The sequence below is a fragment of the Anarrhichthys ocellatus genome, unplaced genomic scaffold (assembly GCF_004355925.1).
Source record: "Anarrhichthys ocellatus isolate YVR2014 unplaced genomic scaffold, GSC_Weel_1.0 scaffold27, whole genome shotgun sequence".
In the NCBI taxonomy this organism is placed as follows: Eukaryota; Metazoa; Chordata; class Actinopteri; order Perciformes; family Anarhichadidae; genus Anarrhichthys; species Anarrhichthys ocellatus.
This window is the reverse complement of record NW_022280057.1, coordinates 528,985-601,073: the sequence shown is the minus strand read 5'-3', so window position 1 is coordinate 601,073 and position 72,089 is coordinate 528,985. Positions and strand designations below refer to the sequence as shown.

The 72,089-nt window shown below is 39.5% G+C and overlaps 2 protein-coding genes across 3 annotated transcripts in view; both read right to left on the bottom strand.

The window, feature by feature from the left end:
- The window catches only part of LOC116391852 (sodium bicarbonate transporter-like protein 11), a 17,838-nt gene extending 14,829 nt beyond the window's left edge, over positions 1-3,009 (bottom strand). The window contains exon 1 of the mRNA XM_031862814.1: positions 2,820-3,009. Within this exon, the coding sequence (XP_031718674.1) occupies positions 2,820-2,856 (37 nt within the window). The 5' untranslated portion in view covers positions 2,857-3,009. The remainder of the gene's footprint in view (positions 1-2,819) is intronic.
- An 18,587-nt stretch (positions 3,010-21,596) lies between these two features.
- Positions 21,597-60,904, bottom strand: gfra4b (GDNF family receptor alpha 4b). Of its 2 annotated transcripts, XM_031862668.1 has the most exons (8): positions 60,543-60,904; positions 32,240-32,515; positions 32,057-32,137; positions 30,128-30,473; positions 29,237-29,346; positions 28,287-28,421; positions 25,533-25,699; positions 21,597-24,409 (listed from the first exon to the last, which is right to left on the bottom strand). In XM_031862668.1, exons 1-8 carry the CDS (start codon positions 60,583-60,585, stop codon positions 24,266-24,268), a joined length of 1,302 nt encoding a protein of 433 aa, XP_031718528.1. In that variant the 5' UTR covers positions 60,586-60,904; the 3' UTR covers positions 21,597-24,265. The 2 variants fall into 2 exon arrangements, with proteins under 2 accessions (XP_031718528.1, XP_031718529.1); XM_031862669.1 differs by lacking the exon at positions 32,057-32,137.
- Positions 60,905-72,089: the final 11,185 nt, after the last annotated feature.

The following is a 72,089-nucleotide window of genomic DNA, read 5'->3' as shown; positions in this document are numbered from 1 at the left end:
AAAATAGTCTTCCGATCCTGTTAGCAAAACAGGTTTTGGTGATATTTTGTGATATATATTTTAAATATATATTTTTCTACGCTCTAATCCTTTGTCCACGTGTTAACTATACTGTTTATTAACTATTTTTATATAAATATAAATATAATATATAATATAATATAATAAAAATATGTCCTTTGTTTTCTGTGCAAAACATTAAAATGTTTCTGATAACTCGTATTGAATTGATCGTGACTAGCTGAACCCACCCATCACATAAAACAGCTCTTCTTGGGTCGTAGTAGCTGGCACAGCAATATGACGGATCAGAGGTGTGAGTTTGGATTTCAGTTGGCCAAGAAGGCATGGTTGTTGAGGGCTGGCACAATATCAGCATTTCACAACATGATTATCGTGGCGAAAATAATTCATGATATCTATATACGATATCTATAAAGAATTTGTTAGACAAAACTTTTTTACTTTGTTTATTGTGCGTTTTGTCTCACTTTTGGCAAATGATTTATACTCAAATGAGTGTGCAGAGTCTGCAACCAAAACTATGCAAAAGCGTAATTTAAGAGGCTCTGGATTTTTCCACAATATTATAATATGTGCATTGTTACCCTATCAATATTTCATTTTTAAATATTACGATTATTAATACCGATATACATGACCACTTATCCTTCATCCTCTTCCTCTTCATCTTACAATGTAGATGAATTGCTTTATTCCAATGTGTCCACATTTGATCAAAATGTGTCGGAAATACACCACATCACTCAAGACAAAGACGCCCTGACTGCCGTTTCACCGTGATTCAAAAACTGAATGTCTATTTATTTATGTTTCCGAAATTTTAATATGTGCGTGCGTCAAACCGCAAATATGAACGTATTCAAGATTTTTTTTTTCCTACCACTAGTTCATCCACACTTTTTTCTCAGAACTTTTAAATCTAAAATTGTTGAGTATTTTTTAACTCTCACAACCCAACCCACCTCTTAATATGATTTGATGTCTGTGATTTCTTTATCTGACTGGACAAACAAGGCTGACTTAACGCCTTAGGTATCTTTTATTAATCCCTTCCATCTTGCTATCTAAAGGATGACCATGAGGAGTAACAAAACAGAAGAATCCTTGTTGGGTCTTTGAAACAAGAGCTGCAAAACTGAGAACTCTGTGCTGAACTACACAAGGTCAAACCATCAAGGCAGATGGGACTCGGCGTTCGTACGTGTACAGGGTCATTGGCGCTTTGACTTTTTTTTTTCTCCTTGTCAATTTCATGCTTCGTAGTAAAAAATAATTTGAGCACGGTTGGTGCAGGCAGCCGTGCTGGACAGTGTGCACTCTGCAGGTCACAATGTACACATTCCTATTGAAACATAGCAAACAACAGGAAGGAGGAACTACAGCTCATTCCACTTCAACACCTCAGAGGCCGACGATAACGACGACTTGATGTTTGGTTATCCAGCACGATGGATATGACCACTGGACCAACACTAACCATAGTCCGACAAGATGCACTTCAGTAACCAAAGTACACATCTAACGGGGTTTATTTCTCACTTCGACATCAAAGAAGTCTGAAAGACGTATGCCATTAATCCTCTGGGGGACTGAAGTGTTTTCAGGGGAATAGTTAACAGTGGATGACATAAAGCCTGCAAAACGGTTGTAAATCTGAAGATAATAGTAGCAAAGGATGGTGATGCTGTAGGTTTGATACAGTTCCTTTTTTAATCCCAATTGTATCACATTATCATCACCGTTAACCAGAGAATGTCTTCAATAAGAGTGGGAAGGCCAGATTAGAATATTAGACATTTTTCTGCAAGATAATCTTCTTAATCCTCGACCTGGGAAAATACAAGTAGGATTTTTTAACCCTTTGATGGCACTGAACAAGAAATACATTTTACTTGTTGTGAGCTGCTACTAAACTATTTTCCATCATTGAATAATCTGCCAATTATCTTCTTCATTCATTAATTAATAGTTTGGTCTCAAAAAGTCATGACATAGTGAAAGAATCCTTACGTGGTTACTTCTTCTTCAAAACACTGGTTTTGTCCGAGCAACTTTAACAACATATTCAGTTTGCTGTCACATAAGACAAAGAAAAGCAGCAAATCCTCACATTGGAGAAGCTCGACCTGTTAACGTTCACTGGGAAAAATACTTGAAAGACTAACTTTTTATCAAAATAGCACATTTTCCGTTGAATAGTTATGAACAGCTTGTGTGTTGCATGTGTGGTGTGGTAAAAGAAAAGAAGCCAACTGGGAGAGTGGACTATATGATACGGTAGCAGCATCAACTTCTAGACTTTCCCACTTTATGACAACAGGAGTTTTAACCCAATAAGTTTTAAATCAATTGGAGCACATTTCTGGAATGATTCCCTTCACCGGTGTGGTGCTGTAGGAGTGTTAAAACAGATCTAGATCAAGAACAGTCTGCTGTAAAAACTGTCTATGAGAGACAAATGTGCTATTTATTGCCATACTGTAAATATTGACCCACATGCTTTTGACTTTCCTGGCTATAAAAGCAACTTGCTCGTATTATCTGGTTGTAATATTAAGAGTGTAAATACATAAAGATGCAGGCAAGTAGAAGATAATAGAAGAGTTATGAAATGATTGTCCATCTAAAGATGAAAGCCGACACTACATATGATACACAATACTTATTACACTAGATGCTATCGGCACACAAACGCGCTCACACTATAGAGAGGGTTTCTCCACGTGTTTGACACAGTAGGCTCAGGTTGCAGCATGACAGACCTTCTCACCCTGCTCAACCCCTGTGAAACTTACCAGATGGCACAAAATGGAGGATCTTTTTGGCTTCCATGTTCTTCAGGTTTTTAAGGTGAGATGCTATCCAAAGGTCAACCCATCATCCTTCTCTCTGCTCCCAAACACCCTGCACTCACCAGTGACCCCCTCTCACTGTCTTTCATTAACACTCACACACAGACACACACACACACATGCCTCTCCTCTAGCAGCACATGGGTTTGAAGGAGGAAGTGGGAGGGAAGGAAGGCAGAGGAGGGTGAGAGGCGTGTTTATTTCTGCTGGGTCCTTGTGCCTATGAACTGAAATTTAATACATAAGTAGGTTTTGTGTTTTAGTATTACAGATTTCTGGCTCTTATTCTTTTATATAAGAAAGTTCCCTTTGCAGCTAACTTTACAAAGTTTGTACACACTTAGCTTGAAACACAATGCATTCTGCTTAATGACCGAACAAATGTCCTGTTTATGGTTCAAAGTTAGTTAGATCACTTAAAATGATAAACTCCACCTTTTCTTTTGTTCATTCATATTTGGGGCCTTGATGTTTGGATTAGTTCGGGGGTCCTATGAGGGCGGGTTGGATACAAATATGTGTCAGTTATATTTTTCATCTGAATGTTTTCTAGTGGGGAGGAGATTAATTCAAATGGTGACATTGAGGGAGAAAAGGGGAAAAATCATGATTTGTGTGGTTGTGTGTTGTGTTTTTATCTCTCTTTAAATATATCTTGGAAAAAACAACAGCCAGCAACCTTTAAAGAAGGGAATCTCAATAAGAGTTTGTCCTTATTTATTTTGATATCAGTTAAAAATTCCACGTGTAGAGTTTTTATAGCGCTGTCTTATTGTTACTTTTAGATCATTTTGATGACATTTTTCTGTTTGTAGAAAATGTTACTTTCAGCAAATTCATCTCTGTGCCCCGTGGACACCAAGGAAGCATTCAGATTGTACACATAGTGCTGTTAACACAATTAGGGACAAAGAAAATAGACATTTCACGTTACATTTACCAATGTCAACTATTTTGCAGTACTATGTTGTTTTCCTTTCTAAACAATCAAAATGACATTCACATTCAAAGTTTGTTACCCAAATATAGTGTATCATGTGTGTGCTTTGGGCCTAGTCAACTTGTTGAATACATTTCCTACCTTATGAAACAATACCAGAGCAGATTTCTTTGGAAGAATCAAAAAACCTACATTGTTTACATTAGCTTGCAGTGTTCTTCTTTCTTGCCTATGTTAGCACATTTCTGCATTTCATGGCAGGTTACTGCCACCTATTGTCAATCAGCGGAATCGCATGAGACCGCCTGAAGAACTATGTAGTGTGTTGTGTGTGCATGAACATTAAGAAACTAAGAAGAGAGTGACCCACTCTTAAAACATTGCTTCATGGTGCTACTAGTGGTCACAAACTCTACGGGGTGCCTTTCACTTTAAATGTCAATTCAATCATTTTCAAGGTAGAAAGCGAGGAGGCGAGTCTGTCCTTGATTCAACATCAGTAATGGAATAGCAACCGTGAATGGAGCAAGATTTGGTAACAATCAGAAAGTAGAAACTGAAGCGATATACACATGATAAAGAATTATGAATTAGTCAAATGGTCAGATCAGAACAGCTATGTGCTGTTCTGATCTGTGCTGAAATTAAATGACCAGACAGTTACACACTCAATAATGTACCATGTGAAAAAAAATGATATATTACATCCTGAAAACAGAATGATATAATTTGTTCTATTTTTCCTCTGTGGCAGGAGGGACAAACAGCAGACTGAATGGCTGTACCTGAACATTCTCATTAGAGTTGATTTGACTGAATAAAGCTGAACTGATGGAGACAACGTGACACAAGTCACTTGTTTACGCAGACTGTGATGTTGTTTATTTGATCGAGTTGTTTGAATCCAGAGGAATGCTCAGCTCCGCTGAAGGAACAAACTCCACATATTGACATTGACTGAAGCACATGTAGGAGGAATTGTAATGCTGTGTTGCGAGGGTTGAATGTTGATATAAGCGCTAAAGAAGACAAGAAGAAATGACCCCTGCCAGAGTAAATGCCCTAATGCTGGGAAATAAGTTTGCATTCAAAACAAACAGTCCTTGTATAAGCTGGTGATGTCATCACTCACATTATACCTGCTTGTTATTTTTCTAGAATCTACAAGCCTTGTAATACTGTACATACTCTTTTTAACTGACATCATAGGCAGTTGCAGGGCAGGAAAAAGATACACCAAGTCGCCAGATCTAAAAAATGTTAATGATAGGAGTAAGACAACTGGGACACAGGGTTCACAGGCATGACTTTAACCGTCACTGCCATGAGATGGCAGCACAGTCTGTTGTTTAAAAACTGCATGGCATCAAACGCATTCTGTGTTTTTCATGTTGTATACTCACTTTAAACTTAAAGTTCACATACCTCAGAGTCTAAGCTGAATAAAAGTGGCGTTTGTTGGTGAAAGGGGTCAGTTGAACATAATAGAAAGTTTTCTCACTCCAAAGTGCACAATGGTTTGTTGAAGCAAGTTGTGCTTTTATCTACAGCTTGGATGATTGTAAATGCTTTAGAGCAGGCGGAGAACAAAACAAACAAGCACAATAGAGTGTCCCAAATTCTTGTTGAGTTATTTTAAAGTTACATGTTTTTTTCTCTAATTAGGTTATGTTATGTTCAAGTTTTACTAAGTTCAGGTAATTATTTTATGTGATGCTTTTGGTTGCCTTAACATATGCAAATATTTTTATTTGAGTTCACAACATTAACCACGTGCATACTGCGACTGGGCTACCCAGTGAGATAGAAAGTGGGTCGAACACATACGTCAGTATGTGACGAGTTGGAATGAGAACGTGTTGCTTATTTGACTTCAGCCCTGATCCAAAATTACTACACACAATAGAGCAGAACCTTTATATTTTGTTTACTTTGTTCTAACTACACATAACTATTTAAACAATCAGATCAAACCATCAGATTATGGAGCTTATTCACCACTCGTTATTCAAAATAAAATCAGACTACACTGACCTTTCAGTATGTTTTGTGGACTTTCATCGCTGGCATAGCAATAAGTCAAACAGTGACCATAGCATCACTAGCAAAGAGGCCAGTAAAGCAATGAAATGCTGCATTAATAAACTAATGCTCTGTGGTCAAGTGGTTCATTGCTGGTGCACAATGAGTTTGCCCGAGTCCACAGTGAAACATTAATCAAACTCCAGGAGCACCTGAGTGCCAGAACTGAAGGAAACACACATAAGAACACCCGAGGGGCGCTATAGAGGAGCTCAAAACATAAAACACACGCGTCACATTCACATTGTTGGTTTTAAAAAAGCAAGAAAACTTAATGCCCGAATGAATATTCAATTAAAATGTGCAGAAAGGCTCGAAAGTGGTTGATGAGTCAGAAATGGGTGCCATAGGAGAGCTACTGAATTAATCTGTTGATTTTACTGACGGGAGCTATAAATGTGTAACAGAGTGCACAGCAAAGCTTACAGAGATCGTTTTTGCAGTCAAACATTAATGTGCAAATGTGTGGAAAGACTGTGCAGGGAGATTATTATTATTCATACTGAAGAGCCATCAACTGACTCTGTATTAACTTTATTCTCTCTCAAATAAAACATGAGATGCGGCCTCAAAATGTTCATATTCCTTTTCATTCTCAACTGTGAAAATATTGGTACGATCAGTCAGTTTGACGTGACTCACTCCTGTATGCATTTGTCTGACATCAAATAAGTGTTTGTAACTTCAAGCGTGTGCTTAAAAAATTCAATACACAACATAGAAGTGACGCAACAAATAGGCTTTAAGTCCAACGTGAACGTAAACAGCTTCTGTTCATCTCCGATTGGATTTGAATTGATCTGCTGCTCGTCACATTCACACTGTGACCTTCATCCATTAAGGTCATCCCATCTAGTATTGACCGTGTTCACTGTGTATCGTTCCAAACAAGCGTAATGAAAAAATGCATGCAAAGCAGTACACAGCAGGCCATCATTTCATAACACGTGTATCACGATTTATTTAACAGTAAGACTATTTGGCTCAAATACAATGTATTATTAATAATGAATACATTTAGAAGATTTTAAAATTCTGAGTAATAGATCACAGACTGGTCCACAATGACAACGCAATTATTAATATTCGCTTAAATATACTTATAGGACTCTAAGCAAGCCAAACTTTTCTTGTACAATCCTCCCATCTGATGCTCAAAGCACAAAGGAAAGAACAAACACTACAGATCTTTTCACAGATATGATTATGACCCCGGTCTGATTTCGATTCAGCTTTATGACCCTTACCTTCAGAAAAATGATTCACAGTGACTCCTGTTATCTCCTCTGCCTCCATTTTGATCTTCATCAACCTGGGTTTCTTGCAGTGCAGCCAAAACTCTGTGATAGTTTGAACACAGCGGTGAAAACTCCACACAGAGCTGAGATTGCAAAATGTGTTTCCTGTGTGAGAGTTGCAGCATGAGTGTTCTTGTAGGCAGGCCCTCAGGTAGATGGGGATGGGTCACATTGAATGAATAACACATTAATGGCCTCCCTGCCAATCACAGTGAAGCTGACTTCATGTGCAAAAGGTAATGCAGAAAGTAAAGGTGAAAAGAGGAGACAAAGAGAAGGGGGAGGACAGGAGATGGGGGAGGAAGGTGTGAGGAAACTACTTTTAACCCCTGCTGGGATTCTTTGATATTTTAATGTGACTCTCCCGTGAGACATTTACCACTTGACTGTTGTGCTAAAACATGAATGCAACCACAGTGTTTACCTGTATGATTCATTGCATGATTCATGCTATTCGAAGGGCTCAAACCCAGGACCTCTACATCGGCACGTTTTAGCTCCACTTAAAGGCAGGGGTGGTGATCTTGGGTACGTTAGATTGTAAAAATCATCCAACCCGTGTTGCCAACTCCTTTCAAATGAAAGTAGCTCGCAGCAAGTCACCAAGTAAGCTACTCCGGCAGCTTATCCCTTCAGGCCTCTTTCCGAAGCCTCTCCCCTAAAATGATCATTATAAGTGTTAACAACGACTATGGCTATAAGCTAGCAGCGTGTGGAGGACTCCTGTGATGAGCAATGAATGCACAGGCATTACATACGGGGCCGAATGGAAATGAAATGATTGGACAGGCTTATTACAGTCCTGCGACAGCCACATATACCGGATCTCTTTTTATTTTTTGTCAGAGCATTTGATTCATTGATTACTGTCAGGATAAAAAAACGTTTTTTTAGGAAGATTACCAACCTTTAAAGGCAACTATTATACTGTGAGTCCACAGCCACTGTATTGTGGTCATGTTGCACATGAAGAGTATGCATACGCTTATACAGACTACTGTTGTGCCGCATGTTACACAAGCAGTTCTTGTGAGGTCATTCAAGCGGTAGAAGAATGTGTTATGCTCACAAGTAACTACTTTCTATCGTAGTCATTTGTTTTGTTTTTCTTTTCTTCTTCTCAAGCGATGAGAAGAAGAAAAGAGATCTTGAGGGAGAACTTAAAAACCTGTTAACTATCTCACCTCCGCTCACCTGTGGGTGTGAATGTTGGATTGTAACTTCATGAAAGTTACAGAAATTGTCAGACACATCACCCCTGCAACGACACTGTTGGAAAAATGTGTGTGTCTGTGTGTGTTTGTTATTGACGACAAGATAGGATTTAATTAGCTCAACTTTAACATACATTTTCTATAGGACGGTAAAATCGTTTTGTACATATAATAAAGCAGCAGTAGATGAGATACATCATGTCACACAGATGTTAATTCACAGGGATTTACAGCAATGATCTACCACCCTGTGTAATCTGTCACCTATTGTGTCAGCTTCCGCAGACAAACATCATATTCATCAGAGTAAATCTATTCCCATTGCACAATATCTCTTTTTTGCCACCCAACTGAATCCTTTTGCTGCCAAAGTGGTGCGTGTCAGATGTTTTTCCAGATGTAAATGTGTTTTAATTATCAGCTTTTTTCCCACCTAATTCTCACTTTTATCCCCAAATCCTTTTTTCTTTCTTGCACCTCGATGTGTCACAAAACAGGTTTTTCCAACAGAGTTAATCAACACTTAAAATTTAAAATCTATTAGGTGATTGCTTAAACATATACATCAAAAAATGACAATCATTATTCTAATGCCTAGAGAAGTCTTTCAAGCCAGGTTATCAAATTCCCTGTCCCTGTCAATATTACAACTAAATTGAATGCAAATTGCAACAACAAGTGACTAGATATTATTTACACCTCAAGGTGTATGTGAGAACAAAGAACACCTCACAAACTCCTTCAAAAAGACCAAGAGAATCACAAACAAATCACAAGCTCTACTACAGGATGCATTTACACAAACCACACCATACATAGATGTTCGAAACATAAGCCGATGTGTAGAAGGCATCGAGGTCACCCAATGCAAGCTCAGCTGAGCATTTGATCGGCAACCCTAGAATGATGAGGAAAAAGGCTGATTCTTTCACCTTAACCATGCAACGATGGATAGGCGGGGAGGAAATATAAATTTGGCGAGCAAGTCAAATACTGTGGTGCTTGAAATTGTCATGAAAAAGTAAATTGTAGAACATCGATGACACTGAAGTGACTGCAAACTTGACAGCCATTGAATAACAAGATTAAGAGTCGACAGCCGTGCTTGCAGCGCAGTGAAGCTGTACTTAGGCACAGTAGTGCTTTGAGTTGATGCTAATCTCAGCATGCTAACATGCTCATGCTTCTTGTTAATAACTTCAATTCAGTTTGCTACTTCATTTGTAAAATGTTTGGACAACATATGTTGATGAGCGCTAAGGATTCAAATACAGGTATGTAATATCCTTAAACAGAAGGAAATGTATCGTAACATACCGTGACAGTAAGTTTCATCACATAAGTTTAAGCATTTTAATGTCACGTCATATGTTGAGGCTGTTTTAACACTAAGAAAGACAGTTTTGTTCAATCGTGCTTTCTTCTGCAGCCTCATGAAATAAGTTCTGGGCATTCTCATCCTGAATATACATTTCAAACTTTCAATCTCTATCCTGCTGGATATATAAAGACCCCGCATGGTCTATGTGCAGCAATCTAACCAGACAACCATATCGGATGAGATATTCAATGGGACAGATATTAATTTAATCTGTCTGTGGTAATTGAAATGACCTGGCATCATACGATTCGAGCTGTCGCATGATAACTAGAACCCTCGTTATATAATTAATTGCCAGGGGACTCTTCCAAATCTTAGTTAATGGTTATGTCATTATCGTTGCATCTGAGTTCACTCGTGTCACCTTTTGAAACAGAACACTGAATCTCTCTCTCTGTGTGTTTTCCACACAATATTTCCAAAACACATGATTGCTTTATGTATTTTTCTGAACACGATGGCTACTTCGGCAGTTTAGAGAAGTAATCAGCAGAATAAGTGTGCAGTGAGTAATGCCAGAAAGTTAATGTGTCTCACAGTGGTATTGTTACAGAGATTACCAAGAGCCTCTGTGTTTATTCATAGGCGAGGCCAAAGACACCAAAACACCAAATCCCTTCATATGTGGGACTCTGCAGGATTCTATTAGTACCTTCTGGATGTTTTTGGGTAGATGGTAGAGTAAATTTTGGCAGCAAAGCAAACTCTAAACTTAAGAATATATTTGACTGTGTTGACAAGCTTCCAACATAGTAAACAAGGTCCCTAAAAATAGTAAATCTGAATCTGCAGATACAATCATGATGGTTCCAGGATAAGCATTGAGTTACTAATGTACAAGCGATTTCCATCACCCTTAATCATCATAACACATCAGCAGTATCTGACATGACTCAATACAGGCTCTGTATTTTATTTTTATTTCATATTTTGGGGGGTTTGTGGGATTCTTAAAGCATGTTTGTAGCATGTTGCGCTCCACAATTAGCTGTCAATGAAAATTCATTTATTGAGTGGGGGGGGCCTGGTTTTCAGATATTTTCAACTTCACAACAGCAGAAATTATATTTGTCTATTTAAAACTGAGTACATTGATATAGTCCTTTAATCATTAATCAAGCTAACAAAATGACAGTGATATTTTGAACACGTTTTTCTTTAAAAAAAATAAATGTATATGATTATCTCAAAGTCAGTTATTTAATACCAACTAAATTGTCATTGTCCCGTTTTAAATTGTCCAGTAGAGTAGATATTGTTGCTATACAGCTTCCGGCCACCAGTGGCAGCACTGAGTGAGGACACACTAATTATGCGCCATGTTGGATTTTAAACAAGTTGTATTGAGTTTAATAGGATTTACCTGCACTTAAGTGGAATAAAGAGTATACTTGTCCTCCGGCATTTCTTTACATTTAAATGTTGGTCCAAGAAGCAACTTTAATAGCACTGAGTATGTATCATGTGTGCTTCACTTGGATTAGCTACAATCCAGGATCATGATGTTTTTTGGAGGGACGCTGCAACAGTTCACACACAACGTCCAGAAGATACTCTCCTAGCGGTAACACCCGTGTTGTGTTCAGTGTGTGCAGTGTGATCACGATGATGTTACTGTTCAGTGGTCAGATGTTTGCTCGCTGCTGCATGGCGTTTGTTGGGCTTGTTTCACAGCACATGTTGCTTGTTGTGGACAGACTGTCTGTTAAACAATCATCTCTTCATTAACGTTTGGACACAATTGTTTCATGTTGTTATTCGGTGGTTTATATGACTGCTCTTTGACCATCTGTGAGCTTTGATTGCTGTCAAAAGTTGTCGCTGCAGTGAATTTACATTTAGCATTATTTAGCAGGAGGATATCTGATGTGTGCAATTTACACTGGCTTTTGTACAGTACATGTATGCAGCAAACCGTAGTACTTTAATGGTAGGCTACATTCATTTAAGTACAACAAGTATAGCAGTGATATATTTAACTGTGAGTAAATATACGGCATACATATTATGGTAAATCATTACTTACAAAGAACATTGGAATCAACCTGACTGTCAGCATGGTGTTTACTGCTGCATAAGCAAATTCACAAATATTGTTCACTTTCTTTAACATTGTGAGATAATGCATTTGGCCTTGGCAGAGGTCTGCACTCCCTCTGTGCCCTTCTAGTTTTAAATATATAGATAGTTTTATGAAAGCTAAAGCCGTCATTTATTTTCATTTGAGAGAGATAACTCAGATTAATGGTGTTACTTGAGAGTGTGCACCAAGCCCTCCCTGATTAACAGCCAACAATTAGTACAGAGAGTGAAGCACCAGGGCGTATACTGACCACATGCCTGTGAAGTACAGCTCTGGGCACCACACTGGACATATATAAACTTAACATAGCAAGTATCCATAACATGATCTCTGGACAAACCTTTGGTACTACTGCTTAAGTATTGTGAAGATCAAATCACACCACATGATGCCACATACCATTTATAATCTTGGTGACAACTGTCCGCTGGGGTCCGAGCTTATGTGTTTGATAGTGTGCCAGTCTGCGGAGACACTAAAATATCAATGTTGTGGGGAGAAAAACCAAGAGGAGAAGACCAAGCCCAGTCAGGTGCAAATCTGTCATTGAGAAGTAGAGCCTCGAAAAGATCTAATGTAAGATTTATTTCTGTGGAATCAGATATCAAATGATGGAACGCAGGGCTCAACGGCAACTTCTAAAAGTGGTTGCCAGACTGGCAATTAGGCATCAGCTTTTGCTAAACTAAAAATACAATTGCCATTTTTAATCATCTCATATTTTGAGTAGTTAAGATTCTATGCAGTTATACGTATACTTAATAATGAAAATGTGACCGAAAGGAATAAAAGCGTCTCTGGCTGTGACCAAGGAAATTGTTATTCGACGAACACGCATATGATTTTATCAACTAATGGATTGGTTGAATAAATTATGATTTAATCAACAGATCTGTAAACTAATTTTCTCCACAAATAAATACACAGAGAAGCACCACTTTAAATATTGTGTTCACCAGAGATGTGCTCATAAGGTTCTTGGAAATAAATACAGCATTAAATAAGTATAAAGAACAACTAATTGACTGAAGAAATGTTAATGGCCTACTTCTTTTGGCTTTGTCAATGAGTGTTGGTGGTTATATTTAGATCAATGGTTTCTGATTGGGATGCCAACCCACTTGAGCTGAGAATCCTGTGTTGAGACTGGGGTGTAAAGAAAGAAAATATAAGTTTTTACGCAATTATGACCGATTAAAGCCCATGATTTAATCGTAGGGCATCAAATACATTTTGTGTGCCGTTTGATTGGATGTATCCGTAGGCTTTCTGATAAGGAAGAGTGTTCTAAAGAGGTCACTGGTGCTTTGGAGTTAATGAGCAACAATTAGGTAATCAGTGACCCTGGATTCAGTTGACCCCGCCAGAGATGCTTTAGCTCCGTCTCCAGCAGTCTAGTTTGAACAGGATAATAGACCACAGTGAGATGGGAATTGTTAGCTTCACAAAAATTGGGACATAATGACACAGATAGGTGACATATTTTCCAGTTGAGCGGGCCTGAGGCAGCGAGGCAGCACTAATAAGGTAACGAGAGAGACCTAGGATCGAGGTAGTTTCGCTGTGCGACTGACTCAGTTCCTGCCAGCTTCGTAACATGGGAGTCTTTTGTCCGTAACACGCAAAGGAACATTTTATCAGCTTCTCTCTTTTTGGTTTTTATTAATAGCTTTATATTGAGGCCTTGATTTCCCATCAGAATTCTCTTGCAGTAAAAGATGCAGCATTTAAGGACAATAAGAATACTGAATTATGTTAAAGAAAGTCTATGAATTGAACTGAATCAAGTGTTATTAAATGAAATCACTTTGATTGATTGTTTAGTCTTTGAAACATCAGAAATGAGTGAGAAATGTATGTCACAATGCCAAAACTCAAAGGTAATAATGGGAAATAGAGTTAAAATAAAATGGATTAACCTAAACCTCTGTTTGTAAAAGCATATAAAACACAATTTAAAACATTACATTCACACAGTAGGAAAACTGGTCATTGCATACTTGCCAAGTTACATATTTTCATCATGAAAAGGAGCTTTCTTCTTCTTTAGGTGTTCATTTCATCTGTTTTGTTAAGTATGTAATAAAATAACGTAATACATTAAATTTACATTTGCCGTTTCCTAATGCCATTCCTCTCTGTTCTGTATGCAACTTGACATTTCTTTGTAATTATGTTTGAGCACCTGTGTGGACTCAGTGTGGCTGCCCCAGGGTTACCATGACCGTCAAAACTCTCAGTGCACCAAGAGCAATAGTTTGATTTCAGTGTCTGGATAGTAAACAGCAACTGTACAATGTGAGCAGGTCTTTATGTTTTGAATACTCATCCATTAGGAGGCAGTATCACCTCAGTTCAGAGTCTCTCACTCCGCCTGTTCCTCACTAGAGATATACAAATGTCTTTACAAACCTCTTTTCTGTGCTTTTTCTTCCCTGTTCATGGCAGCAAATGAGACGGTTGCCTTCACATTGATAAATGGTTGTTTCTAGAAGTGGTACTGAATGTTTTCTGTGCACATAAAGACGAGTAAGTGGGGTTGATTGTGTCAGGTCCTCTAGTGGTTGCCATGTTTTGTGTTGTGATTGTTAATTGCTCCCTTCAGACTGGTTTTCATTTCTTACATACCTCTGCTTAACTCGTAATTTAAAAAAAAAAAAAAAAAGACAGAGTCTCTGCTTCTTAAAGCTTTTCTTCATCATGAAAATAAGCTGAACATTTTCTGAGATTTGTTTAGGATAAAATGTTTAGACTGTAAAATATGTGGTGGTTGAATGAAACGTATCATTGCAACCCTTCATATTGATATCTTGGCGAATCTGCTGTGTTTTTACACATCTTTGGAATGTAGCAATGAGGAAAATACTTAACAGTGAAATGAAGAGCATCTCCAAAACGTTGCACATGAAAGCCCGGGATGATATTCACTGCTTGTGTTGGTTTAAGGCAAAGATAAAGAACGCCAAGGTGGTTTTACTAAGGCTGACTGGATAAGGTGATATGCTACCAACGGGCAGGTGTTGGCTTGACTCACATCTGGAACCCAAGCTGTAGAAAAGTTGTTCAGCAGTTGGTGGATGTCTGTAGGAAAGGGAGAGACAGAAAGAGAACATGCCGACCTCTAGCCCATATATTTGCCAGTGCAGAGACTTCTCTTCGGGGCAAACTGCGGCTCGTTCTAGTCCGAACAACTTCAATACAATGATAGTGAGGGCACGGCCGGTATCAGCGGTGGATGTGAGCAGACATCCCCATACACTCAACCCACCAGCCTGTTGCCTTCAGAGTGTCTCATTAAGCAGTAGAGCAGAAACCAGACAGAATGCTCTGAAAAATGACTGTCAGCAAATCTGTGCAAGTTCAAGACTTTAAATCTTCGGGAATGTTTTTTTTTTTGGGGGGGGGGGCAAATTTGAATGTTGTGTATATGCATCAGTGGACTTATGCAAACTGTGTAAACATGTGGGAGTGTTGTGTAAAGTCCTTTGTTTGACCCATACATCCACCCAACTTCCCCCCTACGCGGCTTTAGCATATTGACGTCCGGAGCAGTTGCCGAGTGTCTGATATTGCTGCGCATGGGTTTATATTGGTATTAGTTGAAAGCCCGCTGTGTCTCATACAGACGCTAAAAGTTGCCTTATGCATCGATATCAGATGTCCAGGGTCGTGACAAAGCCTCGGTATTTGTCGAGCTGGGAATGAGACCGGGTTGCATGTTTCTAATTGATTATAAAAATAGTTGGCAACGAATTTCATGATCATTCAATGGACACACATTTGCAGAGATGGCAGATTTAGCACACACTAATTAGCTGAAAGTATAATGTCAAATTATTACGTGTTTTTTTTTGGAGTTTTTCATGCCGTTAGTCAGAAAGTGAATAATTTATTGCTTCTCAACAGAAACTTGAGCAGTATCTGATCAAATATATATTAGTTACATTTCCCTTTTATTTCTTAGGGCATGGCTGCATCACCAATGTCAATTTATTAAACACCATGATTAAAGCTGCTTACATGCAATGTGAGTATTTCAGCTCATTATTGCAACTTCCCTACTTTGGTTCAGTCAAACCGCTCTCATCAAACTCGCAGGAAGCTGTTTTCGGCAATAAAAGTTCTGATGAACTCACTGTACGTAATCTGCTCAGCACAAACGGCAGACCGGCCCAATCACTGCTCTGTTTCAACACGTGTATCACTGTAAGGTCTAACCATATGCTGGATGATTAATCACATCCCAGACGCTTTGCACAAACTTTGAAATAACGACCTTTAATTGATATTAGTCTGGGAATCTAGCTGGCTTTGTGAGTAATTTAGTAATTTATTTTTTTGTTTAACACCAGGTCACCCAGTTAATTGCACCAGAGGCCAAGCTTCTGTTGCCTCTGCTTCCTTTCAAACTGAAAACATCGTACCCTTCAATTAAATCCCATCAGAAGGAAAATAACCATGGATGAAGAGTTTCATTCAACTCATTTCATTGTGCTTCAACTTCACTCAGGTTTGTTTAATTATAGAACCTTTCCCCATATTCTCCATTGCAGTTTAAAAGAGAGAAAATGTGAAATATCAACTGTAGATTGAGCCATCTGTGAATACATTGAGCTCTTACAGGAAGCAATCGGAAAGAACTGCAACAGTGCTACCTGTTTTGGTTTCCTTTGCCTTAACTGCAAGGTAAGTACTGAAAGGCTTGGCCAGTTCATCCTAAAAAGGACGTTTTACTCAGTGAATGTGCACTAGCTCTTTAAAGCAACCATGCACCGGTGAACGGCTTATATTGCCTGCCAGGGACAGGTGAAAGCTGTGATCCCTGGTTGATTGAATATTATTAAATCCACTTAAGTCACAAAGGGAAATATGTGCACGAGGAAGTGAAGAGAAAATGCAAAAAAACATTCTCAGTATATAATTGAGGCATGGGATGAGTATTGTCGGTGCGACTCAACAGAAGGTCGATGAGTTTCTGATATTTTGTGCTCTGAATAGCTGTAGTTGAGGTCACCAGCTGCACACACACCGACTCACTGTAAGCCACTGTGAAGCAGCAGTTTAATGACTCAAATGTAATTTAAAGTATGAGCCTCAAAGTCTCAACATTTACATTTATATTGCATATAAAGCAGTGATGCTTTTTGGATTATTCATTTCCATCTTTTGATTATTATTTACATATCTGATACTTAACTTGCACTGGATTTATCCACCTCACTTCTTTAACAGTTTATTTTGAATAAAGTTCATGTTGTTTTGATAAGGAATGTGTGGTTTTTAAAATGCAGACTGAAGTGGCTGTATATTCTGTCTTTGCACATATTCTTGTACAATACTTCCCTAATGTAAAACAGCTGTCCTGTAGAGATTTTAGGGCGGCAGTGACTTCATGATGGTGGGACATGATTTAAGCCAAGGGATGATTGGAGATGGCATTTTTGAAATGTCAAAAGGGTTGAGAAGTGCAGAGCTGCCAGTTGGCTTATCTGTAGTTTGTCCTTGCACTGTATTATCACACTATCAGGGGTTTAGATTTTATTTCATGGGGGGATGGGATAGGGCTATGGAGAAAATCAAATATCATGATGTTTTAGACCAAATACCTCGATATCGATATTGCTACGATATGGATTGAACATTGGTGCTTCAACAGATTTTCCATAAGTATTGATCAATAATGTGGATATAATGACTAAGTGAGTAAAGGTAAATAAAAGAACAGACAGAACTTGTAAGTTCAGAAAATAGCATCCATTTACTCCACTGTGGTCTCTAAAACCAGGAAAAGACAACACTTATGCCATATTACAATATTACAATATCCAAAATCTAAGACGATATGAAGTCTTATATCACAATATCAATATATTATCAATTTATTGCCCAGCTCTAGGATAAAGGGTGGGTACTTCCCGCTTCTGCCGTAAGGCAAACAATTGAGAATATCAGAATGAAACCATGCCTTTGTTTGAGCTGTAACTGCATATTCAGATAAAAGTAGCACTATATATTTTATTCAGTGTATTGCAGAGTAAACGAAGAGACTGCACTGTACTGGAGGTCAGTGTGAATCCAATTATCTCTTGATATTTCGAGATGCTTGTCTACAGTACAGGCACATATATGCCTGCATTCTATATGTTATTATGTTCCACCAAAATATTATTGACAACCCGCCACACTCCCCGTCTTAACTTCAGGCTGTTATCAAGAGCTGCAAACTCTCAAATCTTCACACCTTTGAAGGTGTAGGAACAGACATCGGATACTTTATTTCTGAAGTATTTCAAGGCTAGCACAATATTAATGTCAATGGACAATCCTGCAGAACCTTGATTTATGTTCAGTGATGACGTTTTTTAAAGTTCAATGTAGGGCGGCAACAACTAAAAGATTATTAAACAAAGGTAGTTGACAACGAATTTTACCATCATTCAACCGACTCAAATTTGAAGTAATATTTTCTTAATAAAATGCTGGAAGTGAGACTTAAAAAATAGATAAAAAATTAAGCCTTTTTTATCCAATTAATCAAAGTAATAATCGGCAGATTAATCAATTATCAAAATAGTTGGGGTTAGGGTTAGTAGTTCAATGTCAACTTTTAAAAACATTCTTTCTACAATATTCGCAAATGGCAACTACGGCATGATTAAAGCTGCTCTGTTTAAGTTTTTTATTTATTTATTTTTTATTGACCAAATGACTACATGCAAAGTGAACGGTGTTGCTCGTAGGGAGAATTGACACCTGACATTTTAGTGTCTTTCAGCTCATTGTTTGGTTTTACAGACTGCAACTTTACTGCTTTGGTCTCATTGCATCAAACTCGTTTCCAGTCACAGTAGGCAGCTGTTTTCTGCAGAAAAACCTCTGATAAACCCACTATATGTAATCTACTCAGCACAGCAGACGGGCACAATTACCGACCTGCTGGTGAACATGGAGGAGCTAAAGTCTGAAATATTTCCCTCCATAAGTTAATGGAAGCCAAAACCGAGCTAGACGCAGAGTGAATAGTGGACATTCATCTGCTTGTCAGAATCACGTTATGTAATCCCTTTGGATGCTGGGCTGGAATACTGTTACATTTCTCTACTTTTTAGGCGATAAATTAGCTCACTATGAAATGTTGTGTCCATAATTGTGGAAGTGCCTCTGGGGGAGGGGTATTTGCTCTGAAAAAGGGCTCCACAGGGAGAACTCGAGTACCACTAGAGAGATCCCACGAGGCCCCGTTCATAGGGGTCCATAGGGGGTAAAGGCCAGTGAACGATTGGTGAATAGTGGGCAGTCATTACTCTCCAGCTGCTCCCACTCTGACGCTCTCCTGCTGGGGAACATTACGGCGTTTTTTACTGTACAGCTGCTGGCAACTGTAACAATAATTCATACACGGGGAGATTTAAGTCTAGATGCTCACATACAATTGTCCATTTCTACACTCATGTACACACGTGTATTACTGTAGGAACACCGAGTCTTCTTCCGGTCAGAAAACAAACGGTAGGGTGGCAGGCAAAAAAAAGAAAGAAGAAAAATCACCTTTACAAGACAAATTTGTGCATGTGCATTCATGCAAACACACAAAGACACATATATGCATGGACACACCGATTACAGACACAAACAGATGTCTGGAGACATACGCCTACATGCTTCACACACATACGCATGAACACACAGACTTGCTTAGAAATACAGATGTGAGCAGACACGTGAACTTACTCGTACATCTGGAGTGTACGCTGTTTTCAACTCATGGAGGCACTTTCGTGGAGATTGAAAGACGCACAGTTTTGTTCTTCAAATATGCGCTACTGTACGTGTACAAATAGAGGAATCTATTAACGGAGCGAGGAGGAGGTTTTATGGTTATTGCTTGTAAAATCTCTTGTCATGATTAAACATTAGCCCAAGAGAAGTCTGCTTTACACAAAACATACAAAAGCACCATTTCTACCTCTAAATTTAAACCAAGATATCCATTTTGGATTATAAATGTCACACTGTAGTGTAATAATGACTTTGCATTAGATTTGCCTCGTTGTGAGGGCTGGACAGCAGTGGAGTCTGACAGATTATTACTGCTGAGATACACCGATTAAAAACCAAACTGAGTACACAAGCCCCTTTCTGGGGAATATGTAAATACAATTTTCACAGTTATTTTTTTTCAGCACTTATAACCTGCTGCTTGTTTTGTATAATATTGTATACAATTGTTACTCATATTAATTTCATCCTCTTTGCCAAGTCGTAAATAGGCTGAAGCTAATTTCAGCTGTCATGTGCCATTATGTGTTCGTATGCTTAAGTAGAAAAAAGGTCTGAAAACAAGCTGTATTTAATTTCTTATGGAGACCTACATGATCCTCCACATAAAAGAAGTATTACAATTGACATTCTAATATGAGATCTCGCAGCAATGTCCAATTGTTTTGCTTCAGCAGAACACTTGGAGTGAACAGCCTGTTGTTGCTCTGCTATTTAATAATCACCATTACTCATTTCCGTAGTACATTTCTTTTCTTATTCTAAGAGCGACCATTGAATAGCTTTTGTTTGTGATTGCAGTGAGTTTTAATCACGCTTTTTCATTGGGAGTGAAATCATGTTGCAGCTACTAACAAGTCATTATGTTTGAGAGGAAAGCAGTGAGGGAATTAAGTTGACATATGTCAGGAGCCCTGCCTGTACTTTGATGCCGTGTTTACAGCAATTAGTGGGAATCAATTTCAATTCTTCCACCTAACACAAGAGATGGGGGAAAAAAAACAGGAACTGCATTGTGAAAATGCAAGTCGTGAAAGTTTGTTGATTATGTTGCGGGTAAAATGATCCAGTAGTAAATGGCAAGAGGTTTCTACACCCTTGAGCAACATTTGATTGTTGCTATTGATCGGTGTTTGATTCAAAGCCACCATTAGGTAGAAACTGCGGTGAATGGAAGGGCGATGGGGGTGAATAAATCCAAGCGATAGTCCCTGACATATTAAATTTATAGAAAAATACAAGGCATATTAGAAGGGAATGAAGAAAAGAAAGAAGCATGATATTTCTCTTTTTTTGTCTGTGTCATGATATTTTACCTGCCCAGCCAATTCCTCCATTTAGTGCTGATGACCTAAATAAGCAGTGAGCCATCTTTGCGTCAAAGCTACATCAGTTGTTTTATCTCAAACAAGGTCATGGACGAACCTAAACACACTAAATCATATTACATCTGAAACAGAGCCCTGGAGCCCATCATAAATATTTGAATACCTACATCTTGCAATATCAGGTCATACTAGCACCATACCATGAAATACCCAGTGAGTGAGTAAGTTTATGGTGTGTCAGCTTAAGATAAATAGCTTGTTTGCAATCACGCGCACAATTCAGATGGAGGGCAGGAGGTGAAGAACCTATATACAGCGCAAATTGGAAATTCGCCTCCTACAACACGGCTTGACAGATGAAGGCGTACAACAGTCTAAAGGCTTAGAACCATTTTGTGAGCGGTTGGGTCCACGACTTCGGAACTAAATTCAAAATTGAATGCCTGCCACCTTGTTTTTGCCCGGGTAGCTAGCATCGCTAAAAACGAATCTCCCAGTAGATAGCTAACTAGCTTTCTCCCGCTAGCTAGTTGACTGCCGGGAGATAGCTATCTGTGTTTTTGTCATTGTTTTTATGTGGGAGAAAGCTAGTTAGCTATCCACCCCATGATTTGTTTTTTAGTGATGCTAGCTACCCGGGCAAAAATAAGGCAGCAGTCGTTTCCATTGTGGAACCCAAACAAAAAAGCCAATAATTTTCTGGCTCATGCCTATATAATTATGAGAAGTTTTTGTTTTGATACAGAGTAACTAAACCCCCAAATGACATTATTACCGCTGAAAATTAATTTTAATGAGTATTTAGTTTTGTTTTTAATGGATGTAGGTCCTCATCTTGACATTTTAGTGCAAAGTATTCAAATTCTACATATTGTGTTATAAATATGCATAGGGACGGCAAATAAATAGGTCATGGAATGTTGTGATCTGTGAATAAGTCAAACAGCTGTGAAAGCGCAAAGGAATTAGATGTCTTAGCCGTGGTATGTGGGTATTATATCGGCTGTGAACCAATCAGACTGCTTGATTTCAGCTACGTGTTTTAAACCTGTTTGGCAAGGGCTATAATGTAGCAGACGTTCATTTTTCTTTAGCTAATTAGGAAATGTTAAACTAAGAATATGAACATGGATAACGTCATGCTGATGTTAGCATTTAGCTCAACACACGGATTGTATTATGTTTATGATACATCAAAACTGTAAAGGGATGCAGTAAAAAGTTTACATTGTCACTTGCAGTGTCCCTTAAGCCTATGTTGTTTTTTACAAAAAAGGTTTGTCTTTCAATTTTCATTTTTACAATAGTTCATTGGTTTGCTTGCAGTATTTCTTTCTTTTCCCAGCTGACACACAGTCATGATCCTTGACTGTGTGTCAGCTGTCAAGTGTCAAGGTTGTTTTCTACCTGACATTTAACAACACTAACAAGAGGATAATTACATCATCCTGTGTTACAATCAGGCTTTAATTATCCAGACTAGAGTGCCGTTAATTGTTTGTTTCCAGCAAACAAAAGGCAAAATGCAAACAATGAAACATTGGAGGGTTAAAGGTTATTGTCAGCAGAAATTAGCCACTTTAAGTCACCATTTTACCTTCTGGATGGAAGTAGAAACAAGTGAAACTGACAGTCGTGGTGCTACTCCTGTCCATAATTCCAGTATAGTTTTTGCTGCCTGCCTGTGCTGCAGAGTAAGTAATGATACAAATAGTGGAAGTTGTCAAATAAGGGATAAATTAAAATGCGATCACACACGTTATTCGTAAGGTATTATGCTGTACGGCTTTAAGGGTCTAAATTTGTTTCTATTGGCCTTAAACAATTTAATTTGAGGTCCAGAAAAGCAAGATATAAGTTCAGTAGTTCTGAAGTGAAGCGGTTGATGAGTTTTTAGTGAGACAGATCAGTTTGAGAGAAGATCTTCAGTCATAAGTGGCTGGATTGTGCTGTAAATCCAGTTATATTCTCATTTAAAATAACGCACTACAGGCTACTGCTGAAGTCATGCGAGTGTTAGTTTAGGTAAACATGTATTGCGGTTGTGTTGCTTCCGTCTCCTCAGACGATGTACTTCATCCGCACCAAACAAAGTATTTTTTAAGAAAAGAGATTGAATGATGCTAATGTGTAAACATAATGATCTGAGAACTTTTATTTGCAGCACCTCTGGTCCTGTTCAGAATTCACTGGCACATTCCAACAACAGAAAATATTGAATCATTCATAACTGTCTCGTTTCAAACGGGCTCCGTACTGGAGTTGGCGTCGCTAAACAAGTCAAATCATTCACTTCCCTCTCTGGCACAAACACTCAGAGCCCCCGCAGCAATGTTCACGGACACAGTGAGAAATAAAAGAGTATTACGCTCACAAACACATAGTACAGCAGCTACAGGTAAGAAAGTTACTGCTTTTCTGATTATTTCCTTTCCAGTCCAAGAGCTCGTATTTGCTGATAAGAGATCCAGGACTATTTATATGAATGCCTACTGTAGCTTTAGCAATAACCGATAAAGTGGTGTGACAGAGTTTGACAAAGGTCAACAGTCTTGATGGAGAGGACAAATAATGTTGAGGTTTATCATGTGTACTCTGATTGCCACATGATTTCTAGATAGTGCTGCTGGACACGTAAGAATCATAGTATTTGTCCTGGATGTCTGAGCAAAAGGAGCTCTATTCTGTCCATTCTGTCTCTTCATAATTCCTGTCTTCATCAGAAATAATGTTTCTCTTTCGGTCACTTGAAGAGAGTGGCATTGAAGCCCATATACTCAAGGAGCTTTCCAATAATTGTGTGTGCTGAGAACAGAGAAGACACACAGTTCACTGGTTTACTCCGAGCAATTTCCCTAACACCATTTCAAATACGAGCTTCTGTTGACAGTACAAATCTTCAAGGTTACTGACAAACTTCATGTCTTGTTGTATCATACATATCTGCAGTATATTTTCATAATAACTCTTGAAAATGGATATAGTTGGATAGCTTAGAGCTGCGTTATTCCACAAAAGCGACACTCTGACTTAATTTCGGCTTGATTTGATCGACAATGTACAAATGTACAGACTGACCTCGGTCTGCAGAGGTCTCCCATAGTCTGAGTGAGAACACTGGCAGGTGGAACTGGACCACTTGGGACACAAAAATAGAGAAACAGAATTGCTGTACATGTTTAGTTGGAGCAGTAACGCCGCACGGTCCGATTTTCCCTCTGAACCGACTGGTCCTCCCATCTGCTTGGTACTAGGAAGGTCCTCAGCACGCTCCCCTGCAGTCTTTAGTGTCCATTGTTGAGCAGATGAAGGAGCAGCAACAGAAGGCTGAAGGCAGCTTGAAGCAATGAGCTGGTAGGTGAAGCAGAGTTTGAGAGGCTGTTGGATGACAGGGTGGACTGGCCCACTAGTAATTCATTTCCCAGGGCCTGGTAGGAGAGAAAGACATCATTTTATGTGCTGTGTTTCAAACAGACCTTTTGAGTTCCGAGGGATTATCATAACTCATTGTGGAAATTTCAGCTCTGAAGGTTGGGATTAAAAACAGGGCAAAGGTAACAGTCTGACTGCACAATGTTGTTGTTTTATGAGACGGTCACTGTGTGAGATTAGACGACCATAGCCATAAATTCTTGCCATGTCTTGGCCGAGAAACAGTGCTATACATTGGACTTTGAAGAATTATTGCTTGCTATTTTTTCCCAGCTTGAAATATACGTATATAGGTGGTCTTTACAGTGCCATGGATGAACACTACTGTTCCACTATACGATGTGGACAAACTCTTTTATCCTGATTTACGTCATTCATATCTCGAGACTGATATGTATCACTATATAGCATGTTTTAATAAATAGCCTATTGTATAATCCTGTGATCATTTAATACTTGACAAATACAAAAAGTAAAGATTATTTTCTTATTCAATTAACGTAACCGTTTTATGGGAACTTGTAGAGAAATAAAGTACTTCCAGTTATACACTGATTATGTGTACATGCATACACACAAATATAAAGCAATCATATTATGTTTTTTATGTTTTTTTGAATAAGAGTGAAGCTTTGAACCATTCATCGTCACTTAGTCACTGTTTTTCTTTCTGCAGCATATACAGTACCTGTGGACAGAGGGTAATGTTGCACCCACGGCATGATTCATTTGGAATAATGCTCCTGACCTGAGGGTCGCAGGTTTCCTCAAAGAGAGTAAAACATCATTCCTCATTTGATTTGCCATGTTACCACCAGTCTAATTTGTTGATCTCAGCATGGCCTTGTGTTAGGTAGTGCTCACTGCCTACACATTGTGGTCACTTTTGCGCCACATATGCGTCTCCCGTCAATAGATATTTTTATCTGTGTGCGTCTTTCTCTTCAGCTATATCGTTGTTTTCAAATGTGAGTTGGAAGTTAAACAGTCAGTCAAGTGGTAGTATGAAAAAGATTGGATGGCAGACAACAGTTCATGCCACTATTAGAAACACAGAGAATGAATGAAAAAAAAAAAAATAGAAGAAATCCAACCATAGTGACAATAAAAACTGCAAACCTGTGTTGGTATTATTGCATCCAGAATGTTCCTCATAGTTTCTATGGTGTCTGGTGGAGATGCGGTGCTCCTGTTTTCTCTGCTGCTGTGGCTGGAGCTGGGTGTACTGGACTGGCTGACAGTTGGCTGCTGGTCTGATTCACTTCCAAACGCCAGAAGAGCATTCCCTGAAACATTCAACATAGCAAATCAAGAAAATCAAAACAAAAACGGTTAACAAACTTCAGCAACATCTTATTTCTGCACGAGTTCCACTCATTTATTATTCAATCACGACAGATGCCTCAGGTTCTGAATTGTACATTTTTCATGAGCAGGTTTGCTGGGCGAGAGCTAGTCTGGATTTGGTCAACAGAGACGAGAGAGAGAGAGGAAAAAAAATAGAAAACTGAAAATACTCAGTATTCTCTTCAAGTAGCCTATCCAAACTGCACCTGCCTACCCACATCGACCTCATTAACTCATAGACCGTTTGCACAGGCCAAACAACTCTGAGACCTCTCTCTGTATCTTTTCTAGGCCGGGTGCTCGAGGAAAGACCAGCCAAAGATTCATCTCGCCGCGCACACACACACACCAAGCAAAGATACTCATTGTGTGTACAGGTTCAATGATGGATATGTGCTCGCTGAGGAAAACATTATAAGGACCATTAATTATTCACACTCCTGAGCAGAGGTCGTGATAGAAATGTGAAGAAGAGAATGAGCATTAGGAAACGAGGCAGAAGACGCAATAGATTACAAGACACCTATGTTGATACCTATCGGTATGGATCCCCCCCCCCCCCCCCCCCCCCCCCCCCCCCCCCCAGTCTAACGTTAACCATCACGGTGTGAAATTAAATGTTATCGTTGTCCGCCAATATTAAGTAAAATAAGCCATCAGGACATCAGCATTTATGCTTTACTGGTCGCAGATCTCTGATAGTGTTACATTGTAAACAACTAATCCGAGTTTAAATCGACAAGAGTCCGTTACATTATGATGCGTTCAGGCTCTGTTCAGTGGGTACCATAGAGAATTTCACACTAACTGCAGAGAATGGAAGTATGTGGCAGCTCATTGCCGGAGTAGATAAGGGGGTGAGGAGAGATGAGTTTGTTTTTTGCATGACAGCAATGCCAATACAATGAGCTGCTACTAGACAAATAGAACCCGCTTGTTGTTTTTATTGTTGTTTTTAATTGCATCTCATGCAGTTTTATGGGCAGTTAAAAAATATTTGGCCTATACATTTTTTTCTGTTTACCTGCCATTGGCAGATAGACCAATTTTTGACCCTGGGGTGATTTGTTATGACTTTGGCCTGACGCGCATGTAAGTTCTGAACAATTTACAACCTATTTATTTATTAGTAGCTTTAGGTACAGTCAGTAAAGCCCCCTGGTAGGAAGGAATGACTCTCAATCCCAATGCAGTTAAGGGTTAAAACAGATCATTACTGTCCACAATCATTAGCAATTTTGTGAAGTTGTTATGAATTAGGTCTCTAACTTTGGTCAATTGTTAAAAAAATAGAAAGTACATCAGGAGGAGATTCAATAACTATACAATTACTGAACTGTCAAAGGGCCAGCTAACTTATAATTCACTAAGAAGTGACTGAACACCCAGGCAGAATTACTAAGGAACAGCAAAGAGGGAGAGCGAGAGAAAGAGAGATCTACATACATCTCACTCTGCGGCTGTTTGAGCATGCTGGGAAACATCTGTCTCACTCCATCCCAACGGCTCCGTCATGTCGCTTTTGTCTATCACACAACTTATTTACTTTGCTTTTCAAATCAGCTTTGTTTTTATGTCCCCAGTTGCAGGTCATCACAGCAAATTATTGTGATTAGCAAACGCTTTTTCTGTATTTCATGTCATAATTAAATTACTCTGGTTTTACCAGCAGCATAGGGAAATGATATGAAAGCAAATCCAAACAAGCACCTGAGGTATTTGTGGAAAGCTGTTGTTTCAGCCCTACAGTGATGGGATTTTCTTTATATGCCTGTTCATAGTCCAACGCTCTGCTATATTTACACCAAGGCTGAAAGCGAACATATGCTTACTTTTTCAGGTTATGTAAATCTGCAGCATAAACACAAAAAGCTGCTTGATGGCTCATATTTCTGGTCTGGACAACATCTATAAATGGTAGAAAATTTGGCTGAAAGAAACTATTTCACATTTTTTTTACAGCTCCTGGCCAAGAAATTGTGTTGAAACTTCTGTCACCGTTAGCTGTTAGCTCTTTTATTCAGCCAAGCAGGGCTGTCGGAAAGCATTGATTAAAGGAATCGAAAGTCACAGAGACATGCGATTCCAAGGTAACTGATAACTGCAAGTTGTGATTGAATGCTGAATTGTAAAATATTACCGTTGGTGTGATAAACACTTGTTATCTGAGTAGACTGTCCAATAATATATTAGTGCATTTCTGATCTTAGACAAACTGTTCTTGTTGCCATCTGATGATGCAGTTTGTGTCCTTGGAGCTGAATAGAAACTGTATTTTACAGTACACTTTGAAATATTCACTATTCATAATATTCACTCACTGCTGTTCGCCTACATTTCCTGTTAAGAGATTTTTTTTAAATTGTCAGCAACTGCATTATGAATCAGTCAAAAAAAAAAGTCTTTCCACTAAATCAGGATGCTAAATTAGTGGTCAAATGTTAACTCCACAGTACCCCTAAACAAACACAACCCCTACCCTGAAAACCTGTGTTGGTAAAATCCAGTACATTAAGTGAGACTCACGGAGACAGATGTTGTCGTTGAAGTGTCCCAGGAAAGTATCACAGTCTTCTCTCCGGCTCCCACTGGCCAAGCAGGAGCACCACGGAGCCACGCTGGACGTTGAGTTGTCGACATAGTTGGGAGTTATTGTGCTTCCTGCAGAGAGAGAGAGCGCACCAGGCCTCAATCAGTATTAAATATTAATTTGTTGCACTGTAGAGCTTTACTATCTGAAATATTAATGGACTCTGTATGTCCTGTACTGACTTGATGCACAGGGTTAATAATATTCTGGTATCGTTCTGTTAGACTGGCTGTGCTCTGACTCGAAGATTCAGGCGATTACTCCAGTTTTCTCTTCTTTTTTTTTTAGGTCATTGTCATGGTCTCTGGTGTTGAGTTTTTTTTTTATTTCTGTGGCTGTTTTTCCCCCTTCAACATAGTGGTGGTGTGATTTCAAGTGCTTTAATAAATACAAGACAGGAATGAAAATGCCAAGAGTGTGTTTGTGCTGAGGGGCAACATTTGCGGTTCTTGAAATGCATTGGGCTTCTCTCTCCAGTGTGAGGAAAAGAAGTGGATGTTCTTTTTTTCTTTTACGGACTGATATAAAACAAATTAAACACACCTTACATTGTGTGAAGAGCCTCTGTTTTTCTGTGTTGAGATATTTGTATGCTTCTTTATCTTAAACCGTGTTGAACTTTTGTCTTTTGGTTTAGAATTAGAAGTTTAATTTTATTCTACCCACTTACTCTTAGCCCGTTTGGTGTTTATTAATTGTCCCTCTAGCTAGCTTTCACTCATTCCCGCCTCTTTGTTGCTGCACAATTTTTCCCTTTCCTTCTCTAACACAGCATATGGTGCATAACTTCCATTAGATCTTTTTCTTCTTCCATCTGTTCATTTCATTTTTCCCTTTTCCTTCCTGTGTTTCCGCTCTGTGTTTCACCTCTCAGATGTGCACCTACCTATGAGCCCTGTGTAGGCGAGCAGACAGGCTCCATAGTTCCCTTGCTTGCAGCTATTGGCAGACGTTTCGGAGGGTTCGCAGTCGAACTGGAACTGTGCCAGGCGAGACCTAGAAAAGTAACGGGCAATAGTTAGCAAGAACATGATAGCTCCCTGTATTGTTTTATCTAAAAAGTTTGCTGGTTCTTTCTTTTTTATACATTATTTCTGCTCTAACTTTCATTTAATTAAGAGTGTAGCCCTCTGGCATGAAGAAAAATTGTTGGACGTGGTGAAGACTGGAAGTATTGGACTGTAATGTGAAAGTGATAGAAAGAGTAATATATTTCATCCACCAGACCTGGGATCATTAGTAAAGCCCTCTGAGTGTAATGGGGCTGTGAAAAATAATGGCCATGACCAGAGATAGCAATGAGCGATAACTCTGATCCATCTGGCTCTTTATCTGTGCTAAATATTTAATGTGTTATTCCAACAGGCTCTCAGGGGTGTTCTAACCAATGGTGGTAGAAAGCTTTAGGGTAAAACAGTGGGCCATTTTGTTGATTGGTTGGCTGTTTATTTGGTTTCAAAGACCCATAATACTGAACAGCACTGGTCCAAATATGTATGGTGTGTATATTTAATACCTATATCCATGGAGTACTTGAATACACTGGGAGTGGTTCAGCATTGGCTTTGCTGATTTGGGATACTATTAGAAACAAATTAGTTCATTAAACCGAACAAAACTGGGGATTATGATCTTATTGCAGCAATATGTTATCGTATCCATAAGAGACTAAGTGGCTAAGTAAGAAATAACTTTAATATCCGTTATAGACACGAGAGTAAGACGGTATGAAATAAATGGGAGCTAATTAAAAGCTCCTATTTAGCTCCCTTCTCACCTGCACACATAGTCGGCGTTGCAGATCCTCATCTGTGTAATGCAGTTGGGTTTTTCCACGCTTTCATAAGAGCAACCGGGTACAATCGTCTGCCTGCGACGCTCTGCGCATGCCGTGTCCGTACAGGGGCAGAAGAGCAGCTCGTGAGTGTAGTCGGCGGGGACTCGGTCGAAGAACCTGCGCAGGGCCTTGTTGCATTTGGGCCGATTGCACAGGCCGGACTTGGCAGTGGGTTTGATGCAAGCCGAGACGTATTCTGTGCGGAGCTTCTGGCACAAGTCGTCCACGTTGCAAGCTTTGGCCGCATCCAGGCAGCGATTCACAGTTGTCATGCCAACATCTGAGTCTGTGGATAGAAAGTAAGGTCAAAGACGAGTGTGGATATCAGTGGAAGAATGAAACCAACGGAGCAAAAAGGTCTTGTGTTTAATAGCTTATGTGATCTGCGGTGTGTACTCAAGTTTATTTATTCAACACGCTGAGATGTATCTTGTTTTGTTCGAGGTTCAAAAGTTGAGGTCGGCAGTTTGGAATTAAATATCAGCTTGGAGGTGGAAGTGTCTCTGAATAAACAATGGAGGCTCATTTCCTGAGGACCAGAATAACGAAATGATTATTAGCAGAGGAGTGTGGTTTCTATTTCTATGCTTTTGAAAAGAGAACGATTTCTTAAAATGAAAAAAAGGACGCAAGTATGACCCAGTGGGCTTCTCTGCGTTGTTCTAATGCTAGCACAAGAAGCAGGGCCATGCCTCTCCACACTACTGATCGAACTTATCACGATGGCTGGCTACCTCAACTGTTAACCTACTATGTGCCATTTTAAGTACACACTGCATTGTGGTATTCCGTTGAGTGATGTCTGTCCACTGTCTGCTGCAAATCCCTCTCATATTTGTTCCACGGGGTTCACCAGAAGGGGAGGGACTTCTTCTCTCGATGAGGACAGTAAAACAAAAGCTGATTTCAGTACGATTCGGGAAATGCCTAAAACTCTTTTTAGTATCTTTAAAATCAGATCCGATGACAAGTGTAACTTGAGTCTAGCTAGTGTTGCGTGATCTGCAACGAGAACATCAAGACAGCTTCCTGTTTTTTATTGCATCAGTGAATAAAGCAAGCCTGAATTTATGAACGGTCATGTTTGGTGTGAGAGTGAACCCCCGGTCCTCCGTGTGGCAACTTCTGAATGGACCTTTTGTATTCATGTTGCCTGGGAAATGAGCAACAGGCTGACCTGTTTGAGCTTCAGGGATCAGTCATCAGTTGTTTTTCTGCAGTGCGTTTATAGTTTTGTAACATTGATGGGTGTTCTGGTCGGATTGGTAGATGGATATATAGCCTACATATGCAAATAAATCCTCTAATGCAAGTTATACCCATGAACAAAAAATGATCATAACGTTGCCACATTTTGAATGCCTTACGCTAATTTCAACCTCACTTAATGTTATTTTACTTGCATTAACCTAACCTTTAGTAAACCTTCCACGTTGTTATTTAATACCGGGTTTGTAATTTTTCTATCTACAAGATTTAATATGCTTTTCAGAGTTTGACCATGTTTTAATTCAATGAGATTGCATTGTTTTTTTGAGCCAGAGGCTATAAGAAACAATTAAAGATTTGAGGATATTCTATTATTATGAGTTAGTAGTTTAGCAAAGTTCCTGCATCAATATTCATTGACAGTCATGCAAATGAATATGGATGCCATCCAACAATATCGTTCTGGATGTTGGAATTGTGTTCAGATGAATGATAATATTTGTGTAACTGTGTCTTAAAAACAGAAGGGACCTCTATTTGCTTTGGGCATGCTTCCAGAGGAGCTTCAGTTGAGTCACGTATTTGTGCTAGAACAGAACTTCTTCAAAGGGTAAAATTGTATAAAATAAGGTGAAACTTAATGAAGGTCAGTGAACTTGCCAGCTGTAATAGATGCCAAGCGGACATAGTCGTAATCCCTGTGCACCGTCTCATAGGGATAATTCTCCACCAGGTTGAGCCCTGAAAGAACGATAGAAACCTGTGGTTTTCAGCTACTGAATGAGAATAAAACAAAAGTTCTGATTTGTACAGATTCACAAGTGATATTCAGTATGCACTGACCATGTATGATGGACTGATGAAGGCTCCAGTAGATGCTCAAGCAGTTCTTCTCCTTCTTCATGCCCCGTTTACACTGGCAGCCATGTAAGGGGCTCGACAGCAGGGCGGACACCGCGTTGGCACACTGGCTCCTGGCACCGGGCCCCAGCTTCACGCTGCCATTGCCCGCCACACACTGACGCAAAGTCCGCAGACGTGGACTACAAGTCTCATCGCTCGAGCACGAGTCTCCAGCCACCAAGCAGTCTCTGCCGGCCAGTATAACCTCTAACAGAGCTGTGAGAGAGAGAATCAGAGCACAACAGATGGCACAAAGATGAGGGGGGATTTGAGATGACGGTTGAGGTGTGTATAGATTAAATGGAAAATAAAGAATAATGGAGAAGTCTGCTGAAGTCTGACCCAAATGTCAGGAATAAGAAAGGATGAGAGCAGAAAAGGGAAGCGGGGAACATTTTGACAGAAAATAAATGTTGCAAGGGGATATTAAGCATTAAATTATATCAGCTGGGTGGCTTATTGTGTAAGTCTGAAAATGCAAGAATACACAGGTGAGATTCTCTAGCAAGCACCATTACAGCACTTGAGATGCATCATACATCTTTAGTTTGGTGAAAATATTATATGGGATGGACTGTCTTCAGTCCACTATTTTCAGGATGAGGGTCAATCAAGAAAGATTTACTGTACAGTTTTTTATTTCATGGTTATAGGCACGGTAGCTGACTAGCTCTATGGATGCAATGTCTGTCTGTCTGTCTGTCTGTCTGTCTGTCTGTCTGTCTGTCTGTCTGTCTCCATCCGTCCGTCCACCTCTTTGTTCCAGACAAAGATTAACCCAACAACTGCTAGATGGATTGCAATGAAATTTAGACATTCATTGTCCCCGGAGGATGAATCCTTGTGACTTTAGTTTAACTTTTTATGTAATACAAGAGGTCGACATTCATGGTTTTTCCGTCAGGCCAACATTTAATGTGTCAAGTACTTTAGTTTATTACCAGATACCTGCAAAACTAATTCACATTTCCATCAAATGTACTTTGTGTTTAGTGCTAATTGGAAGATTGAGTGAGTTAAACCAAGAAGCTGATAAATGGTAAGTGACTGCATTTATTTATATATATATATATATATATATATATATATACATACATACATACATACATACATACATACATACATACATACATACATTTGGACAAAGGAAGGAATACAGTCCTCTCTCTTTGCTTTTAAAAACACGATTATATAAAGCAGATCAACTGATATGTCGGTGGTGCAATATCAAGAATTGTTTTTTTTAACCTTGACTTTAAGAAAACTGTTTTTGTATGAGGTGTTTTATCAAAGTATCTTAACCCATTACCTCTATTTAATTGATAATAACTTGGCTCTATTTCATTACAATGATAACATGCTCTGTGACGATGCATTATCTCACAACTTGGCCTGCAGGCTGAATTTCTGGAACTGTTCTTACTAACTTCTCGCAGAGTTTAAGTTATGAAACCATGAATTTTTATTGCATGCTGAATATATGTGAGTGGCAGACTTATACATATGCTAAACCATGCTCTGAGTCTGACTGACTCACCTTATCATGAGTAGCTTTGACCCCTTCAGTTCAGCTGAAGTCTATTCAGCGAGCCAGAGAGCTTGGAATATTGTGTGTGTGTGTGTGTGTGTGTGTGTGTGTACAGAATGTACAGAGAACAAGTGAAAGGCCCATAGATTTATTCATGTGTTGCTGTGGTGAGAAGCCCAGTACCATGTCAGTTTATTGAACTCGATCCCAGTGAGCCAACATAACAGCTGGTGAGATGGGAGCTGCTGGTTTTCTCATGCATCGCTGGGCTTTGATGGCAGGATAGATACTTCGGGTAAACATTTGGGATGCAGAGAAAAGTGAAATGTATGTTAAGTCATGTCTATACTGTACTAGTAGTTGTAGCATACAAGTGGCAATACATTACGATTGCATTATATGATGCTCTTTGTTTGTGTATCTCGCAAACAGCCGACACATGGAGGCATATTAATATTGAATTTAAATGTAATTAACGGCTGTGGTTTTCATTTCCTGCCGTGTATCTTGACTTTGAGTTGAGTCGTCACAGGCAGTGTTTGTTTGAGGGAACACGGCTCTATTGCACATAGAGACAGAGGGTTCTGTCTGTGGTTAGGTGTAGGCAACAAAAGCACTTTGGTTGAGGTAGGCAAAGATTGTGGTTTTGGTTAAATGTTGACAAGCCCGCTGTGTCTTGTTATTCTTTCTGTAATAACCCAGAACACGATGTGGTCTGATGGATGTTTAAAATTCAACTCTATTGCAACCAGCTGGTAAGAGTAATATGCAGGAGCTCTCACAAAAACATAATTATATGCATCATGATGTTGACCCCAGGCGTAATAACGGAAACGGTTAACATGTTCATTGCAGATGTTTTTGTCATATAGCTCATAAGCCACATAAAATACAGACCCTTGCTGCAGTTAATTGCTGTGGAGGTGGAGAATTTTTTGAAAAGAGCTGCCACTCTTCTTTTGTCTTTCTTCTAGTGCTCTCTTTGTAGGTTTCTTTTTTTTTTTTAAATCATACAGTTGCTGAAAAAAGAGAAAAGAAAGCCATTTTCTTTGCAGCCCTGCTGTCAATTAGTGTTTGTGACACGTTTACATGTTGTCTTACATGATGTTTTACTCCTTATGTGTATCCAATTAAGTCAAAAAATACATGCTGCTATCAAGAGTTGTCTTTAGAATACTTTTTTTTTTTTTTTTTACATTTGTGTTCTCAGTTTATTCTAAAAACATATTCCTAAGCATGACCCACAATAAGCCAAGAATATCCCCTTATTCAAACACTTTAAACTCGTACCACCTCTGTTTTCTACCGTAATGTGGTTTTGATGTTAATTATTCCATTTCATGCTGCTTACATCCGCTAACACTCAAGATGTTTCTTGGGCAAAATTGTCTCAGCTACTGTTTTGATCTTTAAAACACACACGCACGCACGCACGCACATACTCCAACAAAGACCGTAATAAACCAACATGTTTTCCGTTTTGTCAACACCATTCCATCAATAGCATGTGCCTTTTTAAAGGTGGATCTTTAATCGAACCCTACAGGTCAATTGAGTCTCACTCGCATCAGGAGTTATTTAAGCTTTCATCCTCTATGTCAGCTACGTGCATCCAATACCGACGTGTTAATGCTGGGAAAAAAAAAAAATAAACCAACGCCAATGTCTGACCCAAGGCCAGATGGTCTGTTGCAAATTCGAGGCAGAGTTCCCAGGCCCGTCCTGCTATGTGTGGCAGTTTGTGCTGCCTGGGCAGAAGCTGGAATAGACACCATACATCATGAATGCAAATGAGCCGCTTGATTTGACATTTCCAATAAGCCCGTCTCTATGTACCAGTGGGTTTAGCCAATTAACCATGTCAGTAATCAATGTGTTCTGAGGCTCAGTTAATGCCTCAGTTTCCCTGCCACATAAATCATTTGCAGATTAGCTGATCAGTTACCCTCGCGCACCGACGTAATGGTCCACTTCAGGGGAGATAAAATGAAACTTAATGAAGTCAGCTGGAATGTAACCCTAACTCCTATATACCTACAAAGAAGTGAGGCGTGGGAGGAAAATTATAATTTATTGGTGCACTTAATGAGTATCACCTTTGTTTCAGTGCTCTTTAAAGGTGCAAGATTCGAGATTGTCAGCATTTTGATTGCCTTTGAACGGCTAGTAGCCATTACTCCACTATATCTTTACACAGCGAATAGTTGTTTGCTGATATTTAATGTTCACAATGTTAATACAGCTCCGGCAAGATTTGGAAATGATCTTGATAGTCGGATTAAAACTAGCAGCCTCACATTTAAAGTGAGCAGCCTCCACCACCGATACAACGGAGGTTCAGGTTCAGGTTGCTTTTATCATGACTCAAGCCATCTGGTTTCTGGCAGCTACTTCTGCATATTTTCAGCTAGAAAACTCAAACTTTTGAATGTTATTATAGGAACAACTTGTACGACAACAAAAGATTGACTTGTCACCTTTCAAGTTGATATGGTAAACTTCTTAGCAAACAGTTGCTTATTTACCAGCCGTTACAGAGCAGCATTATCATTCATTCGGAGTTGTTTCTACTCAAAATCTGAACTTCTGCCTCTTAACCTCCGCTATGTTCACTAGCTTGTCACTCACTGTGTCTGTCTGCAGTCTAAAAATCTGTGCAAACGGAGTTACATTTAGCTGTTTGGTTGCCAGGTTCAACAATTAATGCTGAATTTCTACGTCTTGAACATATCTATTTGATCACGAGTCTTGTACTTGTAACACTACTAGTCTTCCTTCAGTTCATGTTGCTTTTGCCACCGCTGCTTCCCCAGCTTATTAAGCAAGTTACGCAGTAAAGGAAGCTTTAATCAATCACATATATGTATTGTCTTCAAAAACTACATTTTTCCAGATGTGAATCCCTTTGAAATATCAACTTGAACCAAAACAGGTTTTTGCGAGGAGACAGACATTCATAGACTGGTAAATGTGCTTCAGCATTTTAATTCACTTATAAAGAGTCATTAAATGTAAAGGTTTAGAAGTGACACACTTTAATGAAAATCCAAGTGAATATTAAATGTGGCTTATTCTTTATTGATCTCCTGCTGGTCACAGTCAGCTCCTGAATTATAACACTTTGCCTTTGAGAGAAAAGTGAAGTTCATCATATTGTGAAAGTCAGGTGTCCTTTTGTGTCCTATTTACATAGTTTGTTTTATAAGTGACAACTTCTAGGACCTCAGCAGTTAAGATACTGGCTTAAGTGAAAATAAACTGTTCTACTAGTGTCATCTTTGCAGAGATGTAGCCTGTATTTCTCTGAGATAGATTGTTGCTGTCTGATACTCTACATAAGACAACATCATTTGCTTTTATGGGACAAAATTAGCTATTTCAGATATCAAAGCAGAGCAGATTGAATTTGGCAAAATGAGACTGAAAATATCCATCTACATTCAAAATAAAGCAATGTCAGCTCCACTCATGCTTCATGTTAGACATCAAACAAAAAGTGCACCAAGACCTAGAAAAGCACAGGATTGAAAAACGAGCACTTCAATAATACTATGTTGGATATGTGGTACGCATACCTATTTTTTAAATTCAGTTATTCCTTTTCCAACAGTGGGTATTTTCAACCTTCACTAAGAGAAAATGACACATATGCCATATTAATGATTTATTCCAAACTGTGATGATAAAAACAGTTATCAAACACTCTCAGCGAAAGCTCAATCAGAGATGCGTACATTAAAAGGATTTTATTGGGAATGATTGGATATGCAGCTGCCAGAAAAGAGTACAGTCGTGATCATCACACACAGGGAATGAAATTAGCATCTGCCACCTGCCAAATACAGGTAAATGTTGGCTGTTGCAGATACAAAATAAATAAATCAGGTCACCTGCCACCATGACAGATATATGAAGCAATCGCACTATATAAGCACAAGGCAGGGAATACCATCAAAAGCAGGTCGTAAGAAACTCCAACAGAGGATGCTCTGTAGATGGAGGGACGGTACAATTCATGGCAGCAGAGGCATGACGGATTCTGAAGTGAGAGTTTGTATTAAAAAGACTGTAATTGATGATTGTAGAAGTCAGTTCGTGATCATTTCATGACATACATGAATTACACACTTTGCTCATCTATGACTGCTTGAATCAATAAGGTAGTTTTGCTACTTGAACCATTCCAGTAGCTTAATAGGTCAAATATATTACCCTGTGAATCAACATCCTACCATATAAGTTACATCCATTCCTTCATTTTGGCAGCAGGAGAATTATATTCTTCAAATGTTTTTGTGAAGTAAATTGTGGTTCACAACCGTTGGAAAGACCTGGGCTATGCTCACGCTTTCCAACACAAGCGAGTTCAAAATGGCTCCTGTGAGACGTTTCTATTTACAGCAACTGCAATTAACTTCTTTGTAGGCTGCACCAAGTGCCACCATGGCAAAATATGGAAAAGGTCAAGTTTACATATCGACCATAAGACTGAATCATGCATTCTGTAACCTTCCTATTTTTTGCCTGTACATGTCCATCCCCACGTTTAAGTCATCATCCTTAAGATTTTCATTAAATTATAACTGTTTTTTGATACTATTTATGGTTGACCTCTCTAAAGTAGATTTCCCGTAATCAAGGCATACATGCATGTATTCACCGTTACCGTTTGTCATTTCCTCTCATTGATATCAGCCTCATTGTTACGGTTTGCTCTCCCACAGTTGTATCAGAGCTGTTTTACTGCTAATTCAAACCAAATAATGACTGCCTGCTGCTTTTTCAGAGTAAAACCATTCAACCGCGATGGCTTTTATTGTGAAGCATTCACAGAAAGAACAATGTAATAGTCACCAAAGTTACCACTGACTGTGACTGTTGGACAAGATAATGGTCTTTTACAGCATGCAGGGAGTAACGCAACAAGACAGAACAGCTATAGGACGTGTTGAACTGCACTTGCGGTTCCCACCAATAACCAAGGGTGTCGCCAAATCAACCAGGACTGAAATCTTAAAGATTACAACTTTAATTCCGAGGTAATAATGCTTCTAGAGAACACCACAGAATCACATTCACACACAGGTGACAGTCTCACGTCTCTAAGAAAGCTTCAGGTCCTGAATAGAAACCATTTAGTTACTTAACAACCATTTACCCTCCTCAGCTTTCGCCACCACCCTCGACTTTAATCAAATGCTTTCCCTAAGAGGAGCTTCGGCCGGAGAGGAGACGGTCTTACAATTTATAGAAAGCCGAGCCTAAACTCACCCTGCTTTCCCCATCGCCAAACATGGACGCAGACAAAATAATAAGTGAATAAGTGACATTTGAGTAAATAACAAATATACATAATTTCAGCCAATTCCAATCATTACTAGGCACTCAGCTCCCAAATACAAACGATATGGCATACGCCCGCTCCTCTAAATCCCCTGCAATGAATAGATAATAAACCCAATGTCAGAGCGTTAAATCCCTCAGCTGCCTCTTGGTGATTATGTTGCATGTGCTTGCATCTAGTAGTCACAATGACAAATATGCTTCTTATTAATCTCTCCCCATTACTAGAGGCAGGAGCATGATGTTGTCATGTTCTCACCATACACAGGCATGTCTTCTTTTCAAACATGCATCTCTCTTTCCTGTGTTTAAAAATAACTTTATTCTTGAATTTCACATTCTCTCTCTGCAGTTTGAAAAGCCCCCACAAACATACAAATTGATCCCATAATGCAAAGGCTGCTGTCTGAAGGGAGCGAATTGTTAACAAAAGATTATTTGTGAACACGAAGATGGATGGTGATTGTTGTTCATGACTCGAATGGCTGCTTCCAGTGAGCACCTATGTCGTTCTGAGCCGACTAGAGTCTGTGTGTGTGCGCATGTGTTCTCATTGTATTGTCCCTTTTGAAACACCAGTTTGAGCTTTAGTTTGTAAATGAGAATGTTTGCAAAGCCAGGGAGGTGGGTAGTTGAGGAGTTTGGGATTTAAAGGAGCATTATTTAATTTACGACATCAATCAATCTCTTATCAGCGACAGCTTTGCCAGGACTCGGACATATAGGAGTTTAGTTACCTGGTGGGGAAAAACATTGTTCATTGTTGCACTTGAGTTCTGGTCCAATTCCTGTTCAAACTGAAGAGTAAATATAAAGTTATACAGACTGACAATTTGTTGTTTGAACAGTTTTGGCGATTTTCCTGCATAATCAGGGACCACCTGAATAAATCACATTCTGGTGACTGACAGGAGTTTATGCAGTATTGTATTGCCTCTTATGTGTATATTTATGTTCTTTGTTGTCATAAAGGGCTTGCAAAGAAATAACTAGGCAACTACAGTATAAATGCAAATCAGCTGCATGTTCTGAATAATGACTAGAAGGGAGAGATGGGTCATCGTCGGTTTCAATCGGCAGCCAATTGATTGGTGCATCTCAACCATAAGATTGCTTCCTGAACAGATTTTGCGATAACATAGATATATTAATAGTCAAGCTTTTGAAATCACGTTAAAATCACATATCTGCTATCTGTGGTTGGTCCGTATGATTTCACATCACAAACAAACTGCGCCAGAGTCCGCTCGGAAGCGGCCCGAGACCCCCACCGTTCAAGCGGTCTCTGTCACAGGAGGTTATATCAACGCCAGGAGTAAGAATAGAAACGCAAGAGGCTTTTAGTGAAGAGACGTTGTCCTGACAGAATCTCTAATTGCAACAGTGATTTTGTCAGTCAGTTGCTTAAAGAACAGGAAGCATGGTGATGGTTAGCAGGTATAATGTTTACCGTGTTCAAAATTGGATCATTTGCACTCAACACAAAGTTCAGCTGAGGCTGATTGGACTGTGATTCATTTTTCAGGTATTTGTTATTGTAGTATTGGACAAATTAAATTGCTGAGCAGATGACGGCGATAGATCAGGGGATCACTAAAGGGATTACATTTCAGCCTGAGAGGGAAATGAGTGTCTCTACTAAATGGAAATCTATCCGACAGTCATTGACCTTCTGGTGCTTCTAGATGAAAAGTCAGGGGATCACGAGTCATAAGGATTCATCCTCTGGGCAACATGAATGTCTGCACACGTTTTTCATGACAATCAATCTAATAGTTGTTGAGTTGTTGAGATATTGAGACCCACCAGCATTCCCAGTCCATAGAGCCACAGTGCTATCATGGCTAAAAAAAAACATATATGTGTTTAAATAATGCGATTTTTGATTAAAAATTATCAATAATGTGGATACAAATGACAGAACAGCTAGAACAGTCTGGTAAGAAGTCTAAGACGTTCAGAAAATGACATTGCTTTACTGTAATGCAGCCTTTATAGCCAGGACAAGACAATACTTCTGCCATATTACGATATCCAAAATCTAAGACGAGCTCTAATCTCATATCATGATATCGATATAAGCGTACATGCAGGTTTTGTTTTCCATAACAGAAAAACAAGAGTGGAAATAAATAAAGTGGGAGATTAAATCTAATATACAATATTATTCGTTGAGGTCGTTTCACCTGTAATACATTGCCAAAGGCGCATTTCTAAACTCATAATTGCTTTTGCCTGCTCAACTTTATTGCTTTTATTGTTGTCTTTTCCATCGTTAGCCAGCATCATTTTATTTCCTTGTTTGTGAAACTTTTTGTAAACTCGTTTCAACAGGAGTGCTATAAACTAAGTCCCTATCATCAAATCGGCCTCATTGCCTATTTGGTGTTTGATGACGATCGCTGTCTGGTGATTTACAGGTGCGTGTGTGATAAATTAAGACTGTGTGCTGTAAATGGCTACAGCTTGTGTGTATTCATCAGAGGATTACTGCTCTGATGCTGCAGGAGGATCTTCTGAAGCTGTGCTTCTTCATTACTTCTTTATTTACATTGAACAACCTATGGACTAGTGGAGGACACAGATGTATGTACGTACAATAGGGCAGGGCCATGGTACCTCAAATTTATACCACAGGGTTTTTGTGGGTTTTTGCGGTGATGGTATTATATCACGGTATTACAAAATTAAAAGGGATACTCCCTTCAAAACGTGATTCTACAAATTTTCACTCTTTTGGCAATGTAAGGGAACAAATATTAAGAAAGGGGGAAAAAAATGCAGGAAGAAACCAATAACTGACACAACCTGTTACTCTTTCTTCTTGCGGGTTAAGATGTAACGCAGTGCAGGCAGTGTTGGACCAGTTCTGTTGAAATACAAACGGACAATGTGGCTGTGGTGCGGCTCATCTAGAGTTTCGGCGTGCGTCGCCAAAGATGACATTGGTGATGGTGATAAAACCGGTATACCGCCTAATGTATTAAGATTATATCTGTACACACATTTCATTAATCTGATACAAAATAAATATTGAACGCCTTTGTTCAGTTGCAGTCTTGAACCTAGATGTTACTCCATAGTTCTCTTTCCTCTGTTATTGTTGCTGAAGTGAAACAGAAGCATATATGTATATGTAGGTGTGTTAGTGTTCTGCAAAAGCTCTATGAACCACCTGAAGCTTATGTTACTGACAGGCTGGAGCGAAAATTCAGTTCGGCACAACATCACCCACCCGCTGACACAGAGAAACAACCATACGACAAATTCACAGCGTGATTTGTTTCTTGTGCCACAAGAAAGACAACAGGACAAAGACTCTGTTGGAATAGACTCACTACAGTTCCAGGTCGCAAATCTCAACAACACAAACAATAAAAAAAAATCTTTCTCCCAACTGAGGAAAACACATGCAGACGCAGTAGACGAGGCATTTACATTGATGTCAAGTAACAACAGTGAAGAACATCTCTGTAGGTTAGGTGATTAGATAAACAATGCCAACAGTATCTGCACACAGGCCTTCCTTCTTATCAAAGAATACGTCCATACTAAGGCTGCTGAATGTGAAAATGCCCTTTGGGTTGTTTTTGTAAAGTCTGTCCGTGCTGGAAAACAGCCTAATCTCAACTACGTCTTACTCTTTTAGTTGCCATACAACAAAGGTGTGTTTTAATGCAGCCAAACTCACAATTTTGTTGTTCTAATTTACATAATTCATAAACCAGTAACTTCTTCTTAGTTACTAAATTCAACTGGATTAATCTGCAGATTATTTTCTTGATTGTTTACTCTATAAAATGGCAGAAAATAGTGAATATTTCCAATGACAATTTGTCAGAAAAAACAAAACAAAGATATTCAGTTTAGTATCAAGAAGTCGAAGAAAATATTCACATTTTTAGAAACTTTAATTAATTAATGTTGGGCCTGAAGCTTAAAAAAAACAAAAAGAAGAAATGATTTAATCGAGTCTGCGATTTTGGAGAAATATTTACTGGCTCTCTCCCTCCCAGTGCCTTCCTTTGGATACATCATGTACCGAATAGTTTGAAGCTTCAGAACTTTGTTCATAACGGTGACATTCAAATTATTATTATCAATAACTTACGCCGAGTGTCCATTTTTTTTTCTTAGTACAAAATGCTCAGACTTTTTTTGCGCGGCCACTTTGAGCACCACTAGCAGAAAATCTTTTCAGAAAGGCGCTGCACTCCCCGGCACCCTGCCAGCTTGGATACAGAACCATGAGCCCCTTTCTCACAGAAACTCCGCAATTACATTACATTACAGTCATTTAGTAGACGCTTTTATCCAAAGCGACTTACAATAAGTGTATTCAACATAGGTATTCAAGTACTATAGTCACCAGAAGTCATAAGTGCATGTCCTTTCTTCAAAGAAGCATCTAAGAGCATAAACCAGAGCAAAAGTACAGTGCCGAAACAAACGAATGCAATAAGTGCCACAAACTAGTATGAATACAATGAATGCTACAGTAAGTGCTAAGTAGAAGGCTCAGGGTAAGCCTTCTTGAAGAGGTGATTTTAGATGGCACACGGGCATCACAGGAGCAAAAGAGGCGAGACGTTTAACACAACAGCGTTGGTGCTAGTTTGACGTAAAGAAAAATCACATTGTGCAGCTACATGCATCCTAAAAAATAACTGGGTTGAGCTCCTCTGCTCAGTGGGTTGTAGGAAATTTGGGTTTAGAAGTGTGTTTTAAGAAATTATAATAGAAGCTGTCTAATGATTCATAATTAAGAAATCATAATTAGAAGTGTTTTGGAATACATAATTAGAAGATTCATAATTGTAAAATTGTTTTAGAATTTGTAGTTAGAAGTGATTTGTAGTTAGAAGTGTATCTTAGTAGAATTTGTAGCACCTTTATATCTATGCTTGTGAAACTTGTGAGGTTTTTGCCAAAAGTTGCAAATCCTTATCTTTATATAGAATGTTTATCATAGAAGTGTTAAGCCATAAAAGACAGTCATTGAATGTATTAAACTGTGAAGAATAGCCAAGGGAAAGTCAGACTTCTAGACAGACATTTGCAGGTTGTACCCGCGCGAGGGTTTTCGGAAGCCTGACGCCAGGAGGAGGCAACCGAAATTAGCCAATAGGAATTAAGATGGACAAAAGGGGGGGGATTTCAAACTGTATGAGGAAGGGCTATTCGCTCTCTTCTTGCTCTGCCCTCAGCGTGGAAACATCTGTGTTTTCAGGCTGAGCCGCGAGTGAATAGCTTTTCCGAGCGGATCATATTATTATATATTCTGTTAGTAGTGTACTTCGTTCTGTAATTGTATTAGCTTCAGTAGGATTAAATACTTTTTGATTGTAAACCAGTTTATGGTAGATTTATTAAGAAGCAACTCTACTGTAAAACAACTGTGGAGCATGCTCTCCGGCCTTCTCTCGGTGGGGAAGATTCAACCCTCCACAGGGTAAGGAGCTCCCAAACCTCGTTGTGGCCCAAATTCGGTGCCATTCTCGGTCGCTGTAGGTTAGCTGCTAACTGCTGCAAGTATTTTTAATTTTTTTTTAATGTCCCGGTGGTTGGGGACAACATGGCGTCAAAACTTTGCACCCATTCCGTCTTGCCGGCTGTCCTTTTCACACAGATGTGCCGACTCTGTCCCCCCCATTCAACCTTTCATACAGAAAAGCGAGGCTGAATAATGACACAACAGTCCCGCCTTGAACAGGCACGCACACACACACACAGTTGATATGCAGAACAGTTTCCACTATAGTCGGAAAATTCAATTTAATTAATTTCCCCAGATATAATAAAGGCTGTGTGTGTGTGTGTGTGTGTGTGTGTGTGTGTGTGTGCGTGTGCGTGTGCGTGTGTGCGTGCGTGCGTGCGTGCAGACCAATTTGTATGTCGGTGTGAAGGCCCGTCAAGTTCAGTCTCAATGTCGCACAACAAATACTGCTTTATCTTCACTTAGAAATTGTGACATTATGAGTGCCTCGGCTATTTGTCTGTAATGGTTGCAATTAACTTATCAGCATATTGTCCTTTGCTTGCAGAGGGGAGAGAGAGCATGACACGTCATGTTTTTCTCTCTCAGTGCCAAAGTGCTGGCTGTCTGTCTGCACCACTGAGCAGGACCGGTGCCAGCCAAAACAGGGCATGCAAATGATGGGTCTTCTCAAATATCGGGTTTCTCACACACAGTGCAAATACTGAACCTGATTGGTTAAATTGTAACTTCCCTGCTGGTTCCTTCAGAGAAGAACAATAGTGTGCCTTGTGGAACTTTCCCAGGGCTCGTACAAGTAAGATGGAGAATATTTACGGAACAGTAGCAGCGCTGCCTTAAAGTGATTAAGTGTTAACCTTCTGTCGGGTCTGATGTTGTGGCAAGACCATAATACCTGCCAGCTGTTGCTGTCGCTCAAGAGTCATTACAACAGTGGGGAGGGGCCACGCATTCCAGTATGATGATTGATGGGCACTTTTCCTGATGAGACTCTTTAACAGCGGAGTCCTCTGTGTTGCTCAGACTGCCAGCATGCCTCCAGTCCTTGAGACCCGTCTGTTGTGTTGTCGTACCGCAGAAGCAGCCGCGATGAGAGGAACTCAAACATGAATCTTGAGATGGGGCTTTTCAGCTGATTGTCTTCTTGCCTCCACTGCGATAAAGAGTCGCAACCTGTCAATTTCCATAGTGTGTTTTTTTTTTTTTCAAGGTAATAAATCGAAGGGCTTTTGCTGTCTCTTTCAATTTTATGGGTCCATATACACACTACACCAGTGATGTGAAACAACTGTCTAGTGTGTTTTAGCTGTAAGTTATCTCGGTGTGTTGCATGGCCTTCATAAAGCAGCACTGCCTTTACATCTCAGTTTGATTTTGCGTCTCCATTTGCCTCCGTGATCTGTAATTGGACAAATCGTCACACGTACACTGAAACCACTTTATACAAGAATATCAGTGCAGAGAAATTATCATTCACCTAGAGTCAACATTAAGATGACAAAAAGTGAAAAGTGGGTCAGCGTGAGCAGATGTTAGTCTATTAAGATAGACTCCGGCGCACAGGACTCTGTCAATCACGCACGACCCGTGGGACCGCAGCAGTGTTCTGCATTGGCTTCTTTGTGATTCATTGTTTTAAAGACTCGGCTGAAAGGTCACAAAGGGACAAGAGACACCAAAAGGCATTCGGAGTGCCAAGTTTCACGCCAGCAATTTGCTAAACAAGCAATTTCTGGTAAACTCTCAGTGTTAGTCGTAGTGCAACTTCTGAATATGTTTGAAAAGGAAATGTGCCATTCCCCAAGGATCTGAAACCTGGCTACCTATTTGTCATCTTCAGAGCTGTCAGTCACGCTCATAACACTGTTGGTGATAGATTACATTTACAGTCGGATGCTGAGGTGTTGAGCCGTCTTAAAAAAACACAGTAGGACTACACAGAGGATGTGATCACAGTGAAGCCGCTCCTCATTAGCATGTCACAGGAGTGATTCACAGCATGTGGCCTTGCATGGTTTTAAAGACGCTCTGCTAAACCGGCTGTCAATGATTTATGTGCATTTTATTTGCACAATGTGTGTCATTTTTCAGTGTTTTTGAATATTCTGTTCTCATTTGTCCAAATATCAAATGTATAATATGACATTTCCCCGGTATTGATATCTTTGTGATGTCCTGCTACAATATCAACATTGGCCGCCACTTATTGATTTTCTCTTTGTTTCTTTTCATAGTTTTTCTACAAGTTTTTATTTTTCTGACCTGTTAAACTTCCTATGGTAATAAAGAATTGTATGTTAAAGTTCATGGATATATTGTTTTACTTAATATTGTGGAATTTCGCTGGTATTGGTTTCGACTACTACATTTCTTCTACTTCTAATCTACAGCTTCATCCTCTATTTACTGTTTATTATAAACAGAAACGCAGAGTCTCACTGAAACAGCCGTCCATTATTCAGACCAGAACTCATTAGACATTTCTGTCACAGTTTGTAGAACAAGAGCAGTGCTGTGCATGAAATGGTTGTAATTTTCTGTTTCAGTCACTTCAATTTAACTTCCACTGGCAATAAACCATAACAATGTCCTAATTAATTTCATCTCTGAAATTCATCGTTACTCAGTCAAACAGACTGCCTGGATTAGAGCTTGTATGGCCAGACATGACCTGAAGTTAAAGTATAATTGAACAAGAGACTTCATTAACCATGTTTGCTGTGTTTCTGTGAACGTAATGGGAAAGAATCTAAAACCACTTAGAGACGGACTAACAAGCTGCGTATTTCTAGAATGACAAAATTAATATGACAAGATTTTATGCATTTGTAATTTGCCAGAACTGCTCTGAAATGCATGCAGACATATTTAACACAGCCTCCAACATTTAAAGGGGTTTAAAAGAGATACTGGGTGGGCTTGTTTTGACTTATTTGAGGCGCCCATGCTTCCAAAAAGCCCTCCCATTCATTCTCTATAGACAATGTTAGGTGACTCACAGTTGGAGCACTTCAAGTCTCCTGGTTAAATCATGCAGTACAGCAGACTCGGGCTGCAACAACTAATCGATTAAATCAATTAAAATAGATAATAAAAATAGTAGCGACAAATTTCATCATCGATTAATTGAGTCTGCGATACGATGGTCTATGTTGGGTCACTGTAATGACGCACGGCTGCGGCAATGTCTCTGTGGGGGCAGTAAGCCAGCCAATGTCACGTTTTGTGTAGCTCACATTATAAATTACAGGAAATGGTGCCGTCTCCTTTGCCTCTGGAGCATGAAGGAATGCTCTGGAGTTTTAAAAAGTGGAGGAGGCAGAGGCTGAGGATACAGCAGCTGGAAGTGCAGAGGCAAATGGACTGGACAATGGACCATTGTAATTGACAGAAATAACTCCCTTTTCTTTTATCTAAATTTTGTGATGGATCAATTTAGCCACGCTAATACTTGATAAAGCTAACGCTCACCTACATTGATCCATCACAAAATGGAGAGTGAACAGACGGAAAGTTTGACGTTTTTTTAACGTTCCTTCCATTTGTCTTTCAAAATGAACACAAATAAGCCGGTAACTCTAATTTGCTCAAATATGGTCGGAGAGACAAAACGTTGGAATTATTTGAATATTTCATGCCATTAGTTGGAGACATTAGCAAGTAGGGCTGCACGACATTGGAAAAAACGGACATTACCGTTGTTTATATATATATATATATATATAGCAATATGAGAAAATACAAGAATATTCACCCGAGATATGGCAGGCTAAATTTTTAAGTTAAATGCAGCAATCTGGTGCATTTTGAGAGAAAAATTAAGATAAACTATTTTGTGATCTAGTAAAAACATTTATTCATAAATTGGTTGGATAGATGGATAAAAAGTCACACCCTTAAAGCGTGGTTAACGAAATGTCTCTGACTTTCAAGACGAGTCCAGTGGGTTCCTGCCGTGGCCCTGGAGGTGGCGAGGTGCCGGCAAGGAGTGCTTTTAAAGCTCACGGTCGGAGCCACCTTCACCCAGGGCCTTTCCAAGTCGACCTGTTATAACCGGTTGTGGCGTGCATGGAGGAAATGTACCCAGTGAGGGCCAGCTACAACTGAAGAGAATATCCTCTGACCCGCCCAGCTGAATCCCCCGAAACTCTCAATGTGCATTTCAGTGAGATACATTTTGAACTGCAACAGAAACTTAACTTTGGCATTTATTTAATGTATTTTAGTGTCATTTATGGTGTAGCAGAAGAGTGTATGGAACTACAGACTGGAGTCTTTGTAAATGCTGACGCTGACCGTCGTAGCTGTTTTTATGATTCCCACACACATTGAATAGAACCACATCTTATGTGTGTCTCCTGTATGAATTTAATGAATGTAAGGAACTATAATGGAAAAGACAATAGAAGAAGAAGAATGGTACAGATTTCACCGCTTGTTTTCTGTTACTATACATTTCGGTTGCTAATGTACCCGGGTGAATGAAGCCTGTGCACCTATTCACCGGCAGTAGGCTACATGGTTCGATTTTGTTGTGTGCTGCATTGCCATTTGTATGATAATCAAATAGATTGCTTTCCTTACTTTCCTTTGTCCCTGAATACCAAGACTGTCAAGGCTAGCTCATACTGAATGCAACGTATGTCACCCCACAGCTGCCTGCTCAAGGATTCCTGGTGTGTTAATCTGTTTTAAAAATGAATGTATATTGGCACATTAATGTGATTAATCCGCTTAATCAAAAATAGACTTTGCCCCTGAAAGCCCAGCCTCAAGGATGACTAGACCGAATATCTAAAGTCCATAAGATGACCTAAGAATAGTAATTAACAGTTTATCTAAATGTACAATAATTCACATCGAGAGACGTAGACATGCACTGTAGATAAGCTTCTGATTACAATTAGTCCAAAAAGTTAGTCCCAGTGTGTCATCCTCTGTCTTGTCCCTCTGCATAACCTTTCCAACAGCATGCAAGAGATACTTAGAGCGAGATATTAGTCCTGAAATGACCTTTGTTTTCTAAGACTAGGCTTGAATAGTCTTGTGGCCTTGTAATGACTTGAAGAGAGCAACATCAGCTTTTACGTGACCTTTTGCTTTGCACAACATCACCATATGTTGTTTCCGTAACCCCAAACAGGTGTTAGTCCCAGGTTAGAAGGGCACGAATGTGTGCGGCAACTCGGAGGCAATGGATCAACATCCCAAACATACAATGCTGCCAAAAACTCCTCGACTTCTCTTCTTTTGCACCATTATTGAGCATTGGGTAAAGAAACGTCCATTACAGCCCCAGACCCTTAATCATGTCAAATCTTTCTTCACTGGCGAGCACCTGCTTCTATATTTCTTCATTTGGCTTATTAGGCCATCAGACAGTATGTAGGCCTATCTATAGTATGGCTCATTGCTCGTGACACACGGGATGCCAACGAAACCTACATTCATTGTAGATTTCATCTTCATAAAAAGTTTTGTTCCTTTCATTTTACAGCAGATGACAATGTTGTTAATTCTATCAGATAAGTTGTTCTAATTAGTGTCAAGTACTACTTTTAAACTTTTGAATCATGCTACTTTTGTAAGAAATGTACAGAAGATCGTATCCGTTTACAGTGCAGCCAAACAAATTTGCATTGTTGTATCTGGACCCTAGACCTACAACCGATTTTGACAGAGCGCCTCTATTTTAACCGGTTCAGCTTTTCCAGCCTTGTATAGTATCAAATGGGGTTTGATTTCATGAAAATCTTTTGAACACATACTGTTAATGTTGATGTGTTTTATTCCTTTATGCTAACCATTGTGAAGATGTATATATATCATGACACGGTACCACAGAAAATAACTTCCCAACCCACTCAAAGCAGGGTCTTCCTGCTCCTCACAGCAGCAGTGTTGAATCCCCCCCAGGACGTGTGTGGCAGAGATTCAATGGACCTAATATGGAGTGATTCTTCTCCAGAGGCATATCCATGGGAATGTGGCTCTGGTTTCACAGTTATCACTCACATGGAGCTGTCAAACGCTTAGTGGCATTCTCTTGATCCAATTAATTAGGACCTAACAAGGCATGGAGAGTGGAAGGGATTTGGATCGACCAAGTGGTGACAGAGTCAAAGGCCTCTACAAAGCGGGGCGAACTTCTCATCACACACTGGCCGTTAATGAGACATGTGAAGTACTGCTGTGTTAAAGAAGGTTGTGGATGTAGAACATGCTCTCCGAGGTTTCCAACCACATGGAATCATAATAAAGCTTGCCAATCTCCAATAATGTTAATGTAAACTACTTTAACGCCCCAACTCCAGCTTAGTTTCAATAATGGAGCGTCAGATGAATTCCCAACATTCATAGATGTTTTTTTCTGCAGCTGATGAACCTCTTTGGAAAGAACCAAAAGAAATCAAAAGCTAAGGATTTTCCCCCATCGGATAATATTTTAAGAAAGAAATACATTATTAATTAATGGTGCTAATCATAATACTACTGTCGCTTTCACTTGTTAAAATGACAAACGTCGCCAGCAGTAGGTCACAGGAGCAGTCACGTAAATTCCATTTGTAGCCAAATATTGTTTATGAGGTAAGAGGAGCTTCACTCAGTGACACCACTGCACAACTGAGTGTTTTTGTAGTCCCAACAAAGTGACACAAAAAGCTTAAGTGTTGTTATAGTATACAAAATATAATATATGTAGCAACGTTTCCCTGAAATACTGCTAGTTCTGTGGTGTTGGTATTTAAAATGTGCTGCCTGCAGTGCTCCATAGCGCTTCAAATGAGGCACCTCAATTATAGTTTTCAGTGAGTTTGGCCCTCAAGTTTCAACAAATGTTGAAGACACCGAATAACTTACCTTCCTGAGATTCAGTATTAGTGTCATTAAGCTGAACGTGAGATGGCAGTCTTCTGCGCACACAATTGGCAATTTGTTGGCAGCTTCATTCCCTGTGTCTGACATAATGAATTGGGTAGTGGTAAACGGAGGTGGCATCCTCTGCTGCATGGAGCAGATGTTGTAAATCCACTGCAGCTCACACAGACAGGTGCCCTCCAGCCGGTTCCTGTCTGCTGCCTTGGTAATGGCGTGTTTCCTTTCCTTGAACACTGGAGGAATCAAGCAGCACTCCGTCCAACCTCTATCATCTCCCCATTACAAGGTTGTACAGCAGAGCAAGTTGACTAATCACCTCTGGAGGTTGCTTTGTGGAACAAAATGTACAGGACACACACGTATGTATTGAATATCCAGACCAAAGCTAACTGATTCTTTGATGCTCTGCAGTACTTTCTCACTGATCAGATGAATAAGACATTCCAGTCTACAGTCAATCCAACGAGTCTATTATATGTTCCAATGCTTTCACACTTGAGCCTGTTAAAGTGGACACTTCAGATTGTAGGTGTTAGTTTGCTTGTGGGCAGCATATCTCAAAACTTCAAGACATTCAGGCCAAGGATCGCTCTCCCCTTCATGTCAATCTACATCTATTGATCTTATTTAAGCTGGTGATACACAAAGACCAAACTAATAGCATTCCACTCGAACAATAGCCATTCATCCATCTGTCTTCTAACCACTTCTCTGCGGTTAAAGCAGCTCTGGATAGATCATAGTCATACCCGGGGGAGATTGTACAGTGCACTGTAAGGGAGAACATGCTAACTAGGACCAGGATTTGAACCCAGGACCTTCTTGCTTATCTATTAGCCACTGGACCTCAGTTTTGGAACAATAAAAGAATAAGGAAATATAGGAAAAAAAGCTTGAACTGCATAGCTGGGAATGTTGCAACTGCAAAATGAGTCGGAACAAAATCCCCCTCCAGTGTTTGTGGTTGTGACCACAGATGATAAAGCACTGGTAGAACATGTTGCTCTTATCAGTACTAATAAACTATCCTTGGTTTTCTTTTTATTTCTATTGCACAGTGGTGGCTTATTTTTCCTCTGAATAATGAAATATACTTTGCAAAATCTGTTTTGGCATGATTTTATCACCTCGGGGAGCCTCAACATAATTTTCCCTGAGATGAGATCCGATGTCTCTTCTCCTGGCAGGCTCCACAGGAGTAACGACGCTACTACTGGAGGACACGGTACGAGTGACGTGGTTTAGAGTGAGGACACGCAGCCTGAGATGTTTCAATGGATGGCTGCGAGCTTATGCTATTTCAATTTCTAATACTATTTCTGTTGTTTAGACAATAATTCAATTGATATTGTGCAAACAAGCATTTCCAGTCATTCCTTTTTTGTTGTGCCTCGGATGAGGCCACAAACTGATTTCACTGATTTGATTAACCGAAGAGCGCCTCCTAGGCATAAAGATGCCAAATTAATTTCAGTGAAAAACTGCTTGGTGCCATAGCTCTGCTGGTATATGGTGTAGTCTGGGAATGCTGATAAGAAACTATTCCATTTACTGGCTCAACTGCAGTATAATTCACTTGCCTGTGCATGTAAACAATGAAACGTAATTAAATACCATAAAGATTGAGGTTGCACTTATTTTAATCAAATAACAACAATAATGTAGCGTATAGTACATATGCACAGCTACAGATATCAAAAAGCGCAGTTAGTGAGCTCATTCATCCTGCCTGACATAAAACTGTGTTGACTTCACGATGATACAGGGATGCTGCATCCATCATCTGCCAGTATTGTTGTCTAAGCTCATTTTCTGGCTTGGTATATACATATATACTGTATATATATATTTATAGACATACAAGCTTTTTTCACACCGTTTTTCCCGCTTTTGGCTCACACCACTTAAGACTGTTGAATAAATACGGGCCAACATATGTTTATGGCACAAAATAAGTGAAGTGAGAGACATGGGAGATCACACAGAAAATGTTTAATCATTTTATTTAGAGAAAATTGTGCTTAGGATATACTGCTGTACAAGTCTCCCCAAAAAGCCGACCACTGTGGGATAGAGTAGCTCTTTACCGAAAGGGAAATTGGAAAGCAGGAAAAGGAATGGAACACCTGCAGCAGTCATTCCGATGACTGGTTCATCAAAAAGTCACTTCATTGTCTGAACGCTGTGGTTATTAATGCCAGCAAGTCAGAGAGGAAACAGAAACGTCACTTTATTAATCAAAAAGAAGTTCAACATTGACTGAAGTCCACGTCTGCTCGTCTTATCGTTTTTAAAAGGATTACGTCTCTGAATCAACAATGTCTAGAAAGCTGCAGTGTTGTTTCCAGCTTATTGCTGACGTCACGCTGCTGTTTGTCCATCTAAAAGAAGTATGCTCACTCAGTCAGTGGCCGTAATGCAGGCCTTGTGTGCAATGAAAATACTAATTTCACACTCAGCTAACTTGAGGAGGGAGACTGGAAAATATGTCCTTGCACCTTTGTCGCATGTACTCTTCCAAAAAATTTGCTTCCATCTATCTTTGTGAAACTTTACTCACCCCAAATAGATTTAGTGCAAAAAGATCAGTGTGCAATGCAGATTAAAGGAAACCCGTTCTGTGAATATATCACTGTCACCTAAATTTAGATAATGACCGCTGATACTTTTTTTCTTTCATCTGAGTGACAGTTATACAGTCTGTTTGCACTCTCTCCCTGTCTCACTTTTGAACATAGCCTCGTGTGATAGAGGGCATTGTCTTATTTTCAGCAGAGAATCAGACCTGAGATCTTGGACACTGACCAGAAGCGTGATAATTGAGGGTCATGTTGTGACAGCTAAAGGAAAGGGGGGAAGGGTGTTTAGTGAAAGCAGATACTGCATGTAATTGAGAATATATATTATAGCATGTCTACCCGAGATGCTTAATTGATTTAACCCTGAGGCAACTCCACCTGAACAGCATCATCTTCCTATAGGCTAGCCGTTTGCAGTCTTTTTTTATTTCATCACACAATGCAACGAGACTAAGGGGAAACTAACTGCTTTCTCAGCACATTTTAATCCAACAAAACAAAATGTACTGTTGGGTAGATTGATTCACAACCACAAAGTGTCATGTTTGTCTCTGAAAACAAAGCATCTCCCCATGAGCTGGATTGTTCCTCCAGCTTTAAATACAGCGGGGGTTCTCTCGCCAGGACTGTTGTCAGTGGTTGCTGTTCATTTTCATTCAGATGAAAAGAAAAATGAAATACATATTATATCATTAAATATATTAATAAACCATGTACATTTTCCACAGTGGCTTACATTATCATTATACACACATTAGTAGCACAGGTGTCCGTGTACTAATCATAATATCTTAAACTCCAAGTGGCCATCTCTCACACCGAGGTCTCTTTAGAATACTACGGCATTTGTGCCTTTTGGGGCTCAACAGGGAGACTAGGTTTGAAAGTGAATAAATCTAGGGATGTGGAGTTAAAAAAGAAAAAACTGTAGCTCGATCAGTCATTATCATGACACACCCAAATATCTGACCTAATTGTTCATAATCAAGTTGCATCGGAGGTAATGTAGGATCTGATGCATCGAGTTTGATCCTTTTTTAAAAGTGACTTAGAAAAAACTTGTCTCAATACCTGGCGGTACCTAAATGGAACCTGCAAAATTGTAGAAAAATGAGCAACGACTTAATACCAACGTATCAGTTCTCGTGAAGCGATGAGCGGTTCTCGACAACGCTGCAAGCAGCATTTTGGGGTTCCAAGCAACCGGCCTGTTCAAAGCGTTCCCAACAGGCACTAGTAAAGTAGTAGTAAAATAAAAAATATCCTATATATAAAAATCCTAACGTCAAAAAGGATGGAAAACTGTTTAACGGTCTAACTCCACAATTCAGCGCTACATTCAGTCTTTTCACGTTTTCAGCAACTATTTTCTAACGTGTACATGTTTCCAAACACATTTTCAGATTTGACTTTAAGTGGACATTAAGTAGCTAACAAAATGTTAATAGCCAGGGATCAGACACGTATGATACAGAAGTGGTTTGTGAAAATGTGAGAATGAAATTGCTCAAGCAGTTGATCTTGAAGGGCCATATTTTGTTATATTTTTTTTCCAAAATATTTGCTGACATGAAGACAAGTTGGACAAGAGAATGGAAATGTATTAATATGAATGGTTAGACAATAAGGTTTTTACAGCTATTACCATCTATTGTAACTCCCAATTAGAGTCTGTCCTATTTTTATTGGCAAACTAAGCCACTAATCCTCTTAAGACATGAAATATAAATGTGAAATAGACAGGAGTTGTATTCTGTCTCCCCATTACTTGTTGTTGGTCATTTTGCCCTAACAGAGTGCCTTCAATCACATAAATCTTAAAATGTAAACACATTCAGTAATGAGTTAATAGTGATATAACTGGAGGCACTCGGCTGCAATAATGGATTAGGGCTTTACACTCACACTAATTTATATCCCCCCCACATTCATCACGCCTAATCAATGCTGCATCTTTGGCTTTAACCCTCTCCCAGCAGGCCCTGACGGTGTCACTGCTTGCCTCAGTCTTTTAAACCGTTCAACTGTGGGCAGCTTTTCCTCCGAACTTCATGTACTGTTTGAAGTTGTTATAGTTTAATATTATAGGCAGATAAGTTATGTAAGAAATTGAATACTGTCGCCATTAAAGGCCAGAACCGTCAGACTGACTGACATCAGATCTTTGGCAATGTGCCCGGTCAACAGCTGATTTTAAAACCCCACTTGTTAAATACAAAGACATGTTGAAGGGCTCTGAAGATGGCAGGAGAACAGAGGTACTACACAGGAAGAGTGTAACAGCCATTGTGTCTCGAAAGCTTTTAACCCCCAGCTCTGCCAGTGAGTGAATGTAACTCACACATATTGATAGGCTTTAGATGGAAAACTTGTATCCTTTATGGAGTTTTATTTCCATTAGGACGGATGCATTAAGTTGTTATTGCAGCTATTATTTATGCCAGAATCCATAACATTTTCCTTTGTTTCCTCACCTGTTTTACAACAGTATATAATAGTACTCAAGGTAAAGATTCACACTTCAAAACCCTTTTATATTGAAGCACAAACTAAAGATGAACCCAGTTATTAGACCCTAGTCAATATCAGCTGGGCATATATTGCCTTATATCCACTTAATGCAGATAAATCGGTGTCTGTCAGCGGAGACGTCACAAGAAATATCAAAGATTTGTTTTAGAAATGGTGTGTGTGTGTGTGTGTTACATTTGCCAACCAGTGAGCACTGATATGATACATGTTCAATTGTCCCACTTAGTACATACTGTACCTTTGTCCTAATTCTGTAATAATCAAATTTAAAGGATCCTTCTGTTACATATTTGCTGGTTTGACTGCTTTTACTTTTTTGCCAAGCTGAACAGTACTACTACTACTACTACTAGTACTACTACTACTGAGTAGGCTGTGCTAGAAATGAATGGGAGAATGTGCAGAGTACCGATTGAGTACTGCGTTTTCCCTTCCCTGACAAATCTGACCGAGTTGCCATTTCGCTTCTATTCATTCATTTAAATCCCTGAACACGTCAATATTGTGGATGGCGATGAGGTCTGGAGCCAGGCTACATAGTATTATATACATTATATAGTATATGTTCCAGCATACAGTTACTAAGAAATCAAGAAAATTAAGTATCAGTTCCTCTCTTGGAACCTATTTGGGGAAGTAGAACTAAACTTGGATGAAACCATGTTTTTAGCCCTCTCAGACTGATTCTCAAACACAAAAATGTCTAAAAATGACCAGAAAGTCAGTGTTTTTATTAACGTTTCATAGAGGGACAAAATTAATTTCTAAAATGCAATGAAATTCTATTAGTTACGGCACATTTACAACCAAGTATTTAACCCTGACCTGACATCAAGTATGAAGGTTCAAATACATAATGTGTCATACATGCAGTTAATGTGGTAATAACGTTGTGGTGAAACTGCCATAGTGAAGGTTACACTTTATCTCCTCTCACCAATAGGGCCAATATTTTACTGGGTCCAGAATGACTGACCTATCTGTCGCACATCAAGACAGCATAAGCTTGTGATGGGCTGCATGTCCGCCATGGTGCCTGCTTCAAATGAGATTCATGACAAATCCCCTTCAAGAGGCCAGCCAATATGCTAGGTAATAGCATGCTTGGCGGTACTTATCTGTCTCCATTAAAGACACAGGTAGTATCCCACAATGTCAAAACCATTAAATCAGAAAATATAGCTTGATGGTAGGATGAAGCTGGTCGCTGTTGCGGTTCAAAAGCATCTCTGATTGAGAAAGGAGGTTAAAGTACAAAAAGAAACACAAGTAAAAATCTATGGCAGGCCTTAATCAGAAAAATGTAAATTATTAGAAGAGTTATTACCCAATTTGTATTTCCGTGTCAGCTGCGACTGGTTTTTCACGGCAACCCCTACCAGTTTGAGTGCCACTTAGAGATCACTCCTCGGGCTTTCAGTTTGACCCATTAATGTTGAATGCAATCACCTTGCGCTACAATTTGGACGTGATATAAAATGGTCGCGATGTGACGGTGGTGCCCTTTCACCATTTTAAGTTGATACTGCAGGAAAATACTTGCACAGTTGTGCCTAATTCTATATCATTTCGAGCCTCCGTGTGGATCTGTTAGAGTGAGTCCTGGTGCACATATATCATTCAGATAAGATCAAAGCTGGGGACAGTCAACCACTTGGCTGGGATTCCTTTTTCTTTTTCACTACGGTGGAGGCAACATTGATCCGGATTGTTCCACCTCCTCTGAATGTATGAAACTGACCTCCTGCTAGAGTAATGTCTTCATGGTTCAAGGTTCATGATTCGTCTTCGAACAACATGGATCACATGTCTAATGAGCACGCTTTACCAAACAAAGCTTGTTGTAGAAATAATGGTTGATTTGCACTGATAGAAAATGACGACCGTTATCTCGTCCGTATAAATGTTCTGGAGCAGTAACTGAAGATTATTTTCATCATTACTTTATAAAATGAATAGATAAAACACTTTGCATATAAAATGTGAGAAAATGGCCATTACAATTCCCCAGCCCACGTTGACATCTTCAAATATCTTGTTTGTTTTCTTGGGGGGGGGGATACCTTCAACCCTTAATTATTCATTAGTAGGATATGTTAACATTTTACGATTTTGGCATCTGCATAAGGCCTCACAATGCCTAACTATCTTTGATACTTACAAAAATAAAACTTAAAGATTCATTTGCTTTTCTTCTGAAAAAGAAACTAACATTGTCTGGCTCTGTGTTTCAAAAAGTAAATAGTGAGCACAAATAACTCAAAAGGAAATGTTTAAATGGTGCAACAAGATTTTCACCCAACAAAGACAAAAAAAGCCAAGAAATGTTCCAACAATGCCTTCTAATATCCATTACTCCAAGCTGAGAAATAAGGTTCATGGTGTTTGCTTTCTTTTCTCCAGCTCTTTCTGAAAAATTGTGGAGATTTTGAGAATCCTCTGTGTTGGCTAGAGCAGCTTGGAAAGCTGGATAATGTGTGAGTTTGGTTTTCAGTCCACATCGAGCATTTGAAGTCACAGAAACTGCCCAGAATGCCACATAACTAGGTTGAGTCATCCAAACAGTTTCTGACCTTTTGCAGCTTGGTGTTGGCTAATTGATTTGAGCAGATGGCTAAACCGCCTAGAATCAGCATCCGGTTTATCAGTAATGTATCTTGAGTAGAGCAATACTGCTGTGTTTATTACATACATTTAAATCTGCAGGTTTGCAAAAACAAGCACAGTGGCTTGTTTCCAGGCATATGGCTGGAGAACAAAACTGTCCCCGTCTGTCTCTAATCAGCCATTACTAGCCAAATCATATCAAATAAATGTGACCGTCAGACGTCATTACAGAGAGAAAAAAGCTGATTCCAAAAGCAAACTGCATTCTTTTCCGTTCAGCATTTCTTACGGCATTCATTCCTCTAAGACCTTTAAATAGGACATTAATGAATAAAGGGGTGAGATATAATGCATATTCCAGCCTTTGTTGAGAAGGAAAGTTGGTGCTAATTAAAAGGGAGAATGATCATGGCTGGTGCCGTGGCCATTAGTGCGGGTATAATCATATTAGTTACAGTTAGGACTGTGGCAGCATTGAGATTGACATATTTGTGTTTGGTAACAAAGAGACACTGTGAGCCAACAACAGGCAGCTCTGCTCTCTTAACACTGTGGATTGTTGCCACAGAAATCAATATTCCAGATTTGCTCAATTGCATAGAGAGGAGGTAGCTCAGTGACACTGCAATGACCGATGTGCTGCTGGGGATGTTCACTAGTGTCGGGTTTACTAGATTAAACAATGAAGCAAGTGTCATATGCAACTTTGAATCCATATAATATTCGGTGTAGGGGTGAAAAGGTATTGAATATATGGTAAATATTTTATGATGCAATACAGCATACCTAAGATGTGGATATTGGATTCTGCAGTGAGTAAATATGCATAACCAAGAACACAAAAACATAATCCACACACTGACCCCGTGGAAAAAAAGGAGCGTTCTTGGGCAGTTTTTATAGGGGCCCACATAGCCTACAGAAACTCACGCGCTCAGACCCATAGTGCACGCGCACATAAAGCGCGTGCGCATATGCGTAAACCTCTCTTTTTTTTTTGCATAACACATGCTGTACAACCCAGCTGATCTCTAATCATGTTTTTAAATTATTAATAAATATATTATATGTAAATTGTACAAAGTGCGCTTTTTTACGTTATTTTTTTTCTTCAAAAGACTGATGGAAGAAACGACCGATAAAGTCCTTGTATGTCATTAATGTCATGAGATTAATCAAACGAGCAGGTTGGATTATTTTCTTCCACTGATGACGATAAACAATTCCAACATTTGCTACATTTATTTTTTATTTTTTCAAAGACAAGTATTTACTTACCTAAAGTTACGAGATTAAACAGATAAACTCCCCACAGATCCATCTCTACGTGAAATGAGAATTTCAGATGAAGCGTCGGACCTCCACGTAGCCTTCGGCTGTATGATTACACGGCAAGAGGAGGGTATCCTGTGAAGCGCGTAGAGATCATCATTGGCACAAGGAGATTAATGTCTTAAAGAAATCCTCAAATCAGTTTGCTCTCGCTGTGTCTTATTTTCTTAAAATCCCAGCAGGCTCTTCCAAGACGGTGTTACAGTCGCGCTTTTGCGCAAAGCCAGAGCCATGCGTAACAATGCGAGTGAAAGTTGTCCCGTGCGCTGTATGGTCCGGTGTTGTGAGAGCGAGCCGTCTGTTGCGCGTCGAGGTGGTGGCTAAAGTCCTTGAGTCCGCTGCTGGAGAGATGCTGAGTGCTGCCGGGAAGAACCACTGCCAAGAGGGAGGGAGGAGAGTGAGAACTGTTTGTGCAAGAAAGGACATTAAACAGTCTGATAAAGCAGTCGGGGCTTCCATGTCGTTAATAAAGTGTGACATAAGGTTAATTCAGCAGCATACACCATGTTATGTTATTATCTCAGTCACTCATGTGGTATTTATAGTAATCTAAACCTGCTTTGTTGTATTTATTTATGATGTTTTAGCCAGTGGTGAAAAGTAACTGATTACATTTATTCAAGTGATGTACTTAAATACATTTGTGAGGTACTTGTATTGTACTTAAATATTTCCATTTTCTGCTACTTTATACTTCTACTTCACTACATCGCAGAAGGAACTACTGTGCCTTTTACTCCACTACAATTATATGTTGACTTTAGTTATTAGTGACTTTGCAATATACAATCGGCAATTCAAATAAGATGTGTTACTATAGGTCAATAAACGGGGAATTCATAAGCTAGCAGTATATACAGTTATTAAAATCAACCCATTCTTTACACTAAAGTAATTAACACCTTAATGCATCAATATTAATGATAATCTAATGATATAATATGTGATTATTCTGAAATAGGCCATTCTGCATTCTGAGTACTTTTACTTTATGTGTATTTTGATGCTAATACTTTTGCACATTTACTTGCGTAATATTTGAAATGCAGGACTTTATTTGTAAAAGAGTACTTCTACACTGTGGTATTTCTACTTCTACTTAAAGGTTCTCTCTATATGACATTCAGCATTAATATAGTACCACACAACCACCGCTGATAACGCCGTCCTGACCGACAGCGTAGTTGCAGAAGCGTAGCACCTCCTCTCTGGTTCCCCCTCGGATAAACACTGTTAGCTCAGTCAGCGCTGTTGCCGCTGTTTGCACTGTTAGCACTGATATCACTGAAGTCACTATGTTGAGAGCCGAATAGAAATGATCTGAATTTCGAATTTAGCACCTTTTTTTTACCTCTTCAACTTCTGGTTGTATAGCAGTAACAGAGTCTCCAACAATATTGTTTTGCTATTTTCATATGATTTCATTTTTCATGCTGTAGATTTTCTATAATATCAATTATAAATACAGTATTATAGCCTCAATGATTTTGACTATTTTCCATACTTTGTTTTCATGAGAGATTTCCACTGGCTTGCCTTTTCATCATCAGCTCAAGGTCCAACACTTGTCATTGAGTTTTGCTTATATAATATGAAGTGTAAGTTTTTGTTGCAGAGAGCTTTTAAAGGAAAGTGAGTTGGGAGTTTGAGCTGAAGTTGGAGTGTTGAAAACTATTATATCCTGTTTTATTTTGGCGTGCGTGTGTGTCTACATCTGGGGTAACCTCATGGTCCAGTCTGGTCTTATTTACTTATTCTTTTTGCCTCTGTTGTGAAATGTCACTCTTCTGATTCAGATCAGTCACAATCAAATGTGTTGAAAGCCTAAATGTGAGACCTAAGTATTGATGATCAATGCTTAGCCTAAAACCTTTTCTAAAGGTTGTGGCTGCGGCTCACAGAAGTCTTTCAGGTCTCCCAGAAAATCAAACAAAAGATTAATATTGATACGAGAAACTCTCAGAAGAGGCAGATTCGGGGCACTCTCAAACAGAAACCTTTTTCAGTTCTGGTTTCCTGAGCACAAAGTTTGAGAGCTCACAGTCTAAATTCATGTCGACAGCACACCTCTAATTGGTTATACAATAAAATGCGGACAGACAGGCAGTCCCTTTTTGTAGATTCCCTCCGAAGTCAGATCGCTTTAGAAGGTGAGAGTTATTGATTCTTCGGTGCCAAGAATTCAACTTTTCGCACCATCTGTTCATTTTATTGTTCAGGAGCTCCTTTCGTCGGAAGGGAACATCAGCGGGGTCGGGATGCGCATTGGAGTTTGTTGACTCGCCCCTTTAGTGCGTCTCCAAACCGGCAACAACAAATAGAGTTTCCAGATGACCCATGCAAACAAAGCTGGCGAGGAGCAGATAACAAGGGGGTCACCGTGTTGGAACAGCCATGCTCTGTGTGTGCTTTACTGTATGTGTGTCAGTGTCTGGAAAGCAACAAGAGGGGTCCAAAAGGATAATCCAGTTGTGTGCCAAAGACAGAATGAAGACCTCTGAAGAGCCATTTCAGCCTGCTGGTGTTATCTTTACTGCCATTCATTGCTGCCCTACTATCATGCTTCACTGGACTAACATGAGCTGGCAACATTACGCATCCAAAGCCTTAGTAGTTTCAAGTTTTTTTTTTGTTTTTTTTTTTTTGCTTAGTCCTCAAATCGGAAAGACTGTAACTGCAAAATGTCTTTACGCCTCAACGATTGTAATTTTAACTCCCTAACAAGCTCGCAATGAGAATATTTGGAACAATATATTACCATCTCTTTTGGGAGTTGGAGTGCTTAAATGTGGGGAAGATGGGCTCTGAAAATGCTTTATGAATCCTTAAAGAGCGACTCAAAGCCATAGGGATCTTCGGGTAAAGTACATATTTGCAATGTGCATCTGCATTTGTAATTCAAATCAACATTAAATGTTGCAAGAATGAAAAAGCCCTGTCAACGGTTAAGGGAGAATTAGAGAGAAACTGTTTATTTTCTTCTGAAACATTTAAGTCTTTGGCTCCCTCCCAGTGGATTGGGAATGCAGAGGGGTTTGACTTTCTTATCCCCAAATTAACAAACACCAACCTAACGTGATCTGCATCACCTGAGCTGTGATTTTGTCCAGCAGAGATGTGGCATAAGATCAATCTCTTAAACCAAAGCCCCTGCTCATAAAACATAGTTATTTTGCCCTGGGGGTATTAAGTTACTGTCAATAGGTTCAGGATCTCTTACTTCTCTGACAATCTTTGAAGCTGGAGAGTATGCACTGTTTAAACATGGGGGATGGACAGCACTCAGTTCTTCCTTCAGGCAAAGTTACATTGATTTCCTATCTTAGTGAGCCGCAGCACGTGGACACGACCTTAATGAAGGATTAGTTATTGTACCTATAATCACTGCTGTGTCAAAGTGCCAGAAATGGGTGAGGAAGAGGGGCTTTGTAAATATTTTGTTGGATGCATTTAACAGCTTTGCTCTCTGCCAAATGGAGACTTCTAACTTCTGCATGACAAACCAAAGAGCATAGTGGCCTCATTCCCCTTTGCTTCAAAGCAGAGCGTCCCACATGATGCATGCCTGTCTTTTGTTAGTTCAGGGGATTTTGTCCGGGGCGGTTTTAGAGCTCTTACACGCCACATCTCAGGTGTTTCCATTTAATTTGCCTGATTAAAACCTTATTCAGTTTGAAGTTGGGCGGAGCGAGGCTCAAATGTAGTAACCTTTATTCAGACATTTTGACTTGGTATCGTAGGAAAGGTGCAGGTTCAACTTATAACATGAACAAAAGCTCTGTTCCATTAACGTGTCTCAGTAAGCCATGCCAGTGATCTCGCATGCACAATATCAGAGCTCTGACCTCACACAGCTAAATGGAATTCAGCCATTCATTCATTAATTATTTAACTGTTATTACATTTCTTCAAATTTGGCACAAACGTGCACTTGGACTCAAGAAGGAACTGATTCGATTTTGGTGGTCAAAGGTCACTGTGAACCCACAAATTACGTTTTTGGTCATAACTCAAGAATTCATATGTTAATTCATTCAATTTCACACAAATGTCTAATCGGGTAAAAATGAGGACGTGGTGACATTTTGGACAGACGATGAAAGTTAACTGCAACTTGATGGGTTGGCGGAGGCATGCAACCATGAGGCGCTAATTTTAGTTTTAATTAGTTGTCTTAATTGTTTCTCTTTACTTCTGACCATAATTTGAGAAATCAAGAGCTTTGCTGTCCTTCTCTCAATATATGTAAACTGCCATTCATTTGTTCATGGTAAACAAGTTTCACAGACTTTTAACATTTCCCCAGGCTGAATAATCCATCACAGTAAACATAAAGCCTTCATCATTTTAATGTTGTTACTTCACTACCACAAGTTGAGAAATCGTGTTTCAGGGTGTGCATTGTGTTACACTCTGACTGCTGTCAATCATCTGAAACAAATGAAAAGTCTGCAGCAAGAAATAATCCCTGCAAAAGCTTATATAGATTTTATTCTCTTATTGATGGCATCATATTTGAGACATCTGTGTTGGCCCGGACAAACAAACACAAGTAAATAAACTCTGCTTCTGAGGAAGAGAGATGGGTGAGAAGTGGAGACAAGGGTTTGTGTCGCAGTGAGCAGTAATGGTTGTCACATGTGTTTCCGGACTTCATTCTACACCTTCAAACATTCACACTGGCGACTAAGAAGCAGGCTGTACATACTGCTCCCAGGACAGTGACGTCATGTCTGCACTTGAGTGCGAACAGAGTGGTTCCTGTTCTTTGTGAGCCCCTGGGACACTTTCATCTCTCTCTTTCTTCCCATTCAGTAGCCCAATATAGGACAGACTCGAATCACACGCCACAAGTGTCATTGTCTTGTCTTGTTCTTCAATATTTGAAGAGGCGTAATGTGGTTAATAAAGCTTTGATTTCTGCAGACCAGCCAATATTGGCAAAGCAGTCTATTTTAAATGTCAAGGGGGGGGGGGGGGATTCTACCTTGTCATCTCCAGTGTTTGACGAAGAGGAACTCCAGTGTTTGTTAAACATGCAGAGAAGTTTGTGTGCATGCAGTCTCGGCGTACTGAGAAGGGTGTTTCACAGCCAGTGCCAGTGCCAAATAGAGCAGTGCTCAAGCGGTGCCAGACTGCACGGCGGGCATTTGCACAGACGGTGACTCCGTTACCTCTCACTACAACAGATGGTGTGTCTCATGCACACTGTGCGGAAGGTTATGTTACTGCTCTGCGGATGCCTAGTTGTGTCTTAAACCTAATTTGGACCACACAGTCGCAGACGCAAACACCAGACGCACACACGGAGAGGAAAAGAGAGGACGCTACTGAATTAATTAAGCAACTGTTAAAGAAATGATCGAATAGTTTTCTAATAAGCACAGTGAAGATACCAATGCAGTCATAAAGGTGTGGGCTGTCCCCCCCCCCCCAAACCATCCTTTCTTTAACAGCTGAATATAGGACACATGCATCTGCCCCTGACTTCCAGCTTCACTGCAGTGTATTCTGCCTTTTTTTTAAAACAACTTCCCCTTTCTTCGACCTCAGGGTTCAGCTATTATCACTCATGTAATTAAAGATTAGAGACTTAGAGAAAGAGCAAGAAGATCAGGTTACCCTGGCTGTGCCAGATGTTAAATTCATGACACTTCTTTTTGTTCCAGCAGGGGCCATCTATCTCTGTGGTAGGTTTAAGGGGGTGGTAAGGTTAGACACTCCTGGTGGCCAAAAATAATCAGATGGCACCTGGATCAACAGCTCTATGTATTAAGATCCATAACTCATCCTCCTGGGATTTGTGAATGTCAATGCACAAACCAAAATATGTGTGGGTGCGTGCAAGTATGTGTGCAGATTGTTTTGTGTTTACAAATGGCTGCTTGGTCTTTTTTCTCTGACACTTAGATGAGAATTTATGCTCTGTACCGCACACGTCTTTTTAAGCTAGAAGCACCGAGCAGATGTTCGTGGGAAGTGATGCTCCAATTGGAAAAACCAAATTGAAGTGCATTCTGCTCCAAGTTGAAGTACTTTTTTACCTTTAGAACATGGGACTCTGAATGCTTAACATCGTGATCATTTGTTTCACTGTTGGAATGCTCTCCAGCAAAATACTTTGATCAGTCAAATAGAATTATTCTATAAAAGTTTGTGAAATGAGCACAATGTCTGACACACAGACTACTTTTGTGCATTGCTATAAAATGCTCCGTCTTGCTTCAGTCATTACGATGCACAGAATTATCAGAGCTGACCCACTTGGGTGTTACATGTGACACAAAGATCAAGACCTGTGGCATTATTGGACCCGGTTAGACTGAATTTAAGTTGTCCGTGTTTTCGATTTACAACTTTAACCCTTTCAGTGTTTTCAGTTCATGAAATTTCTTGTAACATTTTGGTTATCAAGTCACGGTGACTTCGTCCACTTCTCATTTACACTCTATGGCTGCAGCTTGTCAATCGGGTAGAAACAAGACGAATACAATCCAGTAAATCCAGTTGGATTAACAGATTATTGCATTTAAAGGTCTATCAGACGCTGCACAGCGGGCTATGATACTATGAAATATGATACAGCTGGCCATTCAAATGAATGAAAGTCCTGCCTTATTTTCCACGCAGGGCTCAAGTCGGCTGAACATCTTGGCCTTCGGGTTAATGAAGTAATCATGTTCAGGAAATGACAGCAGATTGGTTAACACAGCTAGCAGCCCCAGAGACCAGGCTGATAATTACACCCAACCAGACCAAAGTGGTCACTGATCAGCTTACTATTCTTGCAGCATGTATAGTATATGTGTGTAAGCTTAACAATGTCGTCTTGTAAGTTATTACATAAACAGGAATTTGCATGAAAGTAAAGGAGCTGGAGTGAAAGCCCACAGAGCTGTGTTGGCAGCAGTGACAATAAAGTGTTTTTGTTGTGGGAGATGGACAGCTTGAAAACCTGAGTGACATGTAGACGGCCCCCTTCTCCCTTCAGAGGTCTGTGTTGTTATGAACACTCTACAAAGAGCAGTCGACAAGCAGCCTCAATAACGCATTGCTGGTATGACAGTGAAAGATAGAGCTCATTTTAGCCGCATGTGTTTGCCATGAACCGTGTTTAAAGACTGACCTGACCCCGACACCGGTACATTGATGTTGCCCATGCCAGTTGTGTGTGCGCATCCCCATGGGGAAAAGAAACAATTAGCCAAATTAGAAGGCAGAATCTGGTGAGGGCAAAGGCCAAAAGGGGAGTCACTGCTTTTTTTCCATGTTGGTTGTAAGGCAAACAGCTCAGCTGCAGTGTTATTTCTAGGAGGCTTAAGTGGATACCTATTACTTTGGCTGTAAGCTTTCTCACAGATACCATATTGCTATTGTTTTCACTTTATCTATTGCTTGTCGAAGACCTACAAGACATACATGCAATATATGTAAGGGTACGAAAGGGCATGTTTTGTTTTTTTTTTACACAATTTATTATAGTTTCCATGGGGCATTTCACAGTTTCCATAATGTATTCAATCTCAGACTCTTTGAAGTCATCATCACTTTCATTTATCCTCGAACAAGCTGAAGTAGCAATTTACCTTGCGTCTTTATTTAATAGGCTGCAGTGAACGGTTGAAGTCGGGCTGCCTGTCTTCAGCAAAAAAATGAATTTGCAATGTGTAATGAGTCCCGCTTCCATCCAAGTAGTTATTTATGAAATTAGCTGTTTGGTAGTGCGGATGGATGCGACTGTTGAAATTCACACAGAGGTTTGCAAAGTGTCATTGTGCATTTTCTATTCCCTGTTGGTATGATAATGCTACTTGTCTATTCCTATTAACAGGGAATTCAGCAGCTGCTTGCTCTTAGTTGAGAAGGAGCTGTGAACTTTCATGTTTAACTCATGAATGCATTATTAGTTAGAAGTACAGAGGGGCTGATTATTTGATAGTCTCCACATGTTTCCCGTAGTTTAAACCATATGAAGGATGCATGTTTGGTGTATGTTCGGCTGCCTCTGCGTCAGGTGTGATTCACTGGCCCTGAGGCAAAGAGGTGTGATCCTTCAAATCATGAAGTATTCAGATCTACAGTATGGGTTTTTCACAGTGCCTTGGATTGCTTATATTGGCCTGAGGTTTCCATGAATATTGCCCAGTACCATGCTCTATGATAAACTCCATATTGCATGCAGTGTATCACATTACTTCATGAATTAGAGATGAAGGTTATGGCAGGGAGATACCTAACATTCAATGTGTTTCAGATTAGAGATTCACAGATCTATTTCCTCTCTCTGATACTCGTTCTGGGTAAACTTTAGATATCGCTAAATACCGAGCATCCATCAGATACAGTACTAACGATCTATCTAGATCTATACATCCATTCAATAATCAACGATCCAATATCATCGATGCAATGTGAAAACATTGACATATCGTAATTTCTTTGTCTTTCATCTTAATTTTCAGATTTCTATTATACCATTTCCATCCAAGCGCACCTCCTTCCTCAACATTCAGATAGCCGAGAGAGAAATATAGCGTATATGTATAAGTGTGTGTGTATATATATATATATATATATATATATATATACATATACATATTACTATATAAACTAACATTTGTTTATTTACTGTTATGTTTGCATGTGTTTTGTCTCATGACATTTTCATCTCATAAAGGTGGTGTACAGGATATTGCATTAAACACAAGTTATATCCTTCTGTATATAACTTTGCATGTTATTCAGCCAACAGCTCGAGATTTAGTTTATTGCAGTCAAGTAAAAGTTCAGCATGCAAATTAACCAGCAGCAATATCTTTACTGCACATACAGTATAACTTGCACACATCATCCTAAATACGCTAAGCTAATACAGCCTCTAAATAGATGACCAGTCAATACAAGGTGAGTCGTAATTTTAACTGTACACACCTCACTGTGGTGCTCTCATAAGCTGTCATTGTAAAACCATCACATAATGTACAGCGAGCATTATAAATAATAAGGCAATCTGCTGGAGGTGTCATCCCTTCCTGCTTTAATAAATAACTGCTCCAACTACTGAGCCCCAGATCTCATAGAAATCACTCCAATACAACACGCATGACTGTTTGTTTATTCACAAAGAGGACATTTTAGAACCTTTCCAACAGGATATATCAAACAACCATGAGCACACACTGTTGTATATAATTAATATTTATATTTAGTGCATACACATAGTTTTGGTTGTGAATCTACAGTTTGATGCATCTGGACCCTGATATATATAATCAGCTGAGTGTACATGTGGGCTGTATTATATTGACATACTAAAAAGGCCACATGCATAATAGTCTTGTATTACACGGCCTATTCAAAGTATTGATTCTTTTGCCATTTTGATTATTGGATATCATGTCAAGTCCAGACACGGTGAAAGCTGCAGAGATAGACCACTGCTTCTAGATTAATGAGAACTGTTCACCCAAAAAATCTACATGCTGTATTTTCTCTCCTCTTCTTACTTTGCTGCGTTCGGAATGTTTCTATGGGGTCAGATCAGCCTCAATATTAATGAATGCACACAAAAGGATTCACAAATGTATTTTGTGATTTACATATAAAACACTCCCGCCACATAAATGTTGTTTACTCTCGTGTGATTCAATGAAAATGGAATGGACGTCTGCTTGGCTACAGATAATTGCCTGTTTTTAGATTTTGTTTACATTCATGTAAAATTCTAAATATTTTCGTGTGCATTGAAAAATACGCTTGTGGAGAGAGTACATTTGTGAATCTGTGTGCATTCATTAATATTGAGACTGATCTGACCCCATACAATTCTGGAAGTCAGCAAAGAGTTATTGGGACGCCACTTGGGGGTGTGACCCTCAGCCAATAAGCCGGGTGTGCTGCCCGCTGCGGCGTACGGAGGCTCAAGGTGTGTGGCTGCTCCGATACAAAGCGGTCGTAAACAGGGTGTTACATCATTGTGTGTATGTGTTTCCACTCTCAGTCTCTCGGCTGTGTGGTGCAGTCCTTGGGTGTTATATCTGACTGTGTTTACAAACAGCAACCGCCAATTTGTCTACGTAGTATACCTTTAATAAATCTTGATATTTTTAAACCAGTAAAAGAAGAAATTCACAACACTTTCAGGGATTCTTTTCACCTTCCCCTGAGATGCTTGATAAAAGTGCTGATAAAGTGGAGGTACAATCAACGCTGATTGAGATAATTATGTAATAGCCATTAGCTGAGGTGAAAAGTGGTCTCATTATGCTGTTGAGATTTGAAAGAAGGTTGGTGACTGTACTGGGTAAAAATAAATGTGCATCAGAACATCACTGTACTTTTTTATTAACATGAAACCGCAGCCAAGTTTGTGTGTGTGTGTGTGTGTGTGTGTGTGTGTGTGTGTGTGTGTGTGTGTGTGTGAGTGAGTGATGGTCTGCTACTGGTGATCGTTGGAGCAAAGACTAACCAAGACATTTTTAGTTTAGAGTTTGTTTTTTGTTTCTGTCGAGTTTAAAAGAAGCGTGTTTTACAATCAGTTAATTAGAAAGAGAGAAACTTGCATCCAAAAGGTGTATGTATGGTTGGTTTATTTGTTAGACTAAAAAAAGCTAAGGGAGCTTGTGGAACACACAGACGCGCACACGTCCAACCCTACTGGGCAGCAGCTTGTTTGGCTAAAACAGCTAACAAGGCTAATAGAGCTAACATAGCTAACAGCTACCAAAGCTTAACACATGCTACACAGAGTTAATGTTCAGACAAACACAAAGCGTGAAGCAAAACCCACATAGCAATGAGGCATTTCCAGCAATCGGCTAATGCGAGATACGCTTGCAGTCTAATCTAGCTTGTTTGACGTATTAAATTGATTGATTGAAATGGCTTATTAGCTTTATTAAGTCTCATCTTGTAATCGGGTTAATTTCCCAGAACGCCACTTTGTCCATTTCCCCGTACGGTGTGTGATTCCCTGGCGGTTTGCTCATCTCAAACACACGTTGATGTTAGTCAGAGAAATATGACCAAGGGAAATCAGTGCCATGTACCAGAAAACCACAGCATTTTGTTCTTTCTGAGCTCGGATCTATTTCCCTACTGTGTGAGGTACAAGTATGAGAAGCTACTGGGGAATGAAGGGGCAGGCTTTACTGTCGAGATCTGTTTTTTTCCCCTGAGGGTCATAAAATGTGAATACTTTGGCATCACTTTCCCAAGAAAATGCATCCGCTCTTAAGGATGAGGCAAGGTAACCTGAGCCATATGCATTACTGTGGTACAATCGTACTGCGATACATTGTGCACATAGAACGCAGTTATTCAGGTCCATGGGAAATGTGCCTCCGTGTTCTCAGGGGAGCGAGAGTGAATGGGAAGATTCAGGATCCGCTTGGCCAAAGAGGGCCAAGCGGATTACAAACCCACAGAGTCTTTAGGGAGAAAGACACAGATGCTGCATTGATCCTGCTGATAAACACTGAATGGCTGTAAGCT

Excerpts from the sequence above, each read along its gene's own strand:
- gfra4b (XM_031862668.1), bottom strand. The coding sequence starts at position 60,585 with ATGGATCTGTGGGGAGTTTATCTGTTTAATCTCGTAACTTTAG. Across the intron at positions 32,516-60,542 it reads GTTTAATCTCGTAACTTTAG|CTCTGTTAGAGGTTATACTG; the intron begins GTAAGTAAATAC and ends TCTCTCTCACAG. Across the intron at positions 25,700-28,286 it reads CAACGACAACATCTGTCTCC|GGAATGCTCTTCTGGCGTTT; the intron begins GTGAGTCTCACT and ends TGAATGTTTCAG.